The sequence below is a fragment of the Nicotiana tomentosiformis genome, chromosome 10, assembly GCF_000390325.3.
Source record: "Nicotiana tomentosiformis chromosome 10, ASM39032v3, whole genome shotgun sequence".
Classification (NCBI taxonomy): Eukaryota; Viridiplantae; Streptophyta; class Magnoliopsida; order Solanales; family Solanaceae; genus Nicotiana; species Nicotiana tomentosiformis.
Window position 1 is genome coordinate 75,856,827 of NC_090821.1, and position 72,089 is coordinate 75,928,915.

General features: G+C 38.9%; 4 protein-coding genes and 1 long non-coding RNA gene across 7 annotated transcripts; 4 read left to right on the forward strand and 1 right to left on the reverse strand.

The window, feature by feature from the left end:
- The first annotated feature begins 10,137 nt into the window (after window positions 1–10,137).
- On the forward strand, window positions 10,138–16,891 carry LOC138900413 (uncharacterized). The gene is made up of 5 exons (XM_070187154.1): window positions 10,138–10,274; window positions 14,632–15,466; window positions 15,676–15,998; window positions 16,284–16,764; window positions 16,856–16,891. The coding sequence occupies exons 1-5, from the start codon at window positions 10,138–10,140 to the stop codon at window positions 16,889–16,891; spliced, it is 1,812 nt and encodes a 603-aa protein (XP_070043255.1).
- A 4,403-nt stretch (window positions 16,892–21,294) lies between these two features.
- On the forward strand, window positions 21,295–21,876 carry LOC138900414 (uncharacterized). The gene is made up of 2 exons (XM_070187156.1): window positions 21,295–21,618; window positions 21,685–21,876. The coding sequence occupies exons 1-2, from the start codon at window positions 21,295–21,297 to the stop codon at window positions 21,874–21,876; spliced, it is 516 nt and encodes a 171-aa protein (XP_070043257.1).
- Window positions 21,877–44,113: 22,237 nt separating this feature from the next.
- On the forward strand, window positions 44,114–44,994 carry LOC138900504 (uncharacterized). Its single transcript, XR_011411560.1, has 2 exons — window positions 44,114–44,678; window positions 44,893–44,994. It is a non-coding gene; the product is annotated as an uncharacterized lncRNA (long non-coding RNA).
- Window positions 44,995–45,778: 784 nt separating this feature from the next.
- On the forward strand, window positions 45,779–52,312 carry LOC104111901 (amino-acid permease BAT1 homolog). 3 transcript variants are annotated; one of them, XM_070187214.1, is made up of 9 exons: window positions 45,780–46,065; window positions 46,459–46,719; window positions 47,680–47,698; window positions 47,784–48,003; window positions 48,096–48,274; window positions 48,345–48,634; window positions 48,941–49,070; window positions 50,492–50,584; window positions 52,023–52,312. In XM_070187214.1, the coding sequence occupies exons 1-9, from the start codon at window positions 45,947–45,949 to the stop codon at window positions 52,032–52,034; spliced, it is 1,323 nt and encodes a 440-aa protein (XP_070043315.1). In that variant the 5' UTR covers window positions 45,780–45,946; the 3' UTR covers window positions 52,035–52,312. The 3 variants fall into 3 exon arrangements, with proteins under 3 accessions (XP_070043314.1, XP_070043315.1, XP_070043313.1); XM_070187213.1 differs by lacking the exon at window positions 52,023–52,312 and having other exon boundaries at window positions 45,779–46,065; window positions 50,492–50,753; XM_070187212.1 differs by lacking the exons at window positions 50,492–50,584; window positions 52,023–52,312 and adding an exon at window positions 49,374–49,864 and having other exon boundaries at window positions 45,781–46,065.
- Window positions 50,767–52,144, reverse strand: LOC104111902 (two-component response regulator ARR12-like). The gene is made up of 4 exons (XM_070187215.1): window positions 52,014–52,144; window positions 51,398–51,908; window positions 51,237–51,310; window positions 50,767–50,909 (listed from the first exon to the last, which is right to left on the reverse strand). Exons 1-2 carry the CDS (start codon window positions 52,093–52,095, stop codon window positions 51,460–51,462), a joined length of 531 nt encoding a protein of 176 aa, XP_070043316.1. The 5' UTR covers window positions 52,096–52,144; the 3' UTR covers window positions 50,767–50,909; window positions 51,237–51,310; window positions 51,398–51,459.
- Window positions 52,313–72,089: the final 19,777 nt, after the last annotated feature.

A 72,089-nucleotide genomic window follows, 5' to 3' on the forward strand; every position in this document is an offset into this window, starting at 1 on the left:
CTAATCTCCGTGGCTGAGGACGGTCTGGGCCAACTCTGCACCGCATCTATCTTCTTTGGATCCACCTGAATACCCTCACTGGATACCACGTGCCCCAAGAATGCTACTGAACTGAGCCAAAACTCACATTTAGAGAACTTTGCATAAAGCTTCTCCTCCCTCAATCTCTGCAATACAACCCTCAAATGCTGAGCATGCTCTTCCTGGCTACGGGAGTACACCAGGATGTCGTCAATGAATACAATGACGAATGAGTCCAAATAGGGCTGGAATACACTGTTCATCAAATGCATAAATGCTGCTGGGGCATTGGTTAGCCCAAAAGACATCACCAAGAACTCATAATGGCCATATCGGGTCCTGAAAGCTGTCTTGAGAATATCTGAATCCCGAATCTTCAGCTGGTGATAGCCGGACCTTAAATCAATCTTGGAGAACACCCTCGCTCCCTGAAGCTGGTCGAATAAATCATCAATACGAGGCAAAGGATACTTGTTCTTGACTGTGACCTTGTTCAACTGCCTGTAATCAATACACATTCTCATGGAACCATCCTTCTTTTTCATAAATAGAACCGGTGCACCCCAAGGTGACACACTAGGCCGAATAAACCCCTTATCGAGGAGTTCCTGAAGCTGTTCTTTCAATTCCTTCAACTCTGCTGGTGCCATACAATATGGTGGAATAGAAATGGGATGAGTGCCCGGCACCAAATCAATACCAAAGTCAATATCCCTGTCAGGCGGCATGCCCGGTAGGTCTGCAGGAAACACATCTGAAAAATCACGTACCACCGGAACATAATCAATGACGGAGGTCTCTGCACTAACATCCCTCACAAAAGCCAAATAAGATAGGCAACCCTTCTCAACCATGCGATGAGCCTTCAAATATGAAATCACCCTACTTGGTACATAATCTATAGAATCGCTCCACTCAACCCTCGGAATTCCCAGCATAGCCAACGTCACCGTCTTATCGTGACAATCTAGAACAACATGACATAGAGATAACCAATCCATACCCAATATCACATCAAAGTCAACCATACTGAGCAACAATAGATCTACTCGGGTCTCCAGACCCCCAATAGTCACCACACATGACCGATATACGCGGTCCACAATAATAGTATCGCCCATAGGAGTAGATACATGTACAGATGAAACTAAGGACTCACGGGGCATATCCAGAAAATGGGCGAAATATGAGGAAACATATGAATACGTGGAACCAGGGTCAAATAATACTGAGGCATCTCTGTGGCAAACTGAGACAATACCTGTAATCACAGCATCTGAAGCAATAACATCTGGTATGGCAGGGAGAGCATAGAAACGGGCCTGACCACCCCCTGATCTGCCTCCCCTCTAGGGCGACCCCTAGCTGACTGACCTCCACCCCGAGCTGACTGGGCGGGTGGTGAGGTAGCTGGTGCTGTAGTCGGAGGCTAACTCCTCTGCTTAGATGGACCTCCATGAAGACGAGGACATTGCCTCCACATATGCCCAAGCTCCCCATACTCAAAATAACTCCCTGGTGCTGGCGGCGAAAACTAAAGGGAACCCCTAACACCGGGATGACTGGTAGAAGAACCTGGCATGAAAGAGCCCTGAATAGGTGGAGCACGGGACGAATTCTGAACTGGAAGGGCACTAAGTGATGAGTAGCCCTGATGAGAACTGTGAGAACCATGGCCAGATGATGCACCCCGATGAAATGGCCAAGCTGACTGAGCCTGTCTGAAATGACGACCTCTACCGTGCTGGATCTGACCCCCAAAAGGAGCACCACTGAATCCACCCTGACCACGAGGCCTCTTAGCCTCCTGCTCAACCCTCTCCTGACCGCGAACCATCTCAATCTGCCGAGCAATGTCGACAACCTCATCAAAGATAGCACCCGAAACCCACTCCCTGGTTATGAGCAACTGTAGCTGATTAGTGAGGCCATCAATAAACCTCATGATCCTCTCTCTGTCCGTGGGAACCAACCAGATAGCATGACTGGCCAACTCGGATAACCGCATCTCATATTGCATCATAGACATATCACCCTGGCGGAGCCGCTCAAACTGTCTACGCAACTCCTCTCTGCGGGATCGAGGCACGAACTTCTCCAAAAAGACCACGGAGAACTGCTGCCAAGTAAGGGGTGTTGCGCCAATAGGCCTACGCCTCTAGTAAGTCTCCCACCATCTGAGTGCAGCCCCAGAAAACTGAAAGGTAGTGAATGAGACCCACAAGTCTCCAAAATACCAGCAGTACGGAGTATCCTCTGACACCTGTCCAAAAAGTCCTGAGCATCCTCTCTCTCTGTGCCACTGAAAGGTAGTGGCTGAAGTCTCCCAAACCTCTCCAACCTACGCTGGTGGTAGCTCTGGTGTCTGAAGTCCCTGAATAACCTGCTCGGGTGTGCGAGCGACGGGAGTCTGAGTGACTCCCCTGGCCTGAGAAGTGGTTGCGGCCGTCGAAATAGAGACTGCCTGAGCAAGGCCAGTACACGCGGTCAGAATCTGAGCTAGGGCCTCCTGAAGGCCTGGAATCACAATAGGCACATGTGGTGCCTGATCTGGTGCATCAACAACTGGAACTTGGTCCTGATATGGGACAACCGGTGGATCTGTAGGTACTACCCCAACTGCTGTACGGGCTGCACCTCTGCCCCTACCATGGCCTCTCCCGTGGCCCTGGCTGGTGGTACTGGTGGCTGGCCCTCCTGACCGGTAGTACGAGTCCTCATCATCTGTGAGAGAATGAAACAACAGATGTTTAGTTAGTAGAATCAACAGATTTGGACGACAAGAATTCAAGAATGTGGAGTTTTCTAAAGATTCTGCAGCCTCTCGAAGATAAGTACAGACGTCTCTGTACCGATCCGCAAGACTCTACTAAACCCGCTCATGACTCGTGAGACCTATGTAACCTAGGCTCTGATACCAATCTGTCACGACCCAAAACTAACTCCTGTCATGATGGCGCCTATCGCGGAACCAGGAAAGCCGACTCATTTCCAAAACAACCGATATTTCATTTTTAAAGATAATTTCATGGTTATTTGACATAAAACCTCCATTAAAAGAGTTCAAATCAAAGAAAAACAGAAGTGCGGAAAAGAAAAGCCCGACATCGGGGTGTCACTAGTCATGAGCATCTGCTATAATCTGTCTAATAATATCAAGGCTAACTCAGCCTGGAAAATAGCTAAATACAACTAGAGGAAGATAAGAGGGAGAAGAGCAGGGGCTGTGATCGCCAAACAGCTACCTTGCTATCTCCAAGAAAATCTGTAACCAGAATACTCAATAACCGCTATCGTGTCTAGCTATACCTGAATCTGCACACAAGGTGCAGAGAGTAACGTGAGTACGCCAACTCAGTAAGTAACAACAATAAATAAAGACTGAGCAGTAATGACGAGCAATAAAGCATATAAAGTTCATTAGGAAATCTCACTAAAATACCACATGCTTTTAAAATCAGGATTTGAATCAAACATCTCGTTTAAACCCGGTTCCAGTAAAAATCATTTAAAGATATTTTTCCAATAGTTTTTCAAACGAAGGCTCAATGCAAAAGTGAGCAAAAATGATGAAATCATAAACAGCCCCTCGGGCAAACCTCACAGTCACTCGTGCCACTCGGGCATACCTCACAATCACTCTTGCCACTCGCACCTTACAATCACTCATGCCTCACAGTCACTCAGCACTCGGCACTCGCACTCAGTAGGTACCTGCGCTCACTGGGGGTGTGTACAGACTCCGGAGGGGCTCCTTCAACCCAAGCGCTATAATCTGTACGGACAACTAACGTGTGATAATAATAAAGTATGCTGTAGGCGGGCAGCCCCGATCCACACTCATCCTCACAAATCAGGCCCTCAGCCTCACTCAATCATAAAGTATGCTGCAGGCGGGCAGCCCCGATCCACACTCATCCTCATAAATCAAGCCACTCGGGCATTTCAGTAAAACAGGGCATTCGGCCCAAAACATTTATATGCATCAAAATAGAGTCATAAAACTGAGTTATGCGGTAAACAAGTATAAACATGACTGAGTATATAATTTTCAATCAAAAACAGTGAGAGGATGGTAAGAAAAAACCCCTAAGGGTCCAAACAGCATTGGCGCAAGGCCCAAACATGGCATTCAACCCAATTTACAGAAAATCTTTCTAAAACATATAAGTATCAATGGTTTCAACAAAGTATGCAACTTTACAGTTGCTACAGGATGGACCAAGTCACAAATCCCCAATAGTGCACGCCCACACGCCCGTCACCTAGCATGTGCGTCACTTCAAAATAATAGAATGATACGAAATCCGAGGTTTCATACCCTTAGGACCAGATTTACAATCGTTACTTACTTCAAAGCGGTCAAATCTCTAATCCGCAATGATCTTGCCTCTGGACTTGGCCTCCAATTACTCCGAATCTATTCACAATCAGTACAATACCATCAATACGCGCTAATGGAATGAATTCCACAAGAAAAACTACAAAATTAGACCAAAACCCGAAATTGGCTCAAACCCGGCCCCCGGGCCCACGTCTCGAAATCCGACCAAATTTACAATTCTAGAAATCTCATTCACTCACAAGTCTAACCATACCAAATTCATCAAAATCCGACATCGTTTGGTCCTTCAAATCCTTAAATTATTTTCCAAAAATTTCAAGCCCTAACCCCTCATTTTCACTAATTACCATGATTAAAACAACTGGAAATCACAAGTATACAAGTATAGGGCTCAAGTAACTTACCTCAACAAAATCCTCTTGATTCCCTCTTCAAATCTCTCCCAAAATCTCCAAAACACGAGTTGAAATTGTGAAGAATGACCAAAATTCGCGAAGGGTTCTATTTAAGGATTCTGCCCAGGTTTTTCGCACCTGCGCTTCCGCATCTGCGGACACAGGTGCGCACCTGTGCATTCCACTTAGCTGACCAGACTTCGCACCTACGGCAGTCTCCTCGCATCTGCGAATATTTCTGCATTTGCGAGCCTTCAATGCACCTGTGATCATCGCACCTGCGGTTCCTAATCCGCAGGCGCGGACACACCAGAATAGCAGCTCCAGTTGCATTTTCCAACTTCAACAACTCTGTTAACCACCCGAAATCACCCCGAGGCCCTCAAGACCTCAACCAAAAATACCAACAAATCATATATCAACATACAAACTTAGTCGAACCTTCGAATCACTCAAACAACATCCAAACACCAAATTACCCTCGGATTCAAGCCTAAGAACTTCTAAATTTTTCAAATTCGGCAACCGATGCCGAAACCAACCAAACTACGTCCGTATGATCTCAAATTTTGCACACACGTCACAAATGACACTACGAACCTATTCCAACTTCCGAAATTCCATTCCGACCCCGATATCAAATTTTCCACTGCCGACTGAAATCGTCAAATTTCCAATTTCGCCAATTCAAGCCTAATTCTACCACGGACCTCCAAATCACATTCCGGACGTACTCCTAAGTCCAAAATCACCTAACAGAGCTAACAGAACCATCAGAATTCAAATTTGAGATTGTTTACATATAGGTCAACATCCGATTGACTTTTCCAACTTAAGTTTCTACTTAAGAGACTAAGTATCTCAATTCACTCCGAGTTTCTTCCGGACCCGAACCAACTAACCCGATATAACATAATATAGCTGAATAACATAAAAAGAAGTAGAAATGGGGAAAACGGGGCTATAAATTTTGAAACGATCGGCGAGGTTGTTACAGGTGTTTTTCACGTAAAAATACTTGTGTTCTTTACTTTCCGCATTTATTATTCCGTTCAAAAAATTAGACACCACACAAATCACCCTCCCCCTCTTATGTGGTAATGAAGTATAAAATATCAATTGATATCAGAGCAGGTTATCTTTGAAGAGGCTAACACCTTAGGAGAAGAGCAAGATAAGTGCACCACCTGGCAATTGGGAAGGGCAATCCACTGCTAGTCGACCACTCTTTAATGGCTAGTACTACTCTTGGTGGAAGAACAGAATGAGAGATCACATTCAAGGAGAGAACTATGAGCTATGGGACATTGTCATTGATGGTCCACTAGCTACATTGAAGAAAAATGCTGAAGGAATAGATATACCAAAGACAAGAGCGGATTGTACTGCTGAGGACTTGAAGAAGTGGGAAAAGAATGCTAAAGTCAAGAAATGACTTGTTTATGGACTTGGTCTATATGAGTACATCAAAATCCAAGGCTGTTCCACTGCTAAGCAAATTTGGGACACACTACAAGTGGCCCATGAAGGAACAACTCAAGTGAAGATATCTAGAGGAACTCTACTATACTCTCAGTATGAGAATTTTGCTATAAAGAATGGAGAAATCATTCAAGAGATGTACACAAGGTTCACTACACTGACAAATGAACTAAAATCTCTTGGAAGCATTATTCATGAAGAAGAGAGGGTTGAGAAGATACGTACCAGGGTCTTTCCAATCACTTCGGAAAGCAAGATCACTTCCATCCAGGAATCAAAGAACATTGCCACTCTCCCACTAGATGAATTGATTGAGAATCTCACTGCCTATGATATTAGGAGATAAACCATGAAAATGGATGTACTTAAGAAGAAAATGAGCTTGGCACTCAGAATCACTGAAGGTTCTGATATGGAAGATGATGAAATGGCTATGATAACCAAAGACTTCAAGAAGTACCTGAGGAGAGAAAAGGGTTCTTCAAGAACTGGAAGCTACAACAAGGCAAAATATCCTGAGAAGCAAACCAATAATGACTGCTACAAGTGTGGAAAGCCCGATTACCACATCAAAAACTATCTTTTGTGGGAAATTGAATGGAAAAAGGAAAGAGTTGAAAGAAGGAACATGTTCAACCCAAGAAAGCAACAACAAAAGATCAACCAAGGCTATGGTCACTGATTGGGATGAAAGCTCAGATGATGGTGATGATGATGAACGAGCACTTATGGCCATTGGAGAATCTGATGAAGAAACTGAAGTAAGTGTCTTTCATCTCAAAGACAAGATTAAATTTTTGTCTAAAGAAAGGTTATCTGAGCTGCTACAAGAGCTAATTGATGAATCTGAGGATGTAAATAATGAAAAGGAACAACTGTCAAAAGAATGTGTGATTTTAAAAGCTAAGTGCAAAAACTTGAAACTTAGGGCTAGTGAAACTGAAAGTGAAAATACTATGTTGAAGAAACCAGGTTCATGCACTTGACACAACTTTCCTAGAGCTTAGATCTGAAAATCTCAAATTGAAATTAGGAACAGACAAAAAGACAATTGATCACACACAACTCACTTTAGAAGAAAATGTAGGAAAAATGAAAGATAAGTTATACAAGAGAGATTAACAGGTAAGAATCCTAAAGGAGGATCTAAGCAAGGTCAAGCACGAGCTAGACAGAAATTGTAAATAGAACAATTCCTCTGATGCACTTTCATGGCTACAAGAACACCATAGTAGCAACAGAATAGGACTTGGCTTTGGGAACCCTGCACCTAAGTGGGATCCCAAAAGTAAGTATCTCACACTTCCTGAGAACAAGATTTGCACACACTGCGGTAACATTGGTCACTATAAAAGTGAATGCACTGCAAAAGAAAAGGCAAGTCAAAAGAACAAAGATTTTTTTCAAGGGAAAAATAGGCTGCCAAGTTGGGCTAAAATGAATTTGATTCACACTTTTCCCTATAAAAAGGGACCCAAACTAGTTTGGGTTCCTAAGACTAACCCCTGATATTTTTGCAGGTCCAAGTGAAAGGGAGCAGCCAAATATAGTACATGGATAGTGGCTGCTCAAAGCACATGACAGGAAACAAGAACCATTTTTTTTAACTTGAGCACCTTAAAGGAAGTAATGTCTCCTTTGGAAATGGGAAGAAATATGAGATTATTGGGGTTAGAAAGGTAGGTAAGACTGATTCTCACTCTATTGAGAATGTCTACTTGATAGATAGACTAAAGCACAGTCTAATAAGTGTATTACTATTGTATGATAGAGGTAACATGGTAGCATTCACCTCTACAAAATACTTTGTGATTAATCTTACCACTGACAAGATAGTTTTGCAGGGAAAAAGAGTGAACATATATGTTGTGGATCTGTCCACACTTTCAGATAATGAACTCACTTGCTTAAGTATGTTGGATAATGATCCCCTCATTTGGCACAAAAGACTTGGACAAGTCGGTCTAAGCCAACTCAACAAACTAGTCTCCAAGGACTTGGTGATAGGGCTGCCTAACATTAAGTTCAAGGAAGATAAAGTTTGTGAAGCTTGTGCAAGAGGGAAGCAGGCAAGTTCCTCTTTCAAAATCCAGAAAATGGTAAGCTCCAGGACGATAAAACTGGTCCATATAGATCTTTGTGGACCAATGAGAATATTGAGCAGGGGTGGTAAGAGATATGTTATGGTACTTGTTAATGATTACTCTAGGTTTCCTTGGACATTATTTTTAACATCTAAAGATAAAGCATTTGACGTGTTCACTTCTTTTGTTAAAAAACTCAGAAACAACTAGGAAATCAACTTGCATCAATTAGGCCTGATCATAGTATTAAATTTGAGAATGCTAAATTTGCTGAATTTTGTGATGAGCGTGGCACAAATCATAATTTTTTTCTCCCAGGACTCCACAACAAAATGGAGTAGTTGAAAGAAAGAATAGGACAATGGAAGAAATGGCTAGAACTATGCTTCTTTCTAGTAAACTGCAAACATAGTTTCTGGGCAGAAGCTTTGAACACTGCATGCTACATCATAAATAGGTGCATGACTATACCTCTTATTGAAAAGACTCCCTATGAGTTACTTAAAGGGAGAAAGCCAAATATATCCCATCTTAGAGCATTTGGATGCAAGTGCTTTGTGCACAATAATGGTAACGACTGCCTAGTTAAGTTTGATCCCAGAAGTGATGAGGGAGTATTCTTGGGATATTCTTCACATAGTAAAACTTATAAGATTTATAACAAAATAATTATGTGTGTAGAAGAAAGTGTACATGTGGTGTTTGACGAAACTAACATTCTTTCTGAGAGGTAGGAATATGATGATGAAGCAATTGAGCTGGTAAGAAACTCACATAAAACCACAACCCAGACTGAAGCTGCACCAGAGGAAGGAACATGTCTTTCCACCCAGGGCAACCTAACAGAGAGAACTGAACAAAGAGGAACTGATCCTCAAACCTCGAGGGAACCTATCCATGAACCTGTTCCTCAAAAATAAAACATTGAAGGAATATCTAGGGGAAACCAGCTGGTTGTGAAACCTAAAAAGTATCAAATTTCTCATCCCATTGAGAACATAATCACCGATCCAACTTCTAGAATCAAAACCAGATCTTATTTGAAGAATCTTTGTGCTTTTGATGCCTTTTTATCTCTTATTGAATCTAAAAATGTTGTTAAGGATTTTCAGGATGCAAACTGGGTGAATGCAATGCAAGATGAACTCAACCAATTTGAGAGAAGTCAAGTTTGGCATCTGGTACCAAGACCCAAGGACAGATCAATAATTGGCACAAAATAGGTCTTCAAAAGCAAACTTGACGAAGATGGAACAGTTACAAGGAATAAGGCAAGATTAGTGGTTCAAGGATATAGTCAAGAGGAGGACATACACTATGATGAGACCTTTGGTCCAGTTGCAAGATTGGAAGCAATTCAACTTCTTAGAGCCTTTGCTGCTTACATGGAATTCACTCTATATCAGATGGATGTCAAGAGTGCCTTCCTCAATGGCTATCTATAGGAAGAAGTGTTTGTCAAGCAACCTCCGGGCTTTGAAAGCAAGGAATGTCCTGATCATGTGTACAAGTTTGACAAGGCACTTTATGGGCTCAAGCAGACTCTAAGAGCATGGTATAAAAGATTGTCAAAGTTCTTGCTTGAGCATGGCTACGAGAGAGGTAAAATTGACAATACCTTATTCTTGAAAGAAAAAGGTAAATATCTCTTGGTAGTTCAGATATATATTGATTATATAATCTTTTGAGCAACTACTGATAAGTTAAGTAAAGAATTTGCCAATCAAGTGGGGAGTGAATTTGAATGAGTATGATGGGTGAGCTTAATTTCTTTTTAGGCTTACAAATTAAATAAAATTAAAATGGAAATATGATCCATCAACAGAAGTATGTGAAAGAGTTGCTTAAAAGGTTTAAAATGGAAGACACCAAAGAAATTGACACACTTATAGTAACAACCACAAAATTGGATATAGATGAACCTGGTTCATCTGTTGATCAGAAGTTGTATAGGGAAATGATTGGCTCTTTGTTATATCTCACTGCTAGTAGACCTGACATTGTTTTCAGTGTTGGCCTTTGTGCTAGATTTCAGGCGAATCCAAAGGAGTCTCACTTGACTACTGCCAAGAGGATCTTGAGATACCTAAAAGGCACCACTGACCTTTGCCTATGGTATCCAAAAGGTAGTAATTTCAACTTAGTGGGATATGTTGATGCTGGTTATGCAGGTTTTCTTATGGATAGAAAGAGCACCTCAGGCATGGCACACTTTCTTGGCTCATGTCTTGTGTCTTGGGCCACCAAAAAGCAAAATTCTATGGCCTTGTCTACTACTGAAGCTGAGTATGTTGCCGCTGCCTCATGTTGTGCTCAAATGTTGTGGATCAAACAACAATTAATGGACTTTTGGAATTGATGTTGGTTGTATCCCCTTCTTTTGTGATAACACCAGTGCAATTAGTATGACCAAGAACCCGATTCATCACAAAATAACTAAGCACATAAATGTTAGGCATCACTTTTTGAGGGAAAACTATGAAAAGGGTTTGATCACTTGAAGTTTTGTGCTACTGACAAGCAAATAACTGACATCTTCACAAAAGCTCTAAGTAAAGATCACTTTGAAAGAAACATGTTAGAATAAGGGATGATTAAGATCACCTAAAAGGAACCAGTTCTAACTCAAAAATTGGTTAGACAATTTGTGAATTTTGTACATAATTAGATTAGAATTTTCTCAGTCTTATACTTTCTCTAGTATACTCTTGTGCCATGTGCTAAAATGTCTCATTAATTATTATGATCTAACAGGTCATCTAGAGTTTTTAAACCTTAATTCTATATGTTGAAGCCTCTAATAGCTTCTTTAGGCCTTCCTCGATTTACGTGCACAATCTGAGTATTTTTCGGAAGGCTTATATGTTAAAAATTGATAACATATGAAATTTTAACTTAAAAATTCATTTCAGTTGACTTTGGTTAAAAGTTTGAGGAAATAGACTCAGATCCATGTTTTGACAATCCCGATGGGTCTGTATCGTGATTTGGGACTTGAGCGTATGCCCAAAATCGAATTTGGAGGTCCCTAGCTCGAGTTATCGCTTTTTGTCGAACATTGAGGTTTAAAGGCTTAATGACGTTAAAGAATTGACCAATGTTTGACTTTGTTTATACCGGGTCCGTATTTTGGTTCTAGAACCTGATATAGGTCCATTACTATATTGATGAGTTGTCTGTCAAATTTGGTGAGAAACAGAGTTGGTTTGACGTGATTCGGGCGTCTGGTTGTTAAAATAAAAATTCTAAAGTTTTCTTAAAAACTTTTATTTGATTTGGTGTCCGATTCGTAGTTCTAGGCGTTAAATTGGTGTTTTAATCACGCGAGTTCGTATGAGGTTTTTAGACTTGTGTGCATATTTGGTTTGGAACCCCGAGGGCTAGGGTGCGGTTTGGATAGCCTACGGACCTTAGTTCTTTGAAAAAATCTTGTTTCTGGGACTTCTGCTAGTTTCTAGTGTCGTGTGCTTCGCGAACGTGAAGGGGAGTTTGGGATAGGGGAGATTTGTTCATCGTGAACGTGATAGTTGGGTCGTGAACGCGGAGTGTTGAGGGTTTTACCCTCCGCGAACGCGAAGCTTTATGGACCGGGGAAGGGGGATCATGGTTCTTCTACGCGAACGCGAGCATTGGCTCGCGAACGCGAAGGCTAGGGGGAGCAGCCTTCGCGAACGCGTGGGAGTACTCGTGAACGCGAAGGCCACTTAGGCTGTTGCACTTCGCGAACGCGACAGGCCCTTCGCAAACGCGAAGAAGGCCTGGCGCCTAGTGATTAAAATAGACCAAAATGGGATTTTTCCCCATTTTTCACAAACCCTCTATTAGAGCTTGGCTTAGGGGCGATTTCAATGGGGGTTTTCACGATTTCGAACTAGGTAAGTGTTCTTTATCATATAGTGATTATATTTCATAAATCCATGTCTATATTCTTCATTTATTTCGGATTTAGATGAAAGAAAATTGAGATTTTTGTAAAACTTTCCAAAAACGAAATTTAAGATTTGAAGATCCAATTGACATCGGAATTTGATAAACTTTGTATGGTTGGACTCGTCTCAGAACGAAGTTTTTTCGAGATTCGAGATGTGGGTCCCACTGTAAATTTTTGAGATGAATTCCGAATTTTAATTCGAAAAATTAGTAATTTCATATGAAATTAATTCCTACGATTTGTGTTGAGTATATTGAATTGTTTGTGACTAGATTTGAAGCTTTCAGACACTAATTCGAGAGGCAAAGGTTTATTATAATCTTGAATTTGGTTGTGAAGCGAGGTAAGTATCGTGGTTAACCTTGACTTTAGGGAATAGAACCTTGAATTATTTGTTACGTGGATTTCATGTGTAACGACGCATAGGCGAGGTGACGAGTGCCTTCGTCAAATTTATGGTTTACATATTTATTTGAAATTCATAAATTATATTAAATCACGAGTTAATTAGTATATAAATTATTTCTTTCATATTCCTTGTACAATATTATGTCTTGAATTTATGCTATAATTGCTACATGCTTATTTGACTTATGTGACTTAATTGCTACTTGACATTTAGTGTATTAAAAATTAAATTGCCTATTTTCTCCCTGATTTCCACAATTAATTGCTACTTGTCATTACTTATTTTCTAAATAATTTATAAATATTGTGTGCTTTGTTGCCTAATAATTTCTTACTGAATGTGGTATTTATTGTAGTATTTTTATTATATTTAAGAGTTGTTAAATTACATTGTTGGAGCGGTTTGCACGCCGCAACAGAAATAGAAAGGGATATATTGGGGGATCGGGTTGCACGCCGCAACAGATTATATTTTAAGTTTATATTGTTGGAGCGGGTTGCACACCACGACAAAAATTTATTGAAGAATTATATTGTTGGAACGAGTTGCACGCCGCAACGGAAATGAGAAGGGAAATAATTGATTGTGACTGCTGAACTGATTTCAATTATTGACATGATTTACCTGTCTTACCTCTATTCCTTTTATTATTATTATTATTATTATTATTATTATTATTATTATTATTATTATTATTATTATTATTATTATTATTATTATTATTATCATCATCATCATCATCATCATCATCATCATCATCATCATCATCATTACTACGTACATGTTAATGTAAGCGGCGTGCCTTAGCCTCGTCACTACTTCGTTGAGGTTAGGATCGACACTTACACAGTATATGGAGTCGGTTGTATTATTATTATTATTATTATTATTATTATTATTATTATTATTATTATTATTATTATTATTATTATTATTATTACGTACATGTTAATGTAAGCGACGTGCCTTAGCCTCGTCACTACTTCGTTGAGGTTAGGATCGACACTTACAGAGTACATGGGGTCGGTTGTACTCACACTCTGCACTTCTTGTGCAGATTCCGGAGTTGGTCCCATCGGCGTACTGTAGATTTTTCTCGGATTCAGCTACCAGTGGAGACTTAAGGTATAGCTGTATGACGTTCGCAACTCTGAAGTCCCCTTCCACTTTATTTTAGTTGTGTGTTTTCTTTCAGACAACTTTATTTTATTCAGACCCTTGTTTGTATTATTTTAGAAGCTCGTGTACTTGTGACTCCAGTTCTGGGATGGTATTTAGATATCGTATTTATTTTGCTTTGTTCACTTTAATTCAGACAATTTTCTCTAGTTGTCTGGTTTCTATAATATTTAATTAAAATAAATTGTTAAAAAATAATTTAAATTATTCTAACGTTGGTTTGCCTAGCAAGTGAAATGTTAGGCGCCATCACGGTCCCGAAGGTAGAAATTTCGGGTCGTGACATTAATCTCTAATGATATTATCTTTATTTTCTTGGAAAATTCAGATTTACACAAGAGATTTCTTAGTGAAGAACCTGATCCATCAAGATTACATGGTACGTACTCTCCACTCTGCATATTTTAAAATAATTATATTTGGATTATGGTAAAAAGGATAGTCCCATTTAATTCTATCCTTCCTTGAGCTTATCCGTTACAAAATGAACCAGTTTCACCAAAGGAGAGTCCCAAAATACAATAAGTGCCTAGATTCTAGGGAGAGTCCATAGCGTCTTTTCAAACTGACTCCCGGTTTGATTAGTTCCCGAGCTTCTGAAAAGATGTCATTGCCCAATTAAATTCTCCCTCTTTATATTGATTTGGTCTTTGCCTTTTCTTTACTTCTAATTTACAACCGCCAAATATTTCTCTCAATCTTCTCTTATCTTTTAAACACACACATATTCCTTCTACCATCATCAATGGCTAACCTCTCTGAAAAAATCTCATCACCATCCAAAGAATCCACACACCTTCAACCAACTATACACCCAAGAAAGGACGAGTAAAGGCTATTGCTCGTAAGACAGTGGCAAGGAGTGAATTATCCCATAAGTTAGATGAACAATTGAAAGCAAGCGTGGTACAAGAACCCCAAATATTTGAAGAATCATTTAAGTCTGCTACTGAGTGGGAAGAAACTATTTCATCTGAAACAAAGCAGGTAACATCTAGTCCTAAAATTACATCTGAAATAATTTCTGAGTTTACTGAAAATCTAGAAAATAGGTTTGTTCTGGTAGGAACTGTGGCTGATGTTGAAACCACTGAATCTGGAAATATTGGCGGTAAAGATAAAAAGAAAAAAAAAGAAAAAGAGAGTGAGGGTGCTCAAGGTGATGTGAGGGAAATGGGAAAAGGAGTGGTTGAATCTTTACCCATTCTTGTTGGTTTGACTGAAGAAACACGAGCTATGGTATTGTGGAGTGAAGAATCTGCTGAAGAGGAAGAAAACTTAAGAGAAAAAGGGGGTAGTGTGTCTGGAGAAGCTGTTGAGGGGTTGGTTAGGTTGTGGAAGAGGTTTCAAGAACCTGTTTCATCTGTGCAGGAACCCCTCGAAGACCTACTGAAACGCGTGTCTGACAGCTATAATCCAAAAAGGAAGAAGAGTTCAGAAGTTAAAATTCCTGGAACTTCTAGGGCAAACAAGAAGAGAAAGACTGCGTCTTCTATCCCTATAGAGACTCCTCCCACAAGAGGAAGAGCTACAAGGAGTCAGAAGAAGCATAGTGAGGCTAAACTTGAAAAGGCCTTGGAAGAATGTAAAAGAAAAGCTGCTGCAAAGGGAAAGAAGAAAGTGAGTGAGCATGTTAAGGCAGTTGATTTAGGGGATGGACCTGGTCCTTTATGATGAAGAGTAGGTAGAAGAGGTGGAGGTTGTGACTACAAAGGCAAAGAAAATAAATACTTCCAAAAAGAAGTCTCCTTTAAAGACAAAGTCTGCAGAGCCTTCTACCTTGGCAAAAAGAACCAGGTCTGCCATAAAATCTATAAAAGTGAATGTAGTGGAGGAAGAAGAAAGTGAAGAAGAAGAGGAATCTCAAGAAGAGTAGGACAAGATGGTTAGTTTGGGAAAGAACCGTCTTGAAGGGTAGACTCCTCAGGGACTTGGAGGAGGAAGGCATGATGATGCTGATGGAAAAACTACAACTGCAGAGTTGGAAGGACATGGTCCTTCAAATGGATAGAAAGCTTGCCAGAACTTTGATTGTAGAATTCATGGCAAATTATGAGATAAAAAATGGCAAAGTCACCAGTGTGGTGAATGAGGTGACTGTGAGCTTTGATGACAAGGAATTGGGAGAGATTCTGGGAGTATCTGCTGAAGGGTACAATGATTACAAAAAGTTAAATGGCCAAGACTAGAAAACCTTCCCACCTCACTTTCCATTACAAGGAAGTTTGATGACAATGAAGAAGAGCTTCAGTCCAGGGCCTTTTACAAAAGTGAGATGAGGCCTGCCCACAAAGTGGAGTTTGAATTTGTTAACAAGGTTGTGTTGCCCAGGCAGGAAAGAACACATTGCCACCTTCATGGACCTGGTCCTTATGGTATGCCTGGATAGTGGGAGCAAGATAAATTAGCCTGGTTTTATCATCCTACTTCTTGATAGGGTTCTAACTGGCACTAAAACTCATGTCATACCCTATGATTTCATTCTCATGACTGTACTGGCTCACTTCAAGGTAACCCTAAAGAAATGGGATGTCAGTACAAACAAGGATCACTTTGGGGCGAACACCTTGACTGTATGTGACTATGAAGTCCACACTGCTCCCAAAGAACCTGGTTCATCCAAGAAGGTATCCGTGAACAACAACGTAAGAGCCTTGGTGCAAGAGAGTGGGGCTAAAGATGCTGAGATTGAGAGGCTGAAGAAGAGGCTGACTGAAGTAGAAATTGAGAGGGATGATCTCAAGGCTGAGCTTGCAAATGAGAAGGAGAAGAATGAAGGCATTCTTCATGATATGTTGAAGCTACTTCAGGCCAGAAACCAAGAACCTGGTCCTTCCCAGCCTCGAAACCTTTCTTGCCTAGTTAGACAAACTAGTGATCCATATGGGATTTGTTTTGTTCTTTTTGATCATGATCCAGTATCTTTATTTTTCTTTATGCTTTGTGGATGACTAGTATCAATGATAATCAACTACTTTTGTGCTTTAACTGTTTGTTGTTTCTTCTTAGATAGCTAATATCATTAGATTGATAAATGATGCTTGACTCCATGATTGCATTTGAAGTAGCCCTAGTGTCCATGAGTGATATCTATTAAAATCTGGTTATCTAACATAATTATACAACTTTTCGATGATGCCAAAAGGGGGAAGATAGGTTGTGCTTATAACCTAATGAACCTGGTCCTTGATGATTTGTGACTTTAAAATGGAAAGTGTTCTAACATTGGGTTGATATTGAGCTGAGTTGAAACAGGGCTTATGCTTATGAAAAACACAGAGATTGTCATCATCAAAAATGAGGAATTTATTGAAATAAGTGAAGTTTGTTTTGATGATTGACAAAGGAACTCAAGCATGAACCACGTCCATGCACAATGTACACAGACACAAGCATATTTAAGCACAAGATATGCACGCGAAGGAGATAAACTTAAGTAGTTATTTATGATATCTCCTTAACGCAAATGTTACATAAGTGATAAGGAGAATGACTCCTTACTCGAAGAGAACTCTATCCTAGATAAGGGAGGAGTTAGAAGTTGAAGATAACTAGAACTCTTCCAGCAAGGATGAGTATAACATTAGAAATTTCCTATTCTACCAACACTATATATTTCAGGATGTTCTCATTTTACAAGTACGCACAAATGCTAAAGTTGAACGAGAGTTGAGAACAAAATAGCAAGGCATTTTGCAAGCAATTTCAGTGTAATTCAAGTGTGCGAACCTGAAGATATATGAACCAGATAAAAGAACCAGTTCCAAGTATCTGTCTTTTATTCTAGTTTCATTGTAGTAGGGCTTTTGAGTTGTACCTTTCAGCTTTATCTAGAAGCAATTGTAATAGATACTTTGAGTATAATATTCAAGTTAGATTTAACTTGAAGTTGTCGCAACAGCTAGAGGTTGTTTGCCACAAAGGGTTAGAGGTAATCCTTAGGTTTACAAAGAGTTTAGTAAATGTAGTTTTTGGCTTAGTGATTTAGTGAAGTGTTGGAAAAAATTCTACCGGGTAGTAGATCATGATTTTTTCACCTTTTAAGCCAGGTGTTTTCCACTTAAAAATACTTGTGTTCTTTTGTAACGACCCGGCAGGTCGTTTCGAGAGTTGTAGTATCGTTCCCCCCTTTTTTGCTCATTTTTGTACTTCACTGTTGCTTTATGACTTATCGGGTTAGTTGGTTCGGGTCCGGAGAGAATTCAGAGTGAGTTGAGACACTTAGTCTCATAATTGAAATCTTAAGTTGGAAAAGTCGACCGGATGTCGACTTATGTGTAGACGACCTCGGATTTGAATTTTGATGGTTCTGTTAGCTCCGTTGGGTAATTTTAGACTTAGGAGCGTATCCGAATTGTATTTTTGAGGCCCGTAGTAGAATTATGCTTGAATTGGCGAAAGTTAGAATTTTGGAAAGTTTGACCGGGAGTGGACTTTTTTGATATTGAGGTCAATCGGACGTGATTTGATAAGTTTCGACGTCGTTTGTAGAACTTGAAAATTTCAAAGTTCATTAGGCTTGAATCCGTGTGCAATTTGTGTTTTTGATGTTGTTTGTGTGTTAGGTTGAGGTCTCGGAGGCCTCAGATTGATTTCGGATGGTTAACGGACTTGGAGTTGATTTGAAGAACAACTGAAGTTTTGCTGCTGCTGGTGTAACCGCACCTGCGGAGTGGGCATCGCAGGTGCGAGCACGCAGAAATGAGAAGGGGGTCGCAAATGCGGTTAAGGCGGAGGCTGGCAGAAGTCGCAGGTGCGAGGTCCTTTCCGCACCTGCATGTTTGAAGATGCGCATAGAGGATCACAGAAGCAGAAATGGCTGGGAGCCACTGGTCTGCATAAGCGGAAGGCCTGCGCAGAAGTGCAACCGCTGAAGCGGGATTTGGACCGCAGAAGCGGTTGGTCGCCTTAAGTGAGTTTCCTCAGAAGCGGATGAGGGACAACAGAAGCGACTAAATGTCCGCAGGTACGAGAAGCCTAGGCAGAACATATAAATATGAGGTTTCGAGATTTTTCACCATTTCTAACATTTTGAGCTCGGAATTTAGAGATTTTGAGAGGGCTTTTCAAGGGGAATTCTTGAGGTAAGATCCTTGTGTCCATTTTTCTTCAATGATTACGTTTCCCTCCTGATTATACACTTAGTTGGTGAGTTTTTTAGGTAAAATTTGGGGGTTTGAGGCTAGGGATTTGGAGAGTCAACTTTTGTGTCTTGAATGGCCATTTGAGGTCGGATTTTGATAAATTTGATATGGTTAGACTCATGAGTGAATGGGCTTTTGGGTTTTGTGACTTTTTTCAGATTTCGAGACGTGGGCCGGGGGCCGGGATTGAGCCGATTTCGGATTTTGGCTGTAATTTAGTACTTTTCTTGTGGAATTGATCCCTTTTGCCTATATTGATTGTATTGTACTACTTGTGGCTAGATTCCGGATGTTTGGAGATTGATTTGAGAGGCAAAGGCATTTTGGAGTAAATTTTTGCCCGGATTGAGGTAAGTAACACTTTCAAACTTGGTTCTGAGGGTTCGAAACCCCGAATTATGTGTTATGTGGTTGGTATTGAGGTGACGCACATGCCAAGTGACGGGCGTGTGGGCGTGCACCATAAGAATTGTGACCTGGTTGATTCTATGCCACCATAATTGAGCTGTCAATCATGCTAGATATCATGTTTAGGGTTTGTGCCGGTACTGTTGGGACCTATAATGGTCATTTCCTTTTGTCGCCTTACTGCTTTCATTGATATTACGTACTCAGTCATATTCATTCATTTCATATCATATCTCAGTCTTAGTTGTTATTTATTGATACATCATATCATTGTTTCGGGCTAGTTTTCATGACATTGTGAGCCCGTGAGTGAGACTGGAGAGATTGATGATTGAGTGACGCCGAGAGCCTGATTATGCGTGATAGTTATGGGATCAGACTGGCCTTCCTCGGTACTGGGTGACTGATGGTCAATGATGTATATATTCCGGGATGGATCTTCCCTGGCCTGTACGGGCCATATACAGTACCGGGTGGTTATGCATTTGAGGGTGTGAGCACATGAGGCTGTCAGCATAGTGCATCACATATAGCATGTTCATTGGCATGTAGAAGTAGAAGAGTTATATTCTTCACATTGTTCAGACTTGATCTACTTTACTATTTTGAACTATCTATTTAACTTGAAAGCATGCCTACGTTTCTGCACATTTATTTCTATTTTTAACTTTAATGGTTGAGTTCGTCACTACCTTTCAGTCCAAAGGTTGGACTTGTTACTTACTGCGTTGGTTGTACTCACGTTACTCTCTGCACCTCGTGTGTAGATCCAGGCGTTTCTGGTCACGACGGCTGTTGATTGATGAGCTAGATCTGTGAGGCTATCGAGGTAGCTGCATGGCGTTTGTAGGCCTTGACTCTCCTTCTTTATCTCTATCTATATTTCAGTTTTTATTTCCTAGACACTGTAGTGGACTGTATTCTGGTTTAGACGCTCATGTACTTTGTGACACCCCGATTTCGGAATGGTTTGTATCGTATTTTAGATATTTCTATTTTCAAAAAGGCTTTCCTTAATTATTAAATTGCTTCCGTCTTTATGTTCAAAGATTTTACTGTGTTGAGATGTTGAGTTGTGGCTTGCCTAGTTCCACAATATGTGCCATCACGACAGTTAGATTTTGGGTCGTGACAAGTTGGTATAAGATCCTAGGTTACATAGGTCTCACGAGTCATGAGCAGGTTTAGTAAAGTCTTGCGGATCGGTACAAAGACGTCTATACTTATCTTCGAGAGGCTGTCGAACCCTTAGGAAACTTCACATTCTTGAATTCTTGTCGTGCGAGTCTGTTGATTCTGGTAACTAAACTTCTGTTGTTCTATTCTATCACAGATGGTGAGGACACGTACTACTGGGTAGGGTGAACAACCACCAGTACCACCAAATAGGGCCGCAAGAGGCCAAGGTCGCGGTAGGGGAAGAGGTGCAGCTCGCACAACAGCTAGGGCAGCACCTGCAGATACACTAGTTGCCCCAGTTCAGGAGCAGGTTCCAGTTGTGGATGAGCCTGTGGGACCAGCTCAGGTACCACCTGTGCCCATTGTGATTCCAGGCCTTCAGGAGGCCTTAGCTCAGATTCTGACAGTTTGCATCGGCCTTGCTCAGGTGGTTTCAGCTTAGGCCGCACCTGCCACTTCTCAGGCCGGGGGATGTACTCAAACTCCCACCACTCGTACACCCGAGCAGGTGATGCAGGGACTCCAGACACCGGGGGCACTACCAGCCCAGCTGGTGGTAGCTGCTTAGGCCCATATGGTTCTTGTTATGACTGATGATGAGCAACAAGGACTAGAGAGGTTTGGTAGGCTTCAGCCTCCATCCTTCAGCGGGCAGAGTCGGAGGATGCCCAGGGTTTCTTGGACAGATGTAAGAGGATCCTCCATACAACATGCATTATGGAGACCAGTGGGGTCTCGTTCACTACTTTTCAGTTTACTGGAGCTGCGTTCACCTGGTGGGAGGCTTACGAGAGACGTAGGCCGGTCGGTGCAGTGCCACTTACATGGCAGGAGTTCTCCGTTCTCTTCTTGGAGAAGTATGTGCCACAGTCTCATAGAGAGGAGCTGCGCAGACAGTTTGAGCAGTTGCGTCAGGAGGATATGACTGTGACGCAGTACGTGATGAGATTTTCTGAGTTAGCCCGTCATACGATCTGGTTGGTTCCCACTGATAGGGAAAGGATCAGGAGGTTAATTGATGGCCTCACATTTCAGCTGCGGGTGCTTATGACTAGAGAGAGGATGTCTGGTGCTACTTTTTATGAGGTTGTTGACATTGCTCGGTAGATAGAGTTGGTCTGCAGCCAGGATCGGGTTGAGAGGGAGGCCAAGAGGTCTCGTGGATCAGGTAGTTTTGGTGGTGTTCCTTCTGGAGGTCAGTTCCACCACGGCAGGGGTTGTCCCTATAGGCATGCTCAGACGGTTAGTTCAGTTCACCGTGGTGCATCATCTGGCCATGGTTCCCACAGTTCTCAGTAGGGTCACTCATCTCTCATGCCCTTCCAGATCTGGTTTCTGGCATTTTCGCACCTGCGGTGGGGAGACCGCAAGTGCGGACTCGCACGTGCGGAAGTAGGAGTGCAGGTGCAGTTTTGTCAAGCTTGGTCTGTGGGTGCAGGTGCAAGATTGGCCCGCAGAAGCGGAGCCGCATCTGCGAAAGAGGAATATATCCGCAGGAGCGGACGCGCAGGTGCGGCCCCTTGCTCGCAGATGCGAACCCAGCCCCCAAAAGTCATTTCTGCACCTGCGAGGGAAATTCCGCAGGTGCGGCATCAGAGGTGCGACTTGTGGTCTGCAGATGCGAAATCGCTGGGCAGAAAAGATCAAGTTTGAGGGTTTGATTCCCATTTTCAATTTGGGACTTTGAGAGCTCGGTGTGAGGCGAAGTTTTGAGGTTTCTTCAAGGAGATTGTTGGGTTAAGTGATTCTAACCCGGATTGGACTATATTTCATGAATCTATTGCTATTTTTTGTCTTCTAATTAGGGATTTGAGTTGGAAATTTAGGGGGAAATGGTAGAAACTTCCTAGACTAAAATTTTGAGTTTTGAAAGGCGATTTGAGGTCGGATTTGAGTAATTCTTATATGGTTGGACTAGTGAGTGAATGAGTGTTCATATTTTGTGACTTTTATCCGATTCCGAGACGTGGGCCCGAGGAGGCTTTTTGGATCGATTTCCTAATTTCTTGCTTTAGCTTAGATTTCATTAATTAGATTAGTTTCTTATAGATATATTTATGGTATGTAATTGATTTTGGCTAGATTTGGGGCATTCAGAGTCAGATATTTATGGGAAAGGCATTCCTACCAATTGATTGAGCTTGGTTCGAGGTAAGTGGCTTGCCAAACCTTGTGTGGGGGAAATTCCCTTAGGATTTGGTACTGTTGTGATATGTGAGCACCGTGTACACGAGCTATATTGTTGTAAAACCCGATTTTTACTGAGTATCAATCTGTTTTCTTTTTAAATTGAGTTATACCATTTTATTTAGTCTAATATCACATGACTACGTGCTTTAACTGCTTATTTGAACTCTGTGAAGCATGCCTAGTTGATTTCCGGTTTTTCTTGTTCTTTATCAGTCTTAACTGTAGAATTCTTGCTGCTGTGGTATTTATCGGTTTGAGATGTGTGTTTACTTTTGAGACTATGAGGCGGTTCCTAGGGAGTTCTCCCTGCACATTTACCTTTGTGACTATGAGGCGGTTCCTCGGGAGTTCTCCCCGCACATTTACTTTTGAGACTATGAGGTGGTACCTCGGGAGTTCTCCTTGGACATTTACTTTTGAGACTACGAGGTGGTACCTCAGGAGTTCTCCCTATATATTTACTTTTGAGACTATGAGGTAGTACCTCGGGAGTTCTCCCTGTATATTTATTTTAGGACTACGAGACGGTATCTCGGGAGATCCCCTGTTGTTTATCCCTATGTGTTGTACTGTTATTTCACTGTGTTTTTCTTTTGTTAAATTCCAGTCTCTTATTATACTGTTATATTATCCTACTTTATTTATTATATACCAGTGGGCCTGACTTGACCTCGTCACTACTCTACCGAGATTAGGCTTGGCACTTACTAGGTACCTTTGTGGTGTACTCATGCTACTCTTCTATACATGTTTTGTGTGCAGATCCAGCTATTTCTTATCTGTTACACCCTATATTTTCGTACGTAAAACTGCATCGTGAGCAAACTAATGTAGGACCAAAAATGAGATCATCTTTGAAAATATTTAAAGTAAGTTAATCATGTTATCTCTGAGGTTACAAATATTGAAGATCATGAACAACAAGTACAAAGAGGGTTGGAAGGTTGAGAAGCTAAAGGAATTGAAGAAAATAATGTTTCGTCGAGAGTCGACAAGTTGGGAATGTTATAGCATATACTTTTGGGGTGAGACCAGGGTGTTTAACATGATAAGGAGGTTATGTTATGATTTATGTTAGTCATATGATAGTCGTGTGTTATGTTTTAAAGTCAAGCGAGTGGTGAAACAAAAGTCGATGAAAGTCATCACAAGTTACGTTCATAAGTTTTACTGAAACTTTGGGTCAAATGTAACTGCAATGTTCTCCCAATATACTTAGAGTTATGGGGTGTTACACCCATAAAATTAAATATCTATGAGTCTATTTTCTAACGCATTAAACCGTTTGTCAATAAGATATTGGAGTGGAGAGATATGGGCATTTGTGCGAGACTGCGCAGACTGTCACCTACTTGCTTAAACGAGAATCCAAAAATGGGCCAGTTCGGGTCGTCCAAAAATAGGCCAGTTCGGATTGTCCAAAGAGGCCTTTTTAAATTCCTATCCCCTTCATATATTAGACTTATAATAGGGCAAAATAACCAGACATAATCTCTGCAAAAATCCTCCCAAATATTGCCCACAAACCCTAATTGATTTTCTCTCCCTTTCAAGTTCTAATTGGAGGTAAAGCCTAGAATTTGAAGAACCAAGATAGGAGATGAGTTATCCAACAAATAAGGTAAGTTTACTGCTCTCTTTGATCAATTTTTTTCTGCTGTAGATTCATAGTAAGTCATTATATATTTGTAAGAACTCACGGGACGGTGATCGGAAGCCGTGAGTTCGAGTTATTCACTTGTAGTGGACTGTTTTGTGTTGCTGTTGGGCTGCGTGTTTTACTACTATTTTATGGAGTTTTGGAGGAGGAAGGGTATGGAGAAACACCACATAAATGCAGGGTGGTGGGCTGGTGGCTCGTCGTAACAATTTCAGAATATTTGACACTACTACGGTGGTCGTTTTGTGTATGAAGAGATTGGGGTGTGTTGGGCTATTTTGTAGTATTTTGTGGTGTATATAAGGATGCAAAATAATGTATATAGGTTGTTATTGTTGAGTTCTTATGTTGTTGGTGTTATCTTTAATTTGGAGGAAGTAAGGATTATAGGGGAAATGGTGTCCATTTTAATACAAAATAAGCTTGTTGTTCGTTGTGCGATAGTTGTACCTTTCGTAGCTTAATGATAGTATTATTATCGTTGTTGTAGATTAAGGTGCGAAGAGGAGAGTTCAACTTGGTGATTGGAAAGATTGTGATAAGGTATGTTAAGGCTAAACTTTCCTTCATTTTGGCATGATCTCGTAACTACATGTGTTTGATAACGAGGCATAAAGAGAAGTTCATACTCCCGAATTAATATACATTATCCTAGTCTCATAAGTTACAGTATTCTCCCTTATCGGGACTTTATATTCAATTGAGTATTGTCTTCTTCCAGTCAAGAGAGCAAAGGATATATATATATATATATATATATATATATATATATATATATATATATATATATATATATATATATATATATGTGTGTGTGTGTGTGTGTGTGTGTTCAACTTGGTGATTGGAAAGATTGTGATAAGGTATGTTAAGGCTAAACTTTCCTTCATTTTGGCATGATCTCGTAACTACATGTGTTTGATAACGAGGCATAAAGAGAAGTTCATACTCCCGAATTTATATACATTATCCTAGTCTCATAAGTTGCAGTATTCTCCCTTATTGGGACTTTATATTCAATTGAGTATTGTCTTCTTCCAGTCAAGAGAGCAAAGGGTATATATATATATATATATATATATATATATATACAGTATTACACTATTTTCACCACCATCGAGCTATAATCGGTGGGCAGGCCCCTATTGGGCAACCTCTGATTAGATGGTAAGTTATATATACCGAGCCTACTGTGGCCGAGCGCCTATGAGCAAGCCCAGGATGGCCGAGATACAGAGCCTAGTATGGCCGAGCACCTATGAGCGAGCCTACTACGGCCGAGCAGTTACACGTACCGAGCCTTATAGGGCCGGACATTTATTTTACTTACTATATTGAAGGAGTTGAGTCAGTATCAGCAGATAAGTATATCTCCAGATCATCTTTGACTCCCAGTTACTTTCAATTATTATATTATCAGTTCAGTTTCAGTTTTTAGTTAGGTTATTGCCTTACATACTCAGTACATTATTTCGTACTGACGTCCCTTTTCTGGGGACGCTGCATTTCATGCGTACAGGTTCAGGTAGACAGACGGGTAGACCTCCTCAATAAGTATTCCCTGAGTTTAGCCTGATTGGTAAGCTCCACGTCCTTCGAAGTTATCGGGTCTAGGGTTTTGTGTACAACTTTTGTATGTATATGTGTATATATATTATGGGTAGGTCGGGGCCCTGTTCCGATTGCAATACATCCATCAGTAGAGGCTTGTAGACATATCCTGTCAGTTAGTGCAGTATGTTGGGCTTGTAGGCCTGGTATGTATATTTTGGTTGTTTGTCAGCTGTAGTAGTTATGACGGCCTTGTCGGCCTAGCTTTATATTGATGTTTAGTCAGTGCTAGTTTCCATTCAGTTATATATTTTGCTTCGCAAATTATCTTGCAATGTGTCCCCATGGCCAAATTATGACATTATATGTTCAGAGTCCCTTAGTCATAATTTGGTACGCTAGGTTAGGTGAGGCACCGGGTGCTGGTCTCGCTCCCAGGTTCGGTACGTGACATTATCAGCCCCGCTTTTAGCAGAGAGTGTTGCTATTGTACGGAGACTTCAAGGTACATCTGCCGCGTTCGCAGACCTCAGAGTCCCCCTCTATTCTGTCCTATGTCATTTACCTTCCGTACTTCTTTTGTTAGACTCTGGTGTATAGATATACTAGTTTCCTTCTGTAGCTTATGACTTATGATGTTCCGGGTTTCGGGATGACCGTGTATTACTGGAGTGTTGGTTATTGTACATGCCGAACGGCATTGTTACCAGTTATTTAGTTATCTATTGCAGTTAGTTGTTAAGTTTTCCTTTCATTTTTGTTATTTTCGCATTTTGTTAGGCTTACCTAGTTGTAGAGACTAGGTGCCTTCACGACGTCTTACGGAGGGAGAATTGGGTCGTGACATTCAGCCTTATCTAGACTCGTTTGTTATTATGTTCATTGACGATATCCTGGTGTACTCTCATAGTCAGGAGGAGCATCCTATCTTGGTGTACTCGTTTGAGGGTTGTGTTGCAGCGGTTGAGGGAGGAGAAAATTTATGCAAGGTTCTCCAAGTGTGAGTTTTGGCTCAGCTCAGTGGCATTCCTGGGGCACGTGGTGTCCAGTGAGGGTATTCAGGTGGATCCGAAGAAGATAGAGGCGGTTAAGTGTTGGCCCAGACCGTCCTCAGCTACAAGCCGGTTATTATCGTCGCTTTGTGGAGGGTTTCTCTTCTATTGCATCACCTTCGACCAAATTGGTCCAAAAGGGTGCTCCTTTCCGGTGGTCGGATGAGTGTGAGGAGAGATTTCAGAAGCTCAAGTCTGCCTTGACCATAACTCCAGTTCTAGTGTTGCCGTCAGTTTCGGGCTCTTATACAGTGTATTGTGATGCTTCTCGTATCGGCATTGGGTGTGTGTTGATGCAGGAGGGTAGAGTGATTGCTTATGCTTCACGCCAGTTGAAGCCTCATGAGAAGAACTACCATGTTCATGATTGTTTGCTAGCTGCCATCGTTCATGCATTGACGATTTGGAGGCATTATCTCTACGGTGTGTCTTGTGATGTGTTTACGGATCATCGAAGCCTCCAACACTTGTTCAAATAGAATGATCTCAATCTGAGGCAGCAGAGATGGTTGGAGCTGCTAAAGGACTATGACATCACTATTATGTATCATCCAGGGAAGGTCAATGTGGTGGCCGATGCCTTGAGTAGGAAGGCAACGAGTATGGGTAGTCTTGCTTTTTCTTCCCGTGGGAGAGAGAACTCTTGCAGTTGATGTTCAGACCTTGGCCAACCGGTTCATGAGATTAGATATTTCGAAACCCAGCCGGGTTCTCGCTTGTGTGATTTCTCAGTCTTCCTTAGTTGATCGCATCAGAGAGCGCCAGTATGATGATCCTCATTTGTTTGTCCTCAAGGACATGATTCAGCACAAGATGTGACTATTGGGGATGATGGGGTAATGAGGATGCAAGGTCGGATTTGTGTGCCCAATGTGGATGGGTTACGTGAGTTGATTCTTGAGGAGGCCCACAGTTCGCGGTATTCCTGTTATCCCGTACTTTAATATTACGATGAGTCGTAGTAATCCATATGAGCTTGAAGGGATTAAAACCCCGTAAGTTTAACAACTTTGATACCGTAATATACATTTGATATGATATTTTGAGTGAAACATTTTTGTAAAAGATGGTTTGAAAAATATGATTTTATATAGTTATTAATATTACTATTTTTGAATATGCTTTAAATTATACACAGAATATGAGAAAGTTTATGAGATTTTCTTTATTGTAAAGATAGAAATTATTTTCTCACAAGAAAAGAAGGATATCTTTTTTCCATTTTAAGAATTATGCGTACGAAAATTTGTACTCTTTATATGAGATTAGGAAAATTAGAAGTTGAGAAAATATATGTATTTTTACATGGATGTTTTAATGAAATAATAGTGTATGTATTGATTTTATATGGTACCATAATTTATTAGTATTTTAATAGTAATATTTTAAGTAATTTGGAATAATTATTAATTATGTGGGTAATTGATTAATTAAGGAATTAATGAAAGAGTTAATAAGTTAATTATGGAGATGAGGGAATTATTGGATAAACTTGGTAACCCCAACGTGGCAGCAACTCAAGCCATGTTTGGTGACTCTTTGCTTACATTATTAGATGGCATGTTAAGAGATTTAAGTTGCAAAATAAGCCTTATTAAGTGGGCCCCACACCCATTCAATAAAAGGCTTTTCTACTTTAGCATACATCAAATGCTAAAGTATGATCTCCAAGAATTCAATAATTTGTGAGCCTTCATCTTTCAATAACGTGAGCTTTCATAAACCAATAACATGAGCTTTCAAGAATTCAGTAACGTGAGCTTTCATGAATCTTCAAGAATTCAAAAATGTGAGAATTCATACGAGATTTCATAAGGTAATAGCAACGGAATTTTACGATTCTAAGGGAGTACGGTGCAATCTTTCTTAAGAATATTATATGGATTTTTCCCTATTTCGATCTCGCCGTTACGTGTTTCATCGCGATTGACGGGTGTTAAAGGGATTGTCAAGAGAATCAGCTCAGGTATATTAAGGCTATCACTCCTTTTCTTTTGGCATGATCCAAGTAATGATACGTAAACGTAATGATATTCCATAAGTGGTTATACTCTTAGCAGTTAAGGATGTCTATGTTAAAGTTTATAATATAGTGATACATGCATCTTCATGCATTTATCACCGTGCTACGACTAGTTAGGCAGACATGCATTTTCATTTACCACCGTGCTGCGGCCGGTCGGGCAGTCATGCATTTACCACCGAGCTACGGCCGGTTGGGCAGTTACACATTTACCACCGAGCTACGGCTGGTTGGGCAGTCATGCATTTACCACCGAGCTACGGCCGATTGGGAAGTTACACATTTACCACCGAGCTCGGCCGGTCGGGTAGTCATGTATTTACCACCGCGCTACGGCTGGTCGGGCAGTTACCACTGATCAATTGGGCAGTCATGCATCATACGATATGGATAATAGAAATAGTCTCAAAGAGAAGAATTATATATGTAAGTATAATAAGTATGCATATACGGTGGCACTTCAGAGATTCAGGTTGATTCTTATATGTCTTTAATTAATGTTGACTTATTGTTATGTTTCAGTTCTGTCTTACATGCTCAGTACATTATTCGTACTGACGTCCTTTTGTTGGGGACGCTGCATTCATGCCTGCAGGTATAGATAATCAATTTGATGAGCCCTCATAGTAGACGAGATTGGCATTCAGCGAAGGATCGGTAAGACTCCACCTCATTCGGAGTGCAGCCGAGTCTATGAGTCATCGTGTCAGAGTTTTGCTACAGACTTATCGGTAGGCCGGTACCCTGTCCCATTTGATATCAAATAATCTTAGAGGCTTTGTAGACAGAGGTTCATTTTGTACAGTATGTCAAAGGCCTTGACGGCCCATATGTACTCATGTTTTAAGAACGATGGTTCATTGATACAATGTTTGCCCACTTATAGTTATACATTATGAGTTGTGGCCATGTTGGCCCATGATAATTGCAGAAGAAAAATATATAAGTTATAGAGGGGTTCGCTCGGGCTAGTACCGGTACCGGGTGCCAACCACGCCTCCCCATATTGGTGACAATTAGATTCATCCGGGTGCCGCGAAGATGTATCAGGACTTGAGGAAGCACTATTGGTGGAGGAGGATGAAGAAGGATATCGTGGGGTTTGTAGCTCGGTGCCTTAACTGTCAGCAGGTAAAATATATGAGCATTAGAGACCGGGTGACTTGCTTCAGAGGTTAGAGATTCTAGAGTGAAAGTGGGAGCGGATCACCATGGATTTCGTAGTTGGGCTCCCATGGACTTCGACGAAGTTCGATGCTATTTGGGTGATTGTGGATCAGTTGACCAAGTCCATTCACTTCATTCCAGTGAGTACTACTTATTCTTCAGATCGGTTGGCTGAGATTTACATCAGAGAGATTGTTCGCCTTCATGGTGTGCCAGTTTACATCATTTCAGATAGAAGCACGCAGTTTACATCGCAGTTTTGGAGAGACGTGTAGCTAGAGTTGGGCACTCAGGTGGAGTTGAGTACAACATTTCACCCTCAGACGGACGGGCAATCAGAGCGCACTATTTAGATATTAGAGTATATGCTACGTGCGTGTGTCATTGATTTTGGGGGTTCATGGTACCGATTTTTTCCACTCACGGAGTTTGCCTACAACAAACGTTATCAGTCGAGCATCCAGATGGCCCCGTATGAGGCTTTGTATGGGAGGCAGTGTAGATCTCTGGTGGGTTAGTTTGAGCTCGGTGAGGCCAGACTGTTAGGTACAGATTTGGTTCAGGATGCATTGGACAAGGTTAAATTGATTGAGGAGCAGCTTCGCATGGCGCAGTCTAGGCAGAAGAGCTATGTCGCCAGGAAAGTCCGGGATGTGTCTTACATGGTTGGGGAGAAGGTTCTGCTGAGGATTTCATCCATAAAGGGTGTTGTGAGGTTCGAGAAGAAGGGCAAGTTGAGCCCTCGGTTCATTGGGCCTTTTGAGGAACTTCAAAGGATTGGGGAGGTGGCTTACAAGCCTACCTTGCCACCTAGTTTGTCGAGTGTGCATCCAATATTTCATGTTTCCATGCTCCATAAGTACATCGACGATCCGCCTCATGTTTTGGATTTCATCACGGTTCAGTTGGATGGTGATTTCACTTATGATGTGGAGCCGGTGTCTATCTTGGGCCGACAGGTTCGGAAGTTGAGGTCAAAGGATATAGCTTTAGTAAAGGTGCAATAGAGAGGTCAGCCAGTTGAGGAGGCTACTTGGGAGACCAAGAGGAGATGCGGAGCATATATCCACACCTATTTGGGACTCCAGGTATGTTTCTAGACCCGTTCGAGGACGAACGTTTGTTTAAGAGGGGGAGGATGTAACGACCCGGCCGGTCGTTTAGAGAGTTGTAGCCCCGTTGCCCCCTTTTCTGCTCATTTTTGTACTTTACTATTGCTTTATGACTTATCGGGTTAGTTGGTTCGGGTCTGGAGAGAATTCAGAGTGAGTTGAGACACTTAGTCCCTTAATTGAAAGCTTAAGTTGGAAAAGTCGACCGGATGTCGACTTATATGTAAACGACCTCGGATTTGAATTTTGATGGTTCCGTTAGCTCCGTTGGGTAATTCTGGACTTAGGAGCATGTCCGTATTGTGTTTTGGAGGTCCGTAGTAGAATTAGGCTTGAATTGGCGAAAGTTAGAATTTTGGAAAGTTTGATCGGGAGTGGACTTTTTGATATCGGGATCGGATTCCGACTCCGGAAGTTGCAGTTGGTTTGCGGGGTCATTTATGACTTATGTGCCAAATTTGAGGTCAATCGGATGATTTAATAGGTTTCGGCGTCGCTTGTAGAATTTGGAAATTTCAAAGTTCATTAGGCTTGAATCCGTGTGCAATTAGTCTTTTTTATGTTGTTTAAGGTGATTTGAGGGTTCGACTAAGTTCGTATTGGGTTATAAGACTTGTTGGTGTGTTTGGTTGTGGTCCCGGGGGCCTCAGGTTGATTTCAGGTGGTTAACGAACTTGGAATTGATTTGAGGAACAACTGAAGTTTTGCTGTTGCTGGTGTAACCGCACCTGCGGAGTGGGCACCGCAGGTGCGAGATCGCAGAAGCGAGAAGGGGGTCGCAAATGCGGTTAAGGAGGAGGCTGGCAGAAGTCGCAGATGCGAGGTCCTTTCCACACCTGCATGTCCGCAGATGCGCGTAGAGGATCGCAGAAGCGAAAATGGTTGGGAGCCACTGGTCCACAGAAGCGCACCCGCAGAAGCGATTGGTCGCCTTAAGTGAGTTTCCGCAGAAGCGGATGAGGGACCGCAGAAGCGATGCCACAGAAGCGACTAAATGTCTGCAGGTGCGAAAAGCCTGGGCAGAACATATAAATACAGGGTTTCGAGATATTTCACCATTTCTAACATTTTGAGCTCAGATTTTAGAGATTTTGAGAGGGCTTTTCAAGGGGAATTCTTGAGGTAAGATCCTTGTGTCCATTTTTCTTCAATAATTACGTTTCCCCACTGATTTTAAACCTAGTTGGTGAGTTTTTGAGGTGAAATTTGGAGGTTTGAGGATAGGTATTTGGAGAGTTAATTTTTGGGTCTTGAATGGCCATTTGAGGTCGGATTTTGATAAATTTGGTATAGCTAGACTCGTGAGTGTAACGACCCGACCGGTCGTTTTGAGTATTATAGCCCTGTTTCCCCATTTACTGCTCAATTTATGCTTCACAGTCATTTTAAGACTTACCGGGTTAGTTGGTTCGGGTCCGAAAGGAATTCAGAGTGAAATGAGACACTTAGTCTCATAATTAAAAATTTTAAGTTAGAAAAGTTTCCCGGATAGGGACTTATGTGTAAACGACCTCGGATTTGAATTCTGATAATTCCAGTAGCTCTGTATGATGATTTTGGACTTAGGAGCGTGTCCGGAAAATTATTTGGAGGTCCATATAGGAATTAGACTTGAAATGCCGAAAGTTGAATTTTTGGGAAGTTTTACCGAGGGGTTGACTTTTTGATATCGGGGTCAAAATCTGATTCTGAAAATTTTAATAGGTATGTTATGTCATTTATGACTTGTGTGCAAAATTTGAGGTCAATCGGACGTGATTTGATAGGTTTCGATATTATTTGTAGAAATTAGAAATTTCAAAGTTCAATAGGCTTGAATTGGGGCGTAATTCATGATTTTAGCGTTGTTTGAGGTGATTTGAGGATTCAACTAAGTTCGTATGATATTGTAGGACTTGTTGGTATATTTGGTTGAGGTCCCGAGGGCCTCGGGTGAGTTTCGGATGGTTAACAGATCAAAAAATTGAACTACAACAACTGCTGCAATTTCCTTATGTTGGAAATTTCTTTTGCCAGATTCGAGCCCAGAAATCTCTCAGAATCGAACCCAGAACCTTCCAGAATCGAGCCCAGATCGAGACTAGGGTCGCGGGCCACGATCAAATCCATGATCGAGCCAAGGGTCGAGGGCCACGGTCGAAGGCAGGGTCGAAGCGACGATCGAGGCTCAGGATCGAGGGCCAGGATCGAGGCCTAGGATCGAGGACCTCGATCGAAGGCCAAGATTGAGGTTGTCCGGGCAGAATTATAAAAACAGGGACTTCGTCCCATTCGCCATTTTTGACAAATTGGAGCTTGAGGAAAGGCGATTTTTGATATATTTTCAAGGAAAACTTGAGGTAAGTCCCTTGTGATCATTTCTACTCCATAATATTGAATTATCATCGATTAATCCGACTAGATTACATGATTTTGAGGTGTAAATCGGAGATTGGAACTTAGAAATTTGGAAATATGATTTGTAGATTTAAGGGTCGAGTTGAGGTCAGAATTTGGTAAATTTAGTATGGGTAGACTCGTGGTTGAATGGACTTTCGGATTTTATAACTTTTGTCGAGTTCCGAGACGTGGTCCCCACGAGTGATTTTTGAGCTAAAATTCGGATTTTTATGGAAAATTAGCATTTTCTTATGGAATTAATTTCAATAAATTTTATTGACTGAAACGAATTATTTGTGACTAGATTTGAGGCATTCAGAGGCCGATTTGTGAGGCAAAGGCATAGCAGAGTAAAGAATTTCATGCTCTGAGGTACGTAACAGTTTTAAATCTGGTCCTGAGGGTATTAAACCCCAGATTTTGGTATCATGTGATTACTTTGGAGGTGACACACATGCTAGGTGACAGGCGTGTGGGCATGCACCGAGGGGATTATGACTTGGTCCCTCCCGGGAAATTGTAAAGTTGAAATAATTTGTTGTTAGCTATATGCTCTCTATGTGTTGATAAAATTTGACTGTAAATCATGTTAGAAATCATGCTTAGGCTATGTGATAGTACTGTTGGGACCCACATGGGTCGCGTACTTGTTGAATTGCCTGCTAAATGCTATATGTACTCAGCCTCAGCTTTTACTTGAACATTTTATCTCAGTCTCTGTTGTTATTATTGATATATCATATCATTGTTCTTTGGGTTGATTTCATGGTTATTAAGAGCCCAAGAAACTGGAGAGATTTATGACTGAGTGAGGCCGAGTGCCTAATTGTATGATATTGATACTATAGCACGTGAGTTGTCCGTGCAGATTCTTATATTATACTATAGCACGTGAGTTGGTCGTGCAGCACGTGAGTTGGCCGTGCTGATCCTTATATTATACTATAGAACGTGAGTTGGCCGTGCGGATCCAGATAGTTATATTATGGCACGTGAGTTATCCGTGCAGATTATAGCGCTTGGGCTGTAGGAGCCCCTCCGGAGTCTGTACACCCCCAGTGAGTGCGGGTACCTATTGAGAGTGAGTGATGAGGGCTGGGAGCCCAGTGAGTGATTGTTGTCCTCAGAGGTTGTACTTGATTTCCATTTGTTGATGCACTTAGTTGCTATCTATCATTGCTGTGAAATCTCTTAAAGATTTTATCTACGGATTACATGAACAGGAACTGTATAAAAATTGATTTGACATTAAACTTCCAGATTTGATAGCATGTCTATTATTTGCTGGAATTACTGGAAATAAACCATAACTGTGTAGCTCGCTTCTATCTTTAGTTCCTTATTTATTATTTTTACTTGTTGAGTTGGTTGTACTCATACTACACCCTGTACTTAGTGTGCAGATCCAGGTGTTCCCGGACATAGCGGGTGTTGATCCTTTCGCGCAGTTGATTTTCAGGAGATTTTGAGGTAGCTGCCGTGTTCCGCAGACCTTGTCTCTCCTCTATCTCCTTATTTACTGTATTTGGTCTCAGACTACTATAGACAATATTTTCCAGACTTGTATTCATATTAGATGCTCATGTACTCAGTGACACCGGGTTTTGGGAGTATTTATATTTGTAATTGTGAGATTTTCTCCCGCTGAAATTAAACATTATGTTTTCGTATTTAAAAGATATGTGGTTTACTGAAATTTTCGGCTTGCCTAGTATTGAGTTAGGCACCATCACGACGGGCTAGGTTTTGGGTCGTGACAGTGAGTGAATGGGCTTTCGGATTTTGTGACTTTTGTCGGAGTTTGGGACGTGGGCCGGGGGCCGGGTTTGAGCCGATTTTGGATTTTGGCTATAATTTAGTACATTTCTTGTGGAATTGATCTCTTTAGCCTATATTGATTGTATTGTACTACTTGTGGCTAGATTCAGGACGTTTGGAGACCGATTTGAGAGGCAAATACATTTTGGAGTAGAGTTTTGTCCGGATTGAGGTAAGTAACATTTTCAAACTTGGTTCTGAGGGTTCGAAACCCCAAATTATGTGTTATGTGGTTGGTATTGAGATGACGCACATGCCAAGTGACGGACGTGCGGGCGTGCATCGTGAGAATTGTGACCTGGTTGATTCCATGGCACCGTATAGCGATTCTATATTGTTGATATCCGTATTTTCATCATGTGATAAAGTAATTGAGTTGTCAATCATGCTAGATATCATGTTTAGGCTTTGTGCCGGTGCTGTTGGGACCTATAGTGGTTGTTTCTTGCTGTCACCTTACTAATTTCATTGATATTATGTACCCAGTCATATTCATTCATTTCATATCATATCTCAGTCTCATTTATAATTTATTGATATATCATATCATTGTTTCGGGCTAGTTTTCATAACATTGTGAGCCCGTGAGTGAGACTTGAGAGATTGATGATTGAGTGAGACCGAGAGCCTGATTGTAAGTGACAGTTATGGGATCGGGCTGCACGCTGTAGCGGTTATACTGATTTTATTATAGCGCTTGGGCTGTAGGAGCCCCTCCGGAGTCTATACATACCCCTAATGAGCGCGGGTTGATATTATTGAGGGATTGATCTTCCCTGGATATGGATCTTGTCCGAAGTATCTGATACCTGGAGATGAATTTTCTCTACGACCCGAATTGTCCTTCCTCGGTACTGGATGACTAATGGTCAGTGATGTATATATTCCGGGATGGATCTTCTCCGGGTCGTATGGGCCATATACAGTACCGAGTGGTTAAGTATTTGAGGGCGTGAGCACATGAGGTTGTCAGCATAGTGCATCACATATAGTATGTGCATTGGAATATAGAAGTAGAAGAGTTATATTCTTCACATTGTTTAGACTTGATCTGCTTTACTGTTTTGAACTATCTATTTAACTTGAAAGCATGCCTACGTTTCTGCACATTTATTTCTATTTTTAACTGTACCAGTTGAGTTCGTCACTACCTTTCAGTCCAAAGGTCGGACTTGTTACTTAATGAGTTGGTTGTACTCATGTTACTCCCTGCACCTCGTGTGCAGATCCATGCGTTTCTGGTCACGACGACTGTTGATTGAGGAGCCAGATCCCGGAGGCCATCGAGGTAGCTGCATGGTGTTCACATGCCTTGACTCTCCTTCTTTATCTCTATATGTATTTCAGTTTTTATTTCGTAAACACTGTAGTGGACTGTATTCTGGTTTATACGCTCATGTACTCTGTGACACTCCAGTTTTGTGATGGATTGTATCGTATTTTGGATATTTCTATTTTTAAAAAGGCTTTCCTTAATTATTAAATTATTTCCGTCTTTATGTTCAAAGATTTTACTGTGTTGAGATGGTGAGTTGTGGCTTGCCGAGGTCCACGATAAGCGCTATCACGACGATTAGATTTTGGGTCGTGACATCTTTACTTTTTGCATTTATTATTCGAAAATAGTAGTATAAGGAATACATAGAAGAATCATGTCCTTCTATAGTCTATGCACGCGAAAAATTGGACACCATACAAATCACTCCCTCTTATATGGTACTGAAGTATAAAACATCAAACATAAAATTGATCTTTTTTTGGACGGAGAAACTTAAAGGTAAACCCTTTAATAAGGTAAGTTAGCTATATATAGCTAGAGTGAAGCTGCATTTAGGGATCTAAGCACCTCTAAGATACATATTCGGATAATGTTTTGCTCACATGGTGTGACAGGCGATGTATACAAGGTCCGAGAACAAATTCATCGTCGTATGGCGAACAATTGATTACTAGCGATTCCGGCTTCTTACAGATGAGTTGCACCTGCAATCCAAACCGAGGACAAGTTTTTGGGATTAGCTCATCTTTGCGGGATTGTGACCCTTTGTACCGGCCACTGTAGCACGTCTTCCCATAACTAGTGATGGACAGGAAACAGAGTTACAGTTGACGAGGATGATTAATTGCATGCTCTTCGCTAAAAAGTTATATTATATTTATGTCAAATATTATTTCTTATACATATATATTAAATTTTGCATACTCTTGAATATGATAAGGTGAGTTTTTGGTTTGGTACTAAATTTCCTCAATAATCGTTTGTTGTCTCATTTAACGATAGTTTATACTATCTTATGATGCATTCGATAGTAATAGTTTACCAAACATCATAAAGCAAAAAATACTATTCCTATTTTAATATGTACATATAATATGACAATTTTGGTTAGAGGCCTAAAGTCAACTTGTTTCCTTTTAGCATAATAGGAAATGATGTATTACTGCTGTTGTAAGCCTACAGTTTTTTTAAAGGAATTTTGGAGCTTATTCAGTAAGGTTTGTAATACAATAATATTAATATAGGGGTTATTTATTATTGAATGTTTGATTTGATGTATTAAAAATTACAATGATATAGTGTACATTTTATAGTCCATTTATAGATAATTCTTAATACATGGACTGTAAAATCAGTTACAATTATATGAAGGGTTATTTTTGTAATTTAGGAGTTATAGTCCATGTATTGATAATTCTTAATCCACATTGGATTCCGCATAAAATAGTAGATAGCTTTTCGCATAACTTTTGTTAGTATTAATTATGCGAGAAAAAAAAGGTAGAATCAAATATCATATAAAATAATACTAAGCTTTATGTGAAAAGGAAAAGTGAAATCAAATATTATATTAAAGAGTTATATAACTAAAATAATATTTTTAATGGTCCATAAAATCCATACTGGTTCTAGAAAGCAAAAACGTGCCGAGCTTGAATTAATTTTTATTTTTATTTTCTTTTCTCTGGCGTCACTCTCTCCATGTCTCTTGGCATGGGATGAACTCTTCTCTGAAGAAAAGAACAAGGAAGAACGATTAATGAGGGGAAAGAAAAAGAAATGTGAAAAAAAAAGAGAAAAAAAAAGAAATGAAAAAACAAAACAACTTAGCTACCCAATTAAAAAGTATATACGTGAAACCAACTATATCTAAGATAATAAATAAAAATACACGAGAATTGCAAGGTTTCTGAAATCAATATTTAATTGACTCCTAAAAGTCATAAGTACATGAAAGATTTGAGGAAGACACTTTCTTTGTAAATATTTAAACTAAATTTAAGGCCTGGTTAATTTTAACACTAAAAATCTCTATATAGAAAAATATACTCCCTCTGGTCAATAATAAGTGACATTTTTTGTCTCTTTATTTTGGTTCAAAATAAGTATTTTTTTATATTATCAAGAAGACATTAACTTTATTTTTTTAAAATTTGCCCTTATTTACATATATTAAGGTGTCAAGTTAATAATATGCAAATTTTAATTAAGGTAATTTAGTCAAAATATCTTTTTTTTTTTCTAGGAGTTAGTATTTTCTTAAGGGATACGTCAAAAACCAAAAAGTCAAAGTGATTGAGAAAAAGAAAGTAGAGAGAGTCAAAAATTGGGTGTCTGAATTCATACTCTTCGATTGCTAATTACTCCCTCCGTCCACTTTTACTTGACATGTAGACTAAAAATAGATTTTTATTTTTACTTGTCACTTTACGCATATCAAGAGAAGACAAATTGTTTTTCATGTTATACCCACAATATTTTCTCATTTTCTCAAATCCAATAAAATATGCATCAATTAATATGGGTATCATGGTAAACTATGCACTTCATTTATTATTTCTTAAGGGACGTGAAAAGTCAAAATGTGTCAAGTAAAAGTGAACGGAGAGAGTAATATGTAATTTTAAAAGATGATACAAAATCAAATTTGAGACCATAAAAGTGGAGCTCACGCTATTATCTAAACTTTAGTTGGATGTGTTTGATTACGCCTCATTTATTAACTAACTTTTACCAAAGCAAATTTAATAGATTTGGGTCACACTTCCTTATTGCCTCAACTCATTTTGACTACGAACTTATTAGAATTAGTTTCAACTAAAATTGGATCAATTTTGGCCTTACGAACTAAGAGGCAAACCTTTAATAAAGTTAGCTTAGCTGGCTAGATTCTAGGACCAGGTGTACACATCTCAAAAATACTATTCCTATTACATTCGTTTCGATTTGTGTCTTATTTTCTATTCTATTTATTTTTAAAAAAAGAATATATTTTTATATTTAGTCAAGTTTAATATTTTAATTTTATCTTAATATCACTTCCTTGTAGGAATGAAAATTTAATTATTTAATTTTATTTTGAATTTCGTGTCCAGTCAAACATAATACACATAAAATGAAAATATTTGGATAATTAATTCTTCCAAGAGTGCAGCGAGTGTGGGGTCCCTTGTTGGTTGGTACTTGAATCCAATTATCCACTTGTTCTACATTTTTAATTCAACGAACGTAAGACTAGGTTTCCTTCAATAAATTAAAGAATATTTAGCCTCTATAACATGGCTTAATTGGTAGTTGTCTCATCTAATAATGTGTTATGAATGAACATCTCTCTCTCTCTCTCACACACACACACACATATATATATATATATATATATATATATATATATATATATATATATATATATATATATATATATATATATATTTGTAAGCCTACTGTTTTCTCTTCTTCTTCTTTTTTTTGCATTACGACAGGTGAATGACCTTTTCAAATAATAATTAAATATGACGATTATATTTATAATATTTTTTAGTTTAACCATCCGGTATTTGGAATTCACTGATTTGAGCTTTTGACTAATCCAAATTGCATTGTGTAGGATTGAAAAAGTATTTTTTATCAAATATTTCTTCATTCTCAAGGCTTGAATATGATAATTCTATTTAAAGACCTAACGAACACATCGATCTCACCACATCCTTATGGGTGCAATGACATTGATGTTTGGTTATAATTTCATATTTTTAGTGCATTATTTATCTTATATTTTAGGGGCTTTAATGCTAAACTATACTATATTTATGCTTAATTGAGTTTATTTTATATGTATGTACATTGGAGATAAAATTGAGAGCAAAGTAGAGATTTTATGTGTATTCTATACACTACAAGAATAGAGTGATGATTATTTGATTAGTGGATATGTAAAGATTAAAGAGATAAATCAAAAGAAGACAAAAAAAAAAAAAAAGAACAATGCAAAGAATTGAAAACTAAGAAAAAGAAGACAAAAACGTGAAAGGAAAAGATGAGCAACAGAATGAAGATTGAAGCAACTCAAAAGCAAAGCAGCATGAGGCGTAGCGAGCAATCTTGCTCGCGTTAGAGCGTGCGACGCGAGATTCATAGCTCGCGTTTGAGCATGCGACGCGAGGGTTACCGCGAGACCAAGCGCGCCACAGAGTTTGCGAGGCACAGGCTGCAGCGAGGTGGAGCGTGCTATAGAAGTCGCGAGGCGAGTCCTGTAGCAAGGGTGTTCCGGATTTTTAAAGCCTATTTTGTATCCTATTTGGTTTTGGACTTGGTTATTTCGTTTAGGTCTTTTCCCTACACATAAATAGTCATTAAACATCATTTTTAGAGGAGTTTTGCGACCGGAGGCAAGAATAGCTCGTGGAACAACTTTTGGGGAAAAGAATCATCGAGTTCTACATTCCTTCATCTTTTCTTTGTAATTTAATTATGCAAAATACTTGAAAAATTGTTACTATGAGTATGAGTAGCTAAACTTCTAATCTAGGATTTTGATGGAACCTATTGGAGGATGATTTTCCTGTAACATTTAATATAGATTTGCCGTAGCTTTTTCTCAATTTGTTCAACTACGTTTATATTGTGGTTGGTTGAAGAGCTCTCAATCGACTGTGCCTATTTAGTATGTATTACTCGGAAGAGAGTGCATATTTAGAGAGTACAACATCACTCCTAACGTATATGAGAGATCAATACGGTGGGTTTAAAGGTGAGATTAGAAATAACGAAACCTTGGTGCGATCCGAGTGAGCCGTAACTTAGTGCCAGCTAGCGTAATTCGGAAGAATATGTCTAGTAAATTGTGGTAGTTACTCGGGAGAGAATTATGACACTTAGAGCGCTCATGGTCGGTAGAGAAAACTTAGACAAATTTATAGGAAACGTAGCGCAAAGGATTCTGACAATAGCAGAAATCAGAACCTTAGATCATTCCAAATCTTGTCTACAACCTGTTCGTAGTTAGTTATTAATTACTGCATTTTCATTACTTGATCTTTAGTTAGTAAACATCCAATTTGTTATTTAATATTTCTGAAGATATATTGCATGAATTGGTGCTAGTCTAGTAGTTGTGATTAGTAGGTTAATTTACCGTGGGATTCGACTCAGGACTTATTAATCGGATTATATTTGCAACAATCGCTTAGTGTTTTTTATAAGGCATAGTTGGGCGTGATAAATGTTCTAGCTTGTCGGAGAGCTACGCGTGCCTCGATTTTTTGTCTCTTTCCTTTCGTCTTTTTCACATTAGCTTTTGCCTTTTCAAGAGTGTATTGAGATTCTTGTGGATCAATGTCATTATCCTTTTCCGCATCATTTACTAAAATAATGATTTCATTATTGCCTATTCTAACAAAAGTAACCACAAATTAGAGTGATCGTCAACCATTGATCGTTAAGGCACATTCTCAAAAATCCTATATCTACATACAACACTTGAGGCATAAATCCCCTCCCACTTTCGGGATAGTATAACATTACCAGATGCGAATGACCTTTTCAAATATAATTAAATTTGTCAATCATTTTTCTTCTCATAGAGGAGATTCTAACAACTACGTGCTATATAGGGTACTACTATTTAAATTTACTCTAAGTGAATAGATCATTTTGATGAATCACTACTCCCACATTTTCTTTAGTTTTTGCTTTGGATAAGAGAGTGTGACCTTTTTTAGAGCTAATGTAACAAACTTTGTTATGCAAGCCTCCAAACGAAGTCACGAGACTTTTGATGACCTATATATAAACTGTTCGTAACGAGCGATCTGCTCTTTGAGCATGATGAATCACTTCGTCCCGATCTGCAGGGGCGAAACTATGTTGGCCCCAAGGGTGGTCAAATGATCACCCTTTGCCGAAAAATTATACTACGTATAAAGTAAAATATTACTTGTTATTGATTAAAAATAGACTTTGAACACCCTTGCATTACCCACTAGCAAATGGTGTTCAAAATTTGAATACCCTTATTGAATTTCTTGACTTCGCCACTGCCAATCTGTTGGTACTTTTCGGTCACATATGAGAATGAAAAACTGGAGAATTTTATACAACAATGGATAGAGAATCATAAACATAAAAATTTCTGGTTGACCACATTTTAGAAAAAAGACATTTTTAGAAAAAATTAGCATCGCTTGCTTAATTTCATACATAAAATTAAATGATTTGGGGCACAAAATCTATTATAGATGTGAATTTTGTTAATTTTTATTCTCAATTTTCTCATTAGAATGAGACATTACTTCTTATCTTATATCTTCATGTGTTTAAATGTTTTATTGTTTTAATTTTTCTTGACGTGTAAAATCACTCGTTATGTTTCACAGTTTTAGGTCTTTTTAGGGGTTGTTAAATGGATAAATATTTGACTATGCTTGTTAATGTGGAAAGTTACCTTGGTATTTTAGCTGATTTGGCATGCCTACTTGGCTTTCTAATTAAATTTAATGTTTTTTTCCGACCAGATTTATTTTTTCGAGTAACCAATTATAAATTCAGTTAATTTAAAGTGACAAAAGTTAATTTGAGATTTTTGTACATAAAATTGTAAGTTGAATAACCATTTGAAAAATTAATTATATATATCAAGATTAATTTGAGTATTTCGGCCGCTTCCAAAACCTTTTTGGGACTTTTGTTAAACCTCAACTCTTCTAATTTATCACGTATTATTTTAAGAGCTAGATTAGTTGGCAATAAACAAGTAAGACTTTATCTTCAGATTTGAAACAATTTGGACATCACACCCTCAATTCAATTACCTAATTCAAAATAAGTGGACCCCTAATAAGCATATCTTTAACGCCATTGAGGATTTTACTGAAGATGTCCAGGAATGGAACAAATCCTCTTTTGGTAACACTTTTAAAGAAAAAAAGACACTTTTAGCTAGACTAAAAGGTATACAAATGTCTCCTAGGTACCATGCGAGCACCTTTTTATACTATTTAGAAATTGACCTTATAAACAAATACAATGAAATATTGCGACTCGAAGAGGACTTCTGAAAATTAAAATCACGTTTTAATTGGTTGCAAGATGGGGACGCGAACACTAAATTCTTCCACTTAACAACCATCCAAAGAAGAAGGGGAAACCACATAACTGCCCTAAAAGTTTCAGGGGGTAACATGATTTTTGAACAATCCAAAATAAAGGAAATGGTTGAATCTTATTATCAAACTCTCTTTATAACTACTCACACTTACTCATCCAATTCCTATTAAGTAGCACCTTACAACATCCTAAATACAAATGATCATCATACACTAAATACCACACTAACTACGGGTGAAATCCAAGCCGCAATAAATTCATTTAAACCATTAAAGGCAGCAAGGCCTGGTGACTATTTCTACCAAAAGTATTGGTCGTATATTGCACCTTCTGTCACATTCTTTTGCCATGAAGTTTTCACTAACAAATACATACCTCCAATAGTAAACAAAACGTTTATGTGTCTCATTCCAAAAATTTCGCATCCATCTTCAATTATCCAATATAGACCCAATAGCCTTTGTAATAGTCTTTATAAACTCGTAACAAAAATTATAGTTAATAGAATCAAGCCTCTATTACAAAAGCTTATTAGTCCTGAACAATCAGCTTTTCTAAAACAACATCGTGCTTCGGATAACGCAATTATAGTGCAGGATATTCTTCATTATTTCAGACATGAAAAAGGCAAACAAGCAAACTTTCTTTTAAAATTAGATCTTGAAAAAGCCTTTGATCAAATGGAGTGGGCGTTCATTAAAGATACATTACATTACTTCAACTTCTCAACCTACAGAATACTTCATACATACAAAGGGACTCCATCAAGGTGATCCACTCTCACCATACATATTCATTTTATGCATGGAACGATTATCCCGCCAAATTCGCACAGCCGTTGATTATAAACAATGGATTCCAGTCCAACTGTCACGTCGAGGACCATCTATCTCACACTTACTCTTTGTTGATGATATAACTCTGACTTCACGTCTCACAACTAACAGTATTTACAAAATCATTGATATTCTGCATACATACAGGGGGTAGAACAGCATTGCTGATAGCATAGCCAAATATGGAGCAACTATGGCTTTGGGAGAGAACCTGCATCTACTCGTCCAACCGCCAACGTTTTTGCAAAACGAACTGAGTGCAGACCAATAAGGAACTATCTACTCAAGAAAAACTACTGCTTCTGGTCTTCTGCACAGATCGCTCCTATTTCTTTTTGTTTAGATGCACCATCTACAAAATGTACTAGTGTGGAACCTGATAGGAATCAACAAAACAACTTATCCATATCCTCTTTTTGTAATACAGGACGCAACAGGCCCAACGCTCCATGTAATGTAAAATGTTTTTAATATAAAGTAATTTCGTCGGTTGACCAAAAAAAAAAGTTTAATCATTGAGACAAAAGTAACTCTTTGAATGTTTGTACATCTTTTTTTTAGGATCAATATGGTAGCCAGAGATATTTTTTGTTAATAGAATTTTTATCAGATACTCAAGAGTGTAGAGACATCAAGTTTCTTTTAAAAGTTTAATACAATTTTGGAGTAATATAATTCAAAATAAAAAATTATGACAGTTCACTTGAGAAAAGAGGAAGTTGACAATAAATACTAGGACAATAATATTGTTTTTCTGCACGTCTAATAAACTATGAGGCGCTAAAATCTGGCCAAAAAAAAAGGTGAGGTTGAATTTCAGCCCTGCTGCTGATACCGGATATCGGGTGAGAAAAAAAAAGAGGTGATTTATTTTTTTTATTTTTCATTTTCTTTTTCCTTTGGCTATATTGGCTGTACTTGTATGCGTAAGCATCAATGTCATGATAAGAACATGTATACTATAATAGGTACAATTTATCACTGACCAAGTCATGTCACTGATTAAATATGTGCAGAATTCTGATTTTTCCATGTTTAGTGTGAATCTTTCTGCATCTTTATATATCTTTGGAAAGCCAGGCAAAAGGCTACACATATTCATTCTTCTTATTCCTGAACTTGAGGGATAGAAATTTAGTGTTTCATTTTATAGTTGACAACTTTACATATAGTGTGTGGATCATATTGCAGTGTAAAAACTATGAGTCTTCGAGTAGCCGATGGAATAGTTGATCCGGACCATGCTCATGGTGTAGTTGATTCGGACCATGCTCGTCTCCACGAGCTAGGATACAAACAAGAACTCAAACGCGATCTTTCGTGAGTACCCTGCCTTTTAATTTTACTTTCTTGATTGCTCACGCTATATAGGTGATATCAATTAATTGGAAATAGTTATGTTAGCATATTTACTTTAGGTCCTACGTTTTCTAGGAGTTGTCAAATAGAGAAATACATCTAGTAGTACTTTTCATTTCTAGTTTTATTTTGTACTATGTTGGTGTGAAATGAGCTTAAATGGATAGATGAAATGGTCACTGTGGAATTCATATAGCCACTTGCTTGAGATTGAGGTATAATAGTGATTGGGGAAAAAGATCCAAATCGTACAGGGGGAAATTTGACCATTTTCCCTAGTTGTTGTTATTATTGATTATTTACCTGATATATTCTTACCGCGTTATTGTTATTATTGTTGTTATTGAATTACAGGATGATATCGAACTTCGCTATATCATTCTCAATTGTATCAGTACTTACTGGTTTAAACGGACTAATGGGCACTGGGTTGAATTTTGGTGGACCAATATCATACATTTATGGATGGCCAATTGCTGGTACATTTACTATGTTAATTGGATTATCAATGGCTGAGATTTGTTCTTCTTATCCAACTTCTGGAGGTCTTTATTATTGGAGTGCTAAACTTGCTGGTCCAAACTGGGGTCCTTTTGCTTCCTGGATCACTGGCTGGTAATTTCTTCTTTTGCTTGTTTAGTTTTACACTGTTTCATACCATTTTGTCCTATTTTATAATGCTAATAATCATATTACTTTCGGAAGGGGAGCCTTTGCGTAACTGGTAAAGCTGCTGCCATGTGACCAGGAGGTCACGGGATCGAGCCGTGGAAACAGCCTCTTGCAGAAATGCAAAATAAGGCTGCGTACAATACCCTTATGGTCCGACCCTTATCAAAAGTGTAATATCTCTAACAGTCGTTATACGAATAGTTATATGCTATTAGAGTAAGCTGACATTGAGTCCATTGTCAGCCATTATCAAAAAGAATTTCCACAACCACCAAGGAATATTGTGGGATGGATGAGACCACTCAATGTTTAATCAGACATTTAGGGTTCGAGCCCTGAGAATGGAGAAATTCCTGGTAGTAAGTGTTTGGCTCTTAAATGGGCTCTATGCGGCGTGAATCTGGATTAATTAGGCCAGTATTCCGAACACCATAGTTAAACCAAAAAAAGCAATAAGACTTTCCACGCGATTCAACATTTGATTTCTCAATTTTAAACTGTCTGGTTTATAAAGAAGAGGTTATATGACTTTAATTTAATGTGGAGAGCAAGTTGCAGTTTAGGTCAGGACCTTTAGACATTACATTGTTTTGGAGCTGATTTCATACTCAGACGATGTAGTGGCCGAGACAGAGTGATACACGAAAAATAAGGAAAAACAGAACTTCTAGCATAATATATGTACATATAGTCAAAGGTTGCGTACATCTTACCCTCCCCAGACCCCACTTGTGGGATTACACTGGATTGTTGTTGTTGTATATAGTCAAAAATATCTGCTTATATATGTTTCGCGACATTCATCAGTCCTAAGTTATATTTTGATAAAAATGATGTTCTTAAGCTTTACATCTTCATATTGCTTTCTGCTCACTAAAATTTCTTTTCATTCTCATTTCGCAGGTTCAACATTGTTGGTCAGGTATCGCGAAAACTTACTCGTATTAACATTCACAATTGTATCTACGCAAAACAACACTAATCAACGACGAAAAATCTTATTGCAGTGGGCTCTCACAACAAGTATAGATTTTTCACTGGCACAGTTAGTTCAGGTGATGATTCTCCTTAGCACTGGTGGATTAAATGGAGGCGGATATATGATCTCTAAATATATAGTTATGGCTCTCCACGGCGTATTTCTACTAATACATGCTATATTAAATAGTCTTCCTATCTCAATGTTGTCATTCCTTGGACAAATAGGCGCTGCCTGCAATTTCTTCGGTATGCAATTGAAATCCTACTTTCTCTGTTCAAACCTCACAATTTACAGTAGCTCTTCCTTTACTCGACTCTAATTAAGTTAACGATTACAGGTTGTTTTCTTATGATTGTAATTCCTGCGGTTGCAACTGAAAGAGCCAGTCTTGAGTTTGTGTTTACAAACTTCAATACTGAGAATCAGGACGGTATCAACAATTATTTCTACATTTTTGTCCTCGGACTTCTTATGAGCCAGTATACATTGACAGGTTATGATGCTTCCGCCTATATGGTGAGTTCCGCTTCAAAGCGATTCTCTTGAATTTTTATCTTATTTTGTATTTAACGAAATATTTTTACAGTCGGAGGAGACTAAAGACGCAGATAAGAACGGGCCACAAGGTATTGTAAGTGCAATCGGCATAGCAGTTATTGCAGGATGGGCTTATGTACTTGGTATAACCTTTGCAGTCAGAGATATTCCGAATCTTTTGAGCGAAAACAACGATTCGGGTGGTCATGCCATTGCTCAAATCTATTATGAGGCATTTATGAGTAGATATGGCAGTGGTGTTGGTGCTGTAATTTGCTTAGGTATTGCTGGTCTTGCTGTATTCTTTGCTGGTATGAGCTCACTAACTAGCAACTCAAGGTAAATATGCTTTGGTCAGTCATCATTCTCCTTGTTTAACTCAAATTCTGTACTAGAGTTCAGAGGCACAGCTAGAATTTGAAGTTTATGAGTTTTGAACTTGCAACCGAATACATAGCTCGTCTTAGTTACTAGGCTCGCAATTAAGTATTTATACGTACTAAATGAGTTTTTTTTAATACAAATACAGGGTTATATAAGCAAAAATTGTTGGGTTCGTCTGAACCCATAGCTAACATTCTCCGACTCTCCCTCCGCCCCTGCCTAGAGCCAATGAGGTTTTACACTCGCGTCTTTTTTTCGCAGGATTGCTTATGCATTCTCAAGAGATGGAGCAATGCCATTTTCATCGCAGTTGCAGAAAGTGAACAAACAGGACGTTCCTATAAATGCAGTTTGGATGTCAGCCCTTGTAGCATTTTGCATGGCATTAACGGTATGTACATATATTATTTTTGATTCATATAGGTTTTTCTTGAAGGGGAAGCCTTGGCGTAACTGGTAAAGTTGCTGCTATGTGATCAGGAAGTCACTGGTTCAAACCGTGAAAATAGCCTCTTGCAGAAATGCAGGGTAAGGCTGCGTACTACAAATCTTTGTGGTCCGACCCTTCCCCAGATCCCGCATATAGCGGGAGCTTAATGCACCAGATTGCCTTTTTGTATATAGGTTTTTCTTATTCACTCCCTTGCTAATAGATTTTTTTTTTTGTGTGTGTGTCTTTGTGTTCAAATTGAAGTCACTTGGAAGTTTGGTAGCATTTCAAGCAATGACATCAATAGCAACAATTGGGCTTTATGTTGCTTATGCTATACCTATCTTGTTAAGGTTAACTCTAGGTCGAAAAACCTTCACTCGAGGGCGTTTTAACTTGGGAAGATATGGGACTATTGTAGGTTGGATATCTGTATTGTGGGTTGCACTCATCTCTGTACTCTTCTCTTTGCCTGTTTCCTATCCTATTACAGATCAAACTCTTAATTACACTCCTGTTGCAGTTGGGGGCGTTCTCATTCTAGTCGTTTTGACGTGGATATTCAGTGGTAGACATTGGTTTAAAGGTCCTATTAAGAATATTGACGATAGTTCTAAGGAAGAAGCATAAGTGCACGAATTTTTTGTATTAAAATACTGTTGAAGTGTATAATTGTGTTTACTTTCGACATTGTCCCTTGTCTTTCCTTTTTATTGTGATGATTTTTGTTATAATTATTTGTTTTTCTAGACTAAGTTCCTCTAATATACTTAACATATCTTCCGTGTTTTGTTGACGTGAGATTCGCCTAAGGTGTCACATACACCCCTTTGGGACTCAGCGTTTGCCCCACCACCTTTCAAGGTTGCACGCGGAGTGACTCTGATACCATATGTAACAACCTAGCCCACTAGTGATATTGTCCGCTTTGAGGTCCAAAGCGGACAATATCACTAGTGGATTGGACTGTTACAATAACATAAACAGAAGAAATTGTCTAAATAGTCTTATGATTAAAAAACATAATGGAACATACTCGCACAAATGTTACAAGTTCAGAAAACAGAAGATAAAGATTGTTTGAGTTCTAAATAATCCAATCACAATTGATCAATGAAAAACTACCAAACATCTTCTCCCTTTACTCCAGAAATGCAATTTGTCCATATCAAGGATTCTGACTCCTGCTGTTCAATAATCTACAGTTATACAAAATGACAGGGAAAAAACAATAAGCTAAGGATTTATTGCTTTTTGTTATATATAAACTGACCTTGTGAGGACATTATCTTGAGTTGAGCTGCTACTAAGAGGAGCTTTCTCTAACCAACTGTAGTAACTGTCAATCTGATTTTCTATCATTTCGCCATTGAGATTTTCAGGTGAAACTAAATAATCGTTCCAGTCATTCAACTCTGACAAGACATAATTGTTTGGAATTGGTGAAACTAAAGAAGGAAGTTCAGGTGGTTGAGGTAAGTATGTTTCTTGAAGTGGTTCGTTGAAGTTCACCGCGAACTCATTTGAATTCAGTATATTGAAATGATGTCCGTTGTCTGGATAGTGATTAAACATATTGGTTCTAGAATGGAACAATGTTGATGTGTTCAAAGGGAAAGACAAACTCTGGGACACAGAATTAAAGTGCCCAATTCTACTTAACTCCTCATTAACTCCATATTGAGAATGAATTATTGGAACCAGAGGGGGTGGTGTTCGCGACATGATTTTAGATTGGTTAACTATAGAAGATGTAGCTGGTTGAACATGTGGAGCTTGTTGTTTTTGGACTCTGTATTTCTGCAGAGGACCAAAAACATAAAGAAATAAGGAAAACGTCGACTATTAATGTCACAACTAGAATACTCATCTACCAATTTCAAGACATGAACTAAAAGTCGACTTTTTCTAATAGTTTGCTATGAGAAAGTTGAAAGAAACATTTATTGTGTTCTCCTAAACTTCTCTTCAATTTTGACCGTTTCAGATATGTTCGATATTGAAGAATTATGGTGGTCCGTGTAGCATACAAGACACTTTTTTTAAAAATAAATCGAACAGTTCAATAACAGTTATTAAGAAAACATGCAGAGAAGTAATGAAAAAATTCAAAGCAAATTCAGATACCTGCAGATGGTTCGCGATCTGTTTCTGAGTCAAATTTGGAACATCCATCATCTCCTTAATAAGTTTAGGACGGGCTAAATCGACAGGGTAAGACAAAATATGAGGATTCAAATAGTAAAAAAAAGAGTACATTTAGAAAAAAATGCTTTGCTAAAGATTACCTCATTTTCTACTGTCTTTCACCAATTCTTGCTTTTTTTCCTGGTTTATGCTATGATAACAACTAAGTTTTTATAAACATACCTTTTTGTCCTAACTTGCGAACGGCCTTCTTGAATTTCTTTTCAAGATCAGGTGTCCAATGCAGGCGTCGTCTTTTCTCCATAGCTTTTTCCGAAACCAAAGAACGATCCTCTTCTTCTGAATCACCATTTTTAACTTGTGTCTCCTCATCAGTAATTCTCTTTCCCTTAGACCCTTCTGCTGAATTCACTATGCTTTTTCCCTTTGTGTCTTGCATTTTCTTATTAGCAAAAGATGTATAGTCCATTACTTCAACTTGATTATTAGCCTTATTGTTTTCTAATTTTTGACTTGCTTTCTTTTGGTGCCTATACACATGTTGCCATATATTCTTGAGTTTCTTTGCTGAAATTGGTTTCATAAAAAAGAAACATACCCCTTGTGCCACTGCTTGTTCCACCATTTCCCTCTTCACATTTGATGACATTACTAAAAAAAGATGAAAAATTAGAACCAAATTCCAGATAAGGTATCCAAAATTAAATATTTTGACACTTTTCAATAGTCCTATATTAATTGAGAATTTGATCTTACAAATAATAGGTATGTCTTTGATGAGTTGAGTGCAGTTGATGAACTCAAAGCATTCCATTTCTGGCATTTTGACATCCACCATGACAAGGTCAAATTGATCGATCCGTTCACGGAGAATGGACAGAGCTACAGTTGCTTTTTCAATAGTTGTTACTGTAAACAAAAATCAAACTCAGAAAAATTTGCAGGAAGTTATACATGTAGGTATAACATCTTCACGATAAAACCTTCCTTTTTCTTTATGTAAACATCGGGTGCGAGTACATTTTTACCTGTGTAATTATACTATGTTTTACTGTTATCGCATTAAAGTGACAAGCTCAAGTCAATATTTAATTGCTTAATCATTAATTCTTTATGAATTTTGTCCGTTTAATTATAGGGGAAGGGGATGACAAGGTGGGAAATCAGAGTCTCGCCAATAAGCTAAAAGTTGAAGTAGTCAACCGACTGAAGTATTAAGATTATTTTCAAGATTAGTTTAACTTGAAACGTGACCAGTATAATACTAGCCTACAAGGATACCACAAAGGAGAGGGATTTATGCGACCAAGTTCGATAAATCACCTGATTTATTTTAAGTACTCTTGTTTGAGACATAAAAGATTTTGGATTTTTAATAATGTTATATTTACTTTAATGCCAGGAATTTTGCTTCAAGGGTGTCTAAGATTTAATAGATATGATATAAAGTTACTTTTTAACTTATATACACTATAATGTTCCGGCAAAGGGTGTCCAATTGACCATCATTTGACACGGTAACTCTATACTGCCATGTGAATTTGTTTTCGAAGGTGACAATGAGGCTCGAACCAAAAATCTCTATTTCCTTTAATACCATGATGTTACACTTCTGAGAAATTCACTTCATTTACTATAATCACAGTTATGACCAAGAAAATCCAAAAGAAAAAAGAATGCAGATATGGAGTAGAAATTAAAGACAAGAATGTACCTTTGAAAGAATGTTCTTCAAGTGCTGATGCTAAATTTAACAAAGAAGTTGTATCATTATCAACCAAGAGAATTCTTAGGCCACAAAAAGGTGCTGGAACATCTGTTTTCTCACAACTCAAACTCTCAAAATCCATCTCTTAGCATATGAAGATTTTGAGGGGGGGAAAATTAGATTTTGAGTTTTGCACTTTCTTTGTTTTTTTTTTTTTCCTTTCTACCACCTTATACTACACAAATGATAAAATCTAGCTAAGTTACATAGAGAAGGGAATGAAAGTAATGTGCATTTTTTTCCTTCTTAATATGGACTTTATATACTTGTTATTTTTGTGCACTTTTTTTTTTCTTCAAATACTCTTTTTCCTATTTGCACTCTTAATGAATAAATTTGCTAATTAAGGCCCTTTTTGCGCGCGGATGATTTTTCTATAATTGTATGGCTAAATATGGTCTTAAAATTAACGTTTGTTCGAATCTATTCTAATGTCGTACTATCAAACTGTATAAGACGAGAAATTGTGTAAAATTATCAACTAATTAAGCATGTGTGATTAGAAATATTAGATTTGGAAAATCCACCTTTGTAGCAAAGGAAGAATTAGTGCAGATAATATCTTTGGGAGATCATAATTAAGCAAGATTTTGATAATCTACCAATTTGTGTTCAAAATATTAGATAATTAAATAGATATCTAAAAATTAATTTCGAATTTAATACGACTGAGAAAAAAAAAAGAAATCGAAAAGTCATTATCAAAGTGAAAAGTTTTAATGAGTACCATTTAACAATATCAAAAAGAGTTCAAGTAATAGTTTGCTTCAGAAACTATCTCATTCTTATTATTTCATATCAAATTGCCCTTATTTTCTCTATTTGCACAATATAATTTTTCGATTGAGGGAATTCAATTAAACCCCCCGTATTGTCAGAACGGAACAATTTTCATCAGTCTCTACTTAATCCATGCATTACAAAGTTGATATGTTAGGTTGTGCTAGTTGAGAAAGTGACTCAATTAAGAAATATACATCCCTGTTTGCTTCATATTTGTCCTTTGATGCCCCTATATATATTGTTGTGATGACCCAAAATGTCATCTTTAAATTTAATAATTAATTATGTATTCTAAAATCTTGAAAAGTACCATTTATCATTCATCGACTTGCGTGCACAGTCCGTATAATTTTTCGGAAAGTTTTTATGTGAAAAATTGATTAAAATGTGAAATAGAGCCTTAAAACTCAACTGAGTTGACTTGTCAACATTTTGAGCAAATGGGCTCGAATCAGTATTTTGACAGTTCCGATAGGTCCGTATCGTGATTTGGGACTTGGGCGTATGCCCGAAATTTAATTTGGAGGTCCCTACCTTGAGTTATTGCCAGTTGCCGAAAACTAGAAGCCTAAAGGATTAAAGATTTTAAAGTTTGACCAAAAATTGACTTTTATTGATATCGAGGTCGGATTCAAGTTTTGGAAATTTTCATAAGTCTGTTATGTCATTTATGACTTGTCTGTAGAATTTGGTGAGAAACGAAGTTGATTTGATATGATTCGGACGTTCAGTTGTGAAAATAGAAGTTTTAAAATTTTCTTGAAAATTTCATTTGATTTGGTGTCCGATTCGTAGTTGTATGCATTATTTTGGTATTTTGTTCGCGCGAGCGAGTTCGTATGAGGTTTTTGGACTTGTGTGCATGTTTGATTTTTTGAAAAAAATCTAGTTTTTAGCTTCAGTTGTCATCTGGTGCATTGTGCTTCGCGATCGCGAAGCCATTCCCGCGATCGCGGCGAGGAAATTGTGAGCCGTGAGTTTTACCCTTCGCGTTCGCAAAGATAGGCACGCGATCGCGGAAGGTTAGCTTCTAGTGTACTGCGAACGCGAGGGACAAGCCGCGTTCGCGTAGAAGGAATGAAGGCAGAAGCTGGGCACACCATTTGTGCTACGCGATCGCACACGTCAGTACGCGATCACGTAAGGCTGAGAAAATATTCTCCGCGATCGCATGACCATTTACGCGATCGCGTAGAGTTAATAATCTGGGAAGCCAAAATATGCTTCGCGATCGCAAAGAGTTATCCGCGATCGCGAAGAGTAAAATGGATCTAGGCAAAAATTGTTCTACGCGATCGCGAACGAATTCCCGCGATAGCGATGAGTAAAAATCTGGGCAAACAGAACTTAAATTCTAGAAATGGGATTTCGCCCCATTTTCCACCATTTTTGATTTTGAGCTCGGGTAAGAGCTTTTTGGGCGATTTTCACGGAAAAACATTAGGGTAAGTGTTCCTTATCCTATATTGATTATATTTTATAATTCCATACTCATTTACATCATAAATCCGTGAATTTATGGAAGAAAAATCAGATTTTTATAAAATCTTCCAAAAATGTAAAATGAAGATTTGAAAGTCAATCCGATGTCGGAATTTGATAATTTTTATATGGTTGAACTCGTATCGGAACGGGTGTTCGGATTTCGTGAGTTTTTTCAAAATTCGAGACGTGGGCCCCACTGTCGATTTTTGAGATGAATTTCAGATTTTTATCTGGAAAATTAGTAAATTAATATGAAATTAATTTTTACGATTTGTATTGAGTATATTGAATTATTTATGACTAGATTTGAGGATTTCAGACACGGATTCGCGAGGCAAAGGTGTATTGGATTCTTGAATTTGGCTGCAAAGCGAGATAAGTATCGTAGTTAACCTTGACTTGAGGGAGTAGGACTTATTTGTCTATTTACTACGTGATTTAATGTGCGGATACAACATATATGTGAGGTGATGAGTACTTATGCGTTGTGGTTGAGTCAAAGCATGCGGGTGAAATTTGTTTATTAAGAATAATTGCCTATTTAATTAAGACATTCTTGTTTAAGTTTATTATTGATTATTTGATCATTATTCGTAAAATTATTATTCATTTAAATATTGTTGAATATTTCGGAAGGTGAAGTCGGTATTTTGGTATTGAATTGATTGATAAGTGCATATCCCCGCATTTAAATACTCTTCCAAATTTATATTATTATTTTCATGGTAAGAAAGAGTGTAAAAGCACGAAGGGTGATGCCGTGCCATTTTTATTATTTATAATATCATTGTCATGGTAAGGAAGAGTGTAAAAGCACGAAGGGTGTTGCCGAGCCATTTGTGAGTGTAAAAGCACGAAGGGTGATGCTGTGTCATTTTCAGAAAGAGTAAAAGCACGAAGGGTGATGCCAAATGATAGTAAAAACACGAAAGGTAGTGCCGTGTCCTTTTCATATTATCAATTGCTCATTTTATTATTGATAAATTAAATAGGTGCTAAGTGATACTTCTCCTGTTGAAATTATTATATCATTCCCCTTCGCATGTTCCCTCCCAATTTATAAATTATTATTTATTGTATTATTGTTACTTTGTATTTGTATATACTTGTACAGGTGGTTACGTACGTGTCTTGTCATAGCCTCGTCACTACTTCGTCGAGGTTAGGCTCGGCACTTACCAGTACATGGGGTCAGTTATACTGATACTATACTATACACTTAGTGTGCAGATTTTAGAGTTGGTCCCAGTGGCATACTATAGACTTGCTCGGATTCAACTACTCAGAGGAGACTTGAGGTATAACTGTACAGCGTCCGCAGTTCTAAAGTCCCCTTCTATCTTATCTTAGTTGTGTCTTATCTTTCAAACAGCTTAAATTTTATTCAGACCTTTATTTGTATTATTCTAGTAGCTCGTGCACTTGTGATACCAGATTCGGGGATGTATTTTGATAATTCGCTATTTATGGTCTTTCGCACTTTATTTCAGTAATTTGACTTCTATTTAATTAAATTTGCTTAAAACTAGTTAAGATTCTTTTAACATTGGCTTGCCTAACAAGTGAAATGTTAGGCATCATCACTATCCTGAAGGTGGAAATTTCGGGTCGTGACAATTTTTCCTTAATCTTGAACCTGAAATTGAGCATCTTTTCACTTGTCCATCTTCAACACTGCCTCTGACTCTGTAGGAAGTTGGTTGAACGTTTGTTTTTTAACCATCTAGTGTTAGAAGCGCACTAATCCAAATTCATGTCGCCTAGGCGTACTAAGAGATATAGCGATTCCTACCAAGAGATTCAAGATCTTTGGTTAAGGGTTAAGGGATTTAAACCACCCCGTCACACTCCTAGTCTTGTTTTCCTTTATCACAATTAACATGCTTGTGGAGAAGCTCTAATTTCCTTAAGACACATGAGAATGGCTTATTGTGGAGGAATTTAAATAAAGCACTACACTTTGGAGCCTAATTACCGTATGTAACTATAGTTTGCCTAATTTTTATTAGTAGTTACTGTTCAATTGTTACTAGCTTGTATCACTTTCAGATGCACCAAGGCGAATTATAGAAATACAGAAAAATAGAGTGCTCCAACTGAGAGCCAAACTCAAGAACTCCGCTTACTAAGCGAGGCTCTATCCAACTGAGCTACGAGAGCTTGTTGCTCTCTTGTTTCAGTTCATAACAATTGATCTTTTGTTCCAGTGCTACATGTAGATTTGCTATAAAATTCAAATACAACTATGAATGACAATTTTCTAAAAATATGGCTACGAATGATAAATACAACGTAACATATTTGCTGTGTCACCTAATTTTTCCTTTTTCATATTACTATCAAAGAGGAAAGGGGAAGGGTCCGGTATTAAAATTGGGTCAAATTCTCCCAAATGGGCAAAGTAATTTTTTGGGATGTTCAAAGTTGTAGTACTATCAAATTAAAGAGTTCGTAGAAGGGTTTGTAACCAAAAAAAAAAAAGGAGTTTTTGAAAAAGAATAGTATTACTAAAGGTCAGCTTCGGAGTATTATAAAATTTTATCATTTAAATTTTGTTTTTTTTTTTTTTTTTAATTTTTAAAAAAAGAGAGAGTCATTATATGAATCCAACTCAAATACCGAAAACTCAGCGACAAACCAAACAAAATGTAGTAGTAGAAGAATAACAGGAAAGGAGAGACCTGTCACCTGTGGTTGAATTCCTCTTGTAAAATGGAACGAATTCTCAAAAAATTGAGTGAGTATGTGATCACCACCACAAAAAAATCAACAAAATTCATTCAAAAAAGGCGTCATCCACGTGGTTGTAGAGTTCAACTCGGTGATGACATAATATTAGAGATACTAACATGGCTTTCTGCCACGTCTCTTATGCGATTTAAGTGTGTTTGTAAAGCTTGGAATACTTTGATACGACATGATTCCAACTTTGTCAAATCCCATATTGCTCGTTCTCATGCCCGTCCCTCAGCTACCCACCTATTGTTTCAACTGTATTATTTTCCTCATCGCCAACCTACTTGTAATTTCCCAAGAATACAACCAAAAAAAGGATTCCCCTTACAACTCGCGCCTCATCATTATTCAGACACAAGATTAGCGTACAGTATCTGCTCAAATCAATGCAATGGCCTGGTTTGTTTTTATGATTATAATGCACATAGGTCTCAAGTTTACTTATACAACGTCACCACAGGGGAGATGAAAGCTTTGACATCCTCTCTTAGAAATTGTTACTCGAAGGCTCCTACATTATTTTTGGGATTTGATATGGGCACAGAAAAATACAAATTACTTCATGTTTTTTACTACAATCATCGACTAAATATCGAGATTTTAACTCTAGGAACCAAATCCTGTAGAGAAATAGAATTAATCCCTGAAATGTCTTCTCTCTATAGTTTTTGCAGGGATTGTATTTTCCTCAATGGGCTACTTTATTGGAGGAAAATTAGTTACTACTTCGACTTCAAAGAGGAGAAGTTTGGGATTCTTTCGCGCCCACAAAAGCTGGACTTGTATTGGCCTTTGAATAACAGATATAAAAAAAAGTGTTATTTGATATCCAATAATGATAAGGTTTCTATGAAATTAAAGAAGGGTGGCTTGCTTAAAGCAAAAAAAAGTGAAAGGGTGCAGTATGTTTTCGCAACAGCAAGCTTTATTAGTGCCCCAGCTACATTGGTGTTCCCCAAATATTTTTATTTAAAACATGGTAGCAGTTTTGTTGAGAACATTATCCCATTATCATTTATTGATAATTAGAGAGAAATCGAGATTTTGTTTAGTTAATTACTAGTTTCGATGTAAACATTGCTAAGTATATCTACCAATTTATGGATTGTGCTTTGTTATTAAATTTTTGTTTTGACCGGTTTTTATTTTACCTATTTGAGTTTAGTCCCATAGATATGATGTATTGTAACGACTCGATCAGTCGTTTTAAAAGTTGTAGCCCGATTATCTCATTTACTACTCATTTTGTACTTAATAACTGATATGTAACTTGCCGGGGTAGTCAGTTCGGGTCCGGAGAGATTTCGGAATGAATTGAGATACTTAGTCTCAAGGTTAAAAGCTTAAGTTGAAAAGGTTGACCGGATGTTGACTTATATGAAAACGACCCCGAAATAGAATTTTGATGATTCCAATAGCTCCGTATGGTGATTTTGGACTTAGGAGCGTGTCCGAAAAATTATTTGGAAGCCCGTAATGGATTTAGGTTTGAAATGACGAAAGTTGAATTTTTGAAAAGTTTGACCGAGGAGTTGACTTTTTGATATCGGGGCGAAATCCAGTTTTAAAAATTTTCATAGCTCCGTTATGTCATTTCTGACTTGTGTGCAAAATTTGAGGTCAATCGGACTTGATTTGATAGGTTTCGGCATCGAATGTAGAAGTTGAAAATTCTTAAGTTCGTTAAGCTTGAATTGGAGTATGATTCGTGATTTTAGCGTTGTTTTATGTGATTTGAGGTTTCAACTAATTTCGTATGATATTTTAACACTTGTTGGTGTATTTGGTTGAGGTCCCGATGGCCTCGAGTGAGTTTCGGATGGTTAACGGATCAATTTTGCACTTTGCATTCGAGATAAAGAATGCTGGTTTTCTATCACTGATTTCCTTCTACGCGATCGCATGAGAATGACCGCGATCGCGTAGGCTAAGTTGGAGCAGTGAGATTTTGTGCTATGCGATCGTGTGAAGGCATCCACGATCGCGTAGGTTTGGCCAAGCTGTGCTACGCGAACGCGTGGGAAATGCCGCGTTCGGGAAGAGGAATGAGGCAGAAGGCTGGGCCACGCGTTTGCTCTATGGATCGCGTATGGCTGTTGTGATGACCCAAAATATCATCTTTAAATTTAATAATTAATTATGTGTTCTAAGACCTCGTAAAGTACTATTTATCATTCCTCGACTTGCGTCCTCAATTCGTAAAATTTTCTGAAAAGTTTTTATGTGAAAAATGGATTAAAATGTGAATTAGAGCTTTAAAACTCAATTGAGTTGACTTTGGTCAACATTTTGAGCAAACAGACTCGGATCAGTATTTTGACAGTTCCGATAGGTCCGTATCGTGATTTGGGACTTGGGAGTATGCCCGAAATCAAATTCCGAGGTCCCTAGCCCGTGATATGAAAATTTGATAAAAAATCAAAAGTTTAAGTTCAAATAGTGACCGGATGTCTAATTATGTGGAAACGACCCCGGAATAGAATTTTGATGATTCCAACAGTTCCGTATGGTGATTTTGGACTTTGGAGCGTGTTCGAAATTTTATTTGGAAGTCCGTAGTTAAATTAGGCTTGAAATGGCTAAAAACAAGAATTTAAGTTTGAAAGTTTGACAGAGGAGTTGACTTTTTGATATCAGAGTCGGAATCCAGTTCCGAAAATTTTTATACCTCCGTTATGTCATTTATGACTTGTGTGTAAAATTTGAGGTCAATCGGAGTTGATTTGATAGGTTTCGAAATCGAATGTAGAAGTTGGAAATTTTAAGTTTCATTAAGCTTGAATGGGAGCATAATTCGTGATTTTAGCGTCGTTTTATGTGATTTGAGGTTTCAAATAAGTTCGTATGATATTTTAGGACTTGTTGGTATATTTGGTTGAGGTCCCGAGGGCCTCGGGTGAGTTTCAGATGGCTAGCGGATCAAAAGTTGGACTTAAAATAGTTGCTGCAAATTTTCCTTTCTACTCGAAATTCTGGCCCAAAATCGAGGCCCAAAATCGAGCTCCCAAGATCGAGCTCCCAAAATCGAGCTCCCAAGATTGAGCTCCAAAAATCGAGACCCATGATCGAAGCCATGATCGAGGCCGAGGATCGAAGCCACGATCGAGGCCAAGGATCGAAGCCACGATCGAGGCCAAGGATCGAGGCCGAGGATCGAGGCCACAATCGAGGCCGAGGATCGAGGCCATGATCGAGGCCGAGGATCGAGGCCATGATTGAGGGCTGCCGGGGCAGAATTATTAAAGAGGGCATTCGTCCCATTCGCCATTTTTAAAAAATTGGAGCTTGAGCAGAAGCGATTATTGATAGATTTTCAAGAAAAAGACATTGGGGTAAGTGATTCTAACTTGGATTTGGTCTATAAACATAAAAATATATCATTGTTCTCATCATTTAATTAGTATTTTGAGATTGAAATTTGGGAATTTTTAGAAATCTCATAGAAAAGAAATTTTGAAAATTCTGTATCGATTCGGAGTCGGATTTGAGTGAAACTGGTATGGTTAGACTCGTAATTTAATGGGTTGTCGGATTTCGTAACTTTCGCCGGATTCCGAGACGTGGGCCTCACTGACGAATTTTTAATTAGTTTCGGAATTTTTATTAAAAATGTAGTATTTTCTTATAGAATTTATTCCTATAATATTTAGTGATTGTATCGAATTATTTTGGCTACATTCGAACGAGACAGAGTTGGATAATCGTGGAAAAGACCTTCTAGTGGATTAAATTAGAGCAAGACGAGGTAAGTCTCTTGTCTAATCTTGTGAGGGAGAAATTACCTCATAGGTAATTAAAATTAAATAATTGTTGCTAATTGTGGGGACTACGTACGCACGAGGTGACGAGAGTCCGTGCGTAGATACTATTAATGCTAAATTTCGGGTAGTTTAGGACTCAAAATATGAATTACTTGTGTAAATTGTATTCTTTGTTTAAATAATATTATTTGATATATATACATATATATTGTGAATTGTTAGATAAAAATATTAAAGGATGAAAATTTTATATACTTGATTTTTTATGTTTAAATTAATTAATTGTTAAGAGAAATTGTTCTTCCTCCTGAATTTATCTTATAACAGATATACTCTCATTCCGGAGGTACATAAGAAAATGTCCTCCTTTCTTGTGGAGCGGGCCGAACGCCTCGGCAGGATAGATGCATCTATGGATCGTACCGCACGTCCCTCGACAGTGTACACGACACTCTGGATCGGGCCGTACGACCTCGACAGAAATCGTGCTTAATAATAATAATAATTACACGATACTTTGACGGTTTATTGCAGCTTGTAAAGCTATTTGATAAATTGAAAATTCTTTGAAATTAAATTGCAGCTTGTAAAGCTATTTGATAAATTGGAATTTTTATTGAAATTGAAGGATTTAATATATATATTGAGAATTGTTGCATTTTGAAGGAATTTAATTATTTCTGCTGGTTAAATAAATTATTGTTATATTTTATGAATCATGCTGATTTAAATATTCTAGTTTTATTTCAATTATTATTATTGACCCATAGTGAGTGTCAAAGTCGGCCATCTCGTCTCTACCACTTCGAGATTAGGCTTGATACTTACTGGGTACACGTTGTTTACGTACTCATACTACACTTGCTGCACTTTTTGTGCAGGATCTGAGACAGGTACTAATGGAGGACCTATCATCACATATCCACGTCATCCCGATGCATAGTGGTAAGCTCCCTTTCTGAGACGTTCTGCAGCTAACATTGTCTCTTCTTATATTTACATTCTGTCTATTTCATTTCAGACAGTATTTGGAGTTTTGTATAATCTACTAGATGCTCATGCACTTGTGACACCAGGTCTTGGCACATACATTGGTAGAATTTGGTTTTTTATTATTTTTCTTGGATTAAAAGTTTAATCAATATACGTTTGATTTATCAGTTAGCTTGCCTAGCTGTAGTGTTGGGTGTCATCTCGACCTATAGGTGAAATTGGGTCGTGACAACATGGTATCATAGCACTAGGTTCACGTAGGTCTCACAAGTTATGAGCAGACCTAATAGAGTCTTGCGGATCGGTACAGAGACGTCTGTACTTATCTTCGAGAGGTTATGGGGTGTTAGGAAACTACCTTTCTTCATATTCCATCGTGCAATTGATGTAGTAATAAATATCCTTCTCTTATTCTCTCACAGATGGTGAGAACACACTCTAATGAGATTCCAGACCAGAGAAGAACTACTCCCCCAGTTGCTAGAGGCCGAGGGAGGGCTCCAGGCCGTGGTAGAGGGTGAGGACGTCCCAGGACTGTTCCAGTTATGCCGCCAGTGGGTCCAGCAGAGAATCCCATTATTGAAGAGCAGGGTGAGGTGCCCGTGGCAGAGCCAGCTCCGGTGGATTTCACATCTGCACCGGGATTTCAGGATGTCATGGGTCGTATGCTGCGGTTCATGGATAATATGACTCAGGCCGGTTTATTTCTGACAGACCCAGCCACATCTCAGGCGGGCGGGGAAGCACAGACCCCTACCGCACAGGCTCATGGACAGGCAACTGCTGTATATCAGACCCAGGGTGTACTACCCGTGGGTGGAGCCCAGCCAGTAGCAGCAGCTACACCTGAGCCCAGGCCAGGTGTAGCCGTTGACCCTCAGAAACTGTTGGACAGATGGACTAGACTACATCCTCCTGTCTTTGGGGGTGAGCGACATGAGGATCTCCAGAATTTTATTGATCGGTGCAAGGATAAACTATACAACATGAGGATATTAGAGTCTCATGGGGTAGATGTTGCTACTTTTCAGCTAGAGGGCAGAGCCCGTAGATGGTGGCAGTCTTATGTTCTTGGCAGACCAGCAGATTCTCCTCCCATAACTTGGGATAGGTTCATCCTTATCTTCCTGGACAGGTATATTCCACCCTCCCAGAGGGAAGAGTTGAGGTTTCAGTTTAAGCAGCTCTAGCAGGGTCAGATGTCAGTGACCGATTTTGAGGCGAGGTTTTTTGAGTTATCTCGCCATACACTTATGATACTCCCTACTGAGGCGGAGAGGGTGCGGAGGTTTGTTGCGGGTTTACATACTGGCATTCAGGACACTATGGCTCTAGAGGTTGAGATGGGTACTTCTTATGAGCTAGTCATGTAGATAGCCCGGAGGATTGAGGGTGTACGTCAGCGTAGCCGAGAGCAGGTTACTAGAGATAAGTGGTTTAGGTATTCTGGAGAGTTCAGAGGTGCTCCGTCTGGGGGCATAGGTCAGTTCGTGAGAGGGCAGTCCAGTAGGCCCCCATATCCAGCACCACCGCCTCATCAGGATGCTCCAGTACGACCTTATTTCAGTGCTATACCAGAGAGTTCTTATCGCCCACCAGCTATTCAGGGTTCTTCCCTTGGGTATTCAGGTCCCCAGGGCCAGACCTCTAGTCAGCGGCTTATTGTGCCGCAAAGTTATTACGAGTGCGGGGATCCCAGTCACATACGAAGATTTTACCCGAGGCTTCAGGGTAAACTAGAGCAACAGGGTCAGCAGCCTATGATTACCGGACCAGTTGCTCCACCAGTCGACCGACCACCTAGAGGTGGAGGACATGTGGGTAGGAGCCGTCCTAGAGGTGGAGGTCAGCCAGGCGGAGGCCAGCCAGTTGGCGCTCCAGCTCGGTTCTATGCTTTTCCGGACAGACCAGATGCAGAGGCCTTAGATGCTGTGATTACAGGTATTATTATTGTTTGCGACAAAGATGCCTCAGTATTATTTGATCCAGGATCTACGTATTTATATGTGTCATCTCTATTTGCTCCATTCCTGAGTATTTCTCGTGAGTCCTTGAGTACTCCTGTTTATGTGTCCACTCCTGTGGGCGATTCTGTTGTTGTGAACCGGATCTACTGGTCTTGTATTATTACATTCTGTGGTTATGAAACTAGAGCAGATCTCCTATTGCTTGAGATGACCGATTTTGAAATTATTCTGGGCATGGACTGGTTATCTCCATATCATGCTATTCTAGATTGTCATGCCAAGACTGTTACCTTGGCTATTCCAGTATTGCCTAAGCTGGAGTGGAAGGGTTCATCTGTTAGTTCATTTAATCGATTTATTTCTTTTATAAAGGCTCAACACATGGTTGAGAAGGGTTGTTTGGCTTATCTAGCCTATGTTCGGGATACTACTACAGAGACTCCGGCTATTGATTCAGTGCATGTAGTTCGGGAGTTCTCTGATGTATTTCCGTCAGATCTTCCAGGTATGCCACCTGATCCTGATATTGATTTCTGTATTGACTTAGCTTCAGATACCCTGCCTATATCTATCCCACCGTATCGCATGGCTCCAAAAGAATTGAAAGAACAGCTTTAGGAGTTACTAGCCAAGGGTTCGTCGGACCGAGTGTATTGCCTTGGGGTGCACCGGTATTATTTGTGAAAAAGAAGGATGGAACAATGCGGATGTGTATTGATTATTGCCAATTGAACAAAGTCACTACTAAGAACAAGTACCCGTTGCCGCGTATTGATGATCTATTTGACCAGTTGCAGGGTGCTAGGGTGTTCTCTAAGATCGACTTGAGGTCGGGGTACCATCAGTTGAAGATTCGGGATTCAGATGTTCCGAAGACTGCTTTTCGGACTAGATATGGTCATTATGAGTTTCTGGTGATGTCCTTCGATTTAACTAACGCCCCAGCAACGTTTATGGATTTGATGAACAGGGTATTCAGGCCATATATTGATTCGTTTGTCATCGTCTTCATTGATGACATCTTGATCTACTCGCGCAGTAAGAAGGAGCATGAGCAAATGTGAGTTCTGGCTTGAGTCTGTAGCATTTTTGGGACATATTGTATCGGTGAGGGTATTAAAGTTGATCCCAAAAATATTGAGGCAGTTCAGAATTGGCATCGTCCCACTTCGGCGACTGAGATCAGGAGTTTTTTGGGTTTAGCAGGTTATAATCGTTGGTTTGTGGAGGGCTTTTCATCTAATGCAGCACCTTTGACAAATTAACCCAGAAGGGTGCTCCGTTCCGATGGTATGATGATTGTGAAGTGAGCTTTCAGAAGCTCAAGACAGCATTGACTACATCACCAGTGTTAGTGTTGCCTTCCGGTTCGGGGATGTATACAGTGTACTGTGATGCTTCACGCGTTGGTTTGGGTTGTGTATTGATGTAGGAAGGGCAAGTTATTGCATATGCTTCACGTCAGCTGAAGCCCCACGAAAAGAATTATCCGGTACATGATTTGGAGTTAGCTGTGATTGTTCACGCTCTTAAGATTTGGAGGAATTATCTTTATGGGGTGTCTTGTGAAGTTTACACTGATCATCGCAGTTTACAGCATTTGTTCAAGCAGAGGGACCTAAATTTGAGGCAGCACAGATGGCTGGAGTTACTAAAAGATTATGATATTACTATCATGTATCATCCGGGCAAAGCAAATGTGGTTGTAGATGCCTTGAGCAGAAAGGCGGAGAGTATGGGTAGTTTGGCTTTCATTTCAGCAGTGGAAAGGCCATTAGCCTCAGATATTCAGTCCTTGGCTAACAGACTTGTGAAGCTGGATATTTCATAGCCCAGCCGAGTTCTTGCATGTGTTGTCGCCCAATCTTCACTATTTGAGCAGATCAAAGCTCGCCAGTATGATGACCCACACTTGATGGTTCTTTGTGAAACGGTACTATGAGGTGGTGCCAAGGAAGTTACTATTGGTGCGAATGGTGTTCTGCGACTCCAGGGTCGTCTATGTGTTCCTAATGTGGATGGACTGAGGAAAATGATCCTAGAGGAGGCACACAGTTCTCGGTATTCTATTCATCCAGGTGCTACGAAGATGTATCGTGACCTGAGGCAGCATTATTGGTGGTGACGAATGAAAAAGGACATTGTTGAGCATGTAGCTAGGTGTCTAAATTGTCAGCAAGTTAAATATGAGCACCAGAGGCCAGGTGGCCTACTTCAGTAGATGACTATACCAGAGTAGAAATGGGAACGCATCACTATGGACTTTGTAGTTGGGTTGCCGCGGACCTTGCAGAAGTTTGATGCAGTTTGGGTCATTGTTGATAGGTTGACCAAGTCGGCACATTTTATTCCTGTTGTGACTACGTATACTTCAGAGAGGTTAGCCCAAATTTATATTCAGGAGATAGTTCGGTTGCACGGTGTGCCAATTTCTATCATATCAGATAGAGGTCCTCAGTTTACTTCACATTTCTGGAGAGCAGTACAGAGTGAGTTGGGGACCCGTGTAGAGCTCAGCACAACTTTTCATCCGCAGACCGACGGGCAGTCAGAGCGGACAATTCAGATTTTGGAGGATATGCTCAGGGGATGTGTGATTGACTTTGGAGGTCAGTGGGATCGTTTCTTGCCTTTGGCCGAGTTTGCCTATAACAATAGTTTCCAATCCAGCATCGAGATGGCTCCATTTGAGGCTTTGTATGGTCGACGATGTCGTTCGCCCATCGGGTGGTTTGAGCCTAGCGAGTTTAAGTTATATGGTACTGATTTGGTGAAAGATGCCTTGGAAAAGGTAAAGTTGATTCAGGAGCGACTTCGTACAACACAATCCAGACAGAAGATTTACGCAGATCAGAAAGCGCGCGATTTATCCTTTATGATGGGTGAAAAAGTTCTCTTGAAAGTTTTGCCGATGAAGGGAATCATGAGATTTGGGAAAAAGGGAAAATTGAGCCCAAGGTTTATGGGCCCATTTGAGGTGTTGAAACGAGTTGGGGAGGTTGCGTATGAGCTTGCATTGCCTCCCAGCCTATCGGGAGTTCATCCGGTTTTTCACGTATCTATGCTCCAGAAGTATCATGCCGACCTATCACATGTGTTAAACTTCAGCACAGTTCATCTAGATAATAGCTTGGGTTATGAAGAGGAGCCAATTGCCATTGTTGATAAACATGTTCGCCAGCTGAGGTCCAAGAGGATTTCTGCAGTAAAAGTCCAGTGGAGGGGCCAACCAGTCAAGGAAATGACTTGGGAGGCCGAGGAAAACATGCAGAGTAGATATCCACACTTATTCAGCACTTCAGGTATAATTCTAAACCCGTTCGAGGACGAACGTTTGTTTAAGAGATGGAGAATGTGATGACCCAAAATATCATCTTTAAATTGAATAATTAATTATGTGTTCTAAGACATCGAAAAGTACTATTTATCATTCCTCAACTTACGTGCGCAATCCGTAAAATTTTCTGGAAAGTTTTTATGTGAAAAATGGATTAAATGTGAATTAGAGCTTTAAAACTCAATTGAGTTGACTTTGGTCAACATTTTGAGCAAACAGACTCGGATCAGTATTTTGATAGTTCCGGTAGGCCCGTATCGTGATTTGGGACTTGGGCGTATGCCCGGAATCAAATTCCGAGGTCCCTAGCCAGAGATATAGAATTTTGATGAAATATTAAAAGTTTAAGTTTAAATAGTGACCGGATGTCTAATTATGGGCAAACGACCCCGGAATCGAATTTTGATGATTCCAACAGCTCCGTATGGTGATTTTGGACTTAGGAGCATGTTCGGAATTTTATTTGAAAGTCCGTAGTTAAATTAGGCTTGAAATGGCTAAAAACAAGAATTTAAGTTTAGAAGTTTGACCGAGGAGTTGACTTTTTGATACCGGAGTCGAAATCCAGTTTTAAAAGTTTTCATAGTTCCGTTATGTCATTTATGACTTGTGTGTAAAATTTGAGGTCAATCAGAGTTGATTTGATAGATTACGACATCGAATGTAGAAGTTGGAAATTTTAAGTTTCATTAAGCTTGAATGAGAGCATAATTCGTTGTTTTAGCGTTGTTTTATGTGATTTGAGACTTCAAATAAGTTCGTATGATGTTTTAGGACTTGTTGGTATATTTGGTTGAGGTCCCGAGGGCCTCGGGTGAGTTTCAGATGGTTAACGGATCAAACGTTGGACTTAAAACAGCTGCTGCAATTTTTCCTTTCTGCTGGAAATTCTGGCCTAAAATCGAGCTCCTAAGATCGAGCTCCCAAAATCGAGACCCACGATCGAGGCCGAGGATCGAGGCCACGATCGAGGCCATGGATCGAGGTCATGATCGAGGCCATGGATCGAGGTCACGATCGAGGGCTGCCTGGGCAGAATTATAAAAGAGGGCATTCGTCCCATTCGCCATTTTTAACAAATTGGAGCTTGAGCAGAGGCGATTTCTGATAGATTTTCAAGGAAAAGACATTGGGGTAAGTGATTCTAACTTGGATTTGGTCTATAAACATAAATATATCATTGTTCTCATCATTTAATTAGTGTTTTGAGATTGAAATTTGGAAATTGTTTAGAAATCTCATAGAAATAAATTTTTGAGATTTCGGTATCGATTCAGAGTCGAATTTGAGTGAAACTGGTATGGTTGGACTCGTAATTTAATGGGTTATCGGATTTTGTAACTTTCACCGAATTCCGAGACGTGGGCCCCACAAACAAATTTTAAATTAATTTTGGGATTTTTATTTAAAATGTAGTATTTTCTTATAGAATTGATTCCTATAATTTTTAGTGATTGTATCGAATTATTTTGGCTAGATTCGAACCAGACAGAGTTGGATAATCGTGGAAAAGGCCTTCTAGTAGATTAAATTGGAGCAAGACGAGGTGAGTCTCTTGTCTAATCTTGTGAGGGGAAATTACCTCATAGGTGATTAAAATTAAATAATTGTTGCTAATTGTGGGGACTACGTACGCACGAGGTGACGAGAGTCCATGCGTAGCTACTATTACTGCTAAAGTACGGGTAGTTTAGGACTCAAAGCATGAATTACTTGTGTAAATTGTATTCTTTGTTTAATTAATATTATTTGATATATATACATATATATATATTGTGAATTGTTAGATAAAAATATTAAAGGATGAAAATTTCATATACTTGATTTTTTTAATTTAAATTAATTAATTGTTAAGAGAAATTGTTCTTCCTCCTGAATTTATCTTATAACAGATATACTCTCATTCTGGAGGTACATAAGAAAATGTACTCCTTTCTTGTAGAGCGGGCCGAATGCCTCGGCGGGATAGATGCATCTATGGATCGTACCGCACGTTCCTCAACAGTGTACACGACACTCTGGATCGGGTCGTACGACCTCGGCAGAAATCGTGCTTGATAATAATAATAATTACACGATACTTTGACGGTTTATTGCAGCTTGTAAAGCTATTTGATAAATTGAAAATTCATTGAAATTGAATTGCAGCTTGTAATGCTATTTTATAAATTGGAATTTTTATTGAAATTGAATGATTTAATATATATATTGTGAATTGTTGCATTTTGAAGGAATTTAATTATTTCTGCTGGTTAAATAAATTATTGTTATATTTTTTGAATTATGTTGATTTAAATATTCTAGTTTTATTTCAATTATTATTATTGACCCATAGTGAGTGTCAAAGTCGGCCATCTCATCTCTACCACTTCGAGATTATGCTTGATACTTACTGGGTACACATTGTTTACGTACTCATACTACACTTGCTGCACATTTTGTGTATGATCTGAGACAGGTACTAGTGGAGGACCTATCATCACATATCCACGTCATCCCGAGGCATAGTGGTGAGCTGCCTTTCTAATCCGTTCTGCAGCTACCAGTGTCTCTTCTTATATTTACATTCTGTCTATTTCATTTCAGATAGTATTTGGAGTTTTGTATAATCTACTAGATGCTCATGCACTTGTGACACCAGGTCTTGGCACACACACTGGTAGAATTTGGTATTTTATTATTTTTCTTGGATTAAAAATTTAATCAATATACGTTTGATTTATCAGTTGGCTTGCCTAGCTGTAGTGTTGGGCGCCATCACGACCTATAGGTAAAATTGGGTCGCGATAGCTGTCCGCGATCGCGTAGGGATGAGGATCCTGTGCTTCGCAATCGCGTGAAGGACACCGCGATCATGTAGAGTCTTTTCTGGGCAGCTTGCAATTGCACTTCGCGATCCCGGGACCTTATCTGCGATCGCATAGAAGAAATCATTTGGCAGACTGTTTAAGTTCTGATTTTTCATTTTTACCAAATTGGAGCTCGGGAAGAGGCAATGTTCGGTAGATTTTCAAGGAAAACAACGGGGTAAGTGTTCTTAACTCAATATTGGTCAAATTACCCGAATCCATGGTTGTTTTTAACATTTAATTGGTAAATTAAGTTGGAAGATTTATAAAACCTTCTTGGTTTAATTTGAAGATTTGAGGGTCGAGTTGATGTCGGATTTTAGTAAAAATTATATAGTTGGACTCGTGGTTGAATGTGCGTTCGTATTTTGTAACTTTTGTTGGGTTCCGATACGTGCAATATTTGGTTTAAATTTCGGATTTTATTAGAAAATTTATATTTTCTTATGGAATTTATTCCTATAATTTGTATTGATTGAATCGTATTAATTATGATTTGATTCGAGCCGATCAGAGTCAAAAAATCGAGGAAAAGTTATACTATTTGACTGATTGAGCGCGATTTGAGGTAAGTGACTTGTCTAACTATGTGTGGGGGAAATTTTCCCTAGGATTGGTATTGATGTAATAATTATAATATGTTGAGAGTCGTGTACACGAAGTGACGAGTGTGCACACGGGCTAAATGTGGAAGATTATGTCTTTAAATTGTGTAGATTACCGTTGCATATTAATTAAATTATTTTATCTTGTTATATTCTTCATCATTGATCTAATTTTTATACTTTAAATTTGCTTGACCTTTTCTTGCTAATTGTTTTACCTGTTTAGTTGAAACTTGGTTTCTTTTATTCTGTGCATTAATTGAAGGTTGAATTTCTTTAATTTAAGTATTATTAATATGAAGTAATTGATATCTTAAATTTGGTATTGAGGCAACGCGTTAAAAATTATGAAATATTATTGTTGCTGAGTTATTTATTCCCGAATATTTTATGAGATTTTATACTCATTGTGATTGAGTCGTGAGCTCCCTATTGTGAAAAATATTGTTGTTGTTGATTTATTTTAGAAAATTGAAATATTTGAGCATTTGAGGTGCATATTGTGATATATTGTGATATTGATACGCATGAGATGGCATAAGGTCTGG

Bases quoted from the DNA above. Each gene is read 5' to 3' on its own strand.
- LOC138900414 (XM_070187156.1), top strand. From the start codon at position 21,295: ATGGAGACCAGTGGGGTCTCGTTCACTACTTTTCAGTTTACTGGAGCT. The intron at 21,619-21,684 runs GTGCTTATGACT...ATTGCTCGGTAG, and splicing joins GCCTCACATTTCAGCTGCGG to ATAGAGTTGGTCTGCAGCCA.
- LOC104111901 (XM_070187212.1), top strand. From the start codon at position 45,947: ATGAGTCTTCGAGTAGCCGATGGAATAGTTGATCCGGACCATGCTCAT. The intron at 46,066-46,458 runs GTGAGTACCCTG...ATTGAATTACAG, and splicing joins GAACTCAAACGCGATCTTTC to GATGATATCGAACTTCGCTA. The intron at 48,635-48,940 runs GTAAATATGCTT...TTTTTTTCGCAG, and splicing joins TCACTAACTAGCAACTCAAG to GATTGCTTATGCATTCTCAA.
- LOC104111902 (XM_070187215.1), bottom strand. From the start codon at position 52,095: ATGGTGGATGTCAAAATGCCAGAAATGGAATGCTTTGAGTTCATCAAC. The intron at 51,909-52,013 runs GTAAGATCAAAT...ATCTTTTTTTAG, and splicing joins CAAAGACATACCTATTATTT to TAATGTCATCAAATGTGAAG.
- LOC138900413 (XM_070187154.1), top strand. From the start codon at position 10,138: ATGATCCATCAACAGAAGTATGTGAAAGAGTTGCTTAAAAGGTTTAAA. The intron at 10,275-14,631 runs GTATAGGGAAAT...CACCATCCAAAG, and splicing joins TCATCTGTTGATCAGAAGTT to AATCCACACACCTTCAACCA. The intron at 15,467-15,675 runs GTGAGTGAGCAT...AAGTGAATGTAG, and splicing joins CTGCAAAGGGAAAGAAGAAA to TGGAGGAAGAAGAAAGTGAA.